At 50.7% G+C, this 71,610-nt stretch overlaps 2 long non-coding RNA genes and 1 pseudogene across 2 annotated transcripts; 2 read left to right on the top strand and 1 right to left on the bottom strand.

Annotated features, from left to right (window-relative positions):
- The first annotated feature begins 13,787 nt into the window (after positions 1-13,787).
- On the top strand, positions 13,788-20,295 carry LOC122478342. The gene is made up of 2 exons (XR_006295957.1): positions 13,788-13,884; positions 19,787-20,295. It is a non-coding gene; the product is annotated as an uncharacterized LOC122478342 (long non-coding RNA).
- A 4,881-nt stretch (positions 20,296-25,176) lies between these two features.
- On the bottom strand, positions 25,177-55,495 carry LOC122478349 (annotated as a pseudogene).
- Positions 55,496-55,796: 301 nt separating this feature from the next.
- On the top strand, positions 55,797-63,796 carry LOC122478348. The gene is made up of 2 exons (XR_006295959.1): positions 55,797-55,984; positions 63,219-63,796. It is a non-coding gene; the product is annotated as an uncharacterized LOC122478348 (long non-coding RNA).
- Positions 63,797-71,610: the final 7,814 nt, after the last annotated feature.

Raw genomic sequence — 71,610 nt, 5'->3', positions numbered from 1 at the left:
AAGAAGGCAGGGTGGGCTGGACAAAGGCTACTATGTGAGCATCTGACACCATCCAGCTCTAAGGGACAAGTGGATAAGGGAGCTGAGGGCTCAAAGCACAGGGGATGGAGAGCAGAAGGAATGGCACAGAGGTGCAGAGGTGTGGGGACAGCTTGGGTGCTCGGGATTACTGCTGGTTCATTACCGTGGGAACACTGCACAGGTGGGAAAGGTGGGCAGGCCCTCATTTTCCAGTTTAGGCCTGGAGCGGGGCAGGCCTTAGGCTATGGGGAGCTCCTAGGAGACGCTGAGCATGAGAGTGAGTGCGGGAGCAGAGGGGAAATTGCAGTTTTGTACAGGAAATTTAGGAACAGAGTAGAGCCATTCTGTGACAGCCAATAATGTCACTAATAAAACTCTGGTGGCCTCTATTCAAACGGATGATTATAATTGACAAGAGAGAGCAAAAATGACCTTAACTCGTGCATTTGGTAGTGGCAGCTACCTGTTTCTGGATATTAGAAAGCACACCCTCAGCCTGGTCCTTTAGACAGCTACTGTGTCACATCCGTGACCCTGTGGCCCCCACCGGTCCCACCTGCCCTCAGCCTGGCTTCCAGCCGGAGGCCCCAGGGGGCCTGAAATGACTCGGTGCCTGGTGTTGTCATGTACACGGGATGCCCCCAGCTTGAGGGTGGGGCTGACTGTGTCCCACTCTCCAGAAAAGACAGCAGAGGCTGCAAGTGAGTGGGGGCTTGCTGTGAGGTGTGGGGTAGGGTGTGACCCCAGAGCCTCTGCCTTTCCCCATCCACCGTGCTATGTATGACTTCAGGACTTCAGGAAGTTTGCTTATTGGCTAAACAAACCCAAGGGGGGCTCAGAACTCCTGCTCACTCCAGCGCTCCACCAGGGGGGTGCAGAGGATGGGAAGGGAGAGGACATGGGGAGGGGAGGGAGGAGGGCTCTACTCTGTGCCATGCTCACCCATGCAGAGGGGCACACATGTGACCCCATAAACGTGTCATCCATCCGTTATGCCCTGGGGCCCTCCAAGCCGAGTGTGAAGAATGCCCTGCTCTTGCAGGGACCACACGGTCTGGGGGTGCCCAGGTGGGCAGGTGCACCGTGGGGGAGGCCCTCACGGTCCAGCCCGTGTCTGAGAGGGCAGCAGCCCTAATGAAGGCCCTCTGTTCCAGGAAATCACATCCTGGGATGGACAGGTGCCCAGGTTGCCAGGTCAGCCAATTCTGGCCTTAAAGGGCAAGCTGGTATCATCCAGGGGGCTGATTTTTTTAAATTAAATGGCACATTGAGAACTCACTAGTCAAGCCCCAATCCTGCTCTCTTGTAGCCCTCAGCCTCAGCTTTGATTTCTTCTGGGGCCACAGCTTCTGAGCTTCAAGTTGAGTCCCATTATGCACATCAATTCTGTTCCCTTCCTGTGTTGACTTTAGTGTTAAGAGGCCACCCCAATAAACTCCCCCTCGCACACAGGCCAGCAGGCCTCTTTTCATGCAGTTCTGTAAAACGTTGAGCTGAGGGTTTAGAATCACTAGGCTGGGAGGGGCCTGTCTGACCAAGCAGGGCGGGTGGGCCGGCGCTGAGGATTCACCCAGAAAACCTCAGCCAGGAAAGTGTCAGGCCACCAGGAGAGCTGCCACCAGGGATTGAGTGGATTTAGAAGAAATCGATTAAGTGGATTCATCCAGCTGCCTCCGGGACGGCAGGCCCTGGAGGGTGGATGTATGTGTGAAAGATGGAGTGTCCCAGCCGCCTGGACCCGCCCCTTCTCCAAACCAGGTGGCGAGACATGGCTTTGAAATAGGAACACCGGCATTCAAAGCTGGCTCCATCACTTAGTCATCAAAAGGAAAATGAGCCTCAGTTTTCTTATCTGTAAACTGGGACTCTTGAAAGCCCTCCCTCTTAGGGTGGGGTGGGGGGGATTAAGCGAGGTAACACCGGGTTAGCTCGGAAGCTGGTTGGGGCTGAGTGTGCTCCCAGACACGCTATCATTGCTGTCATGATCCCTGTCTTCCAGGGCAGGGTCGGAATGCTTTCTCCATAAAGCATTTTACTCCGCCTTTGTGTCTGCCACAACTCCTCGGCTCTGCTGTTCTGATGCAAAACAAACCTTAGCCATAGGTAGTCCGCACTCTCCAGCTCTGCTTTCTGGGTGATGGGGGTTCAGGCACCTGGGACCTGCCATGTGTCACAGTTGCATTTTCAGCAGTGGGCAGGACTGTTTTCCCAACAAGTTTCACTTGGCCTTGGATTGCTAACCCTGTTCTAGGAGGCATGAGTCCCCTGGAGTCCCCTAAAGTCCTTGGTCAGAGGCTCATGTGCCCTGGAATCCATACCTCCCGGCCCCCAAGCAGTGGGGCAATTAGTAAATCGTGCCCCTGGGAGCCTTGCAGCTAAGACCCGAGTGAGTGGCGCTCTGTCCCTTATTCAAACGACCAGGAAACCCAGTCATGGGAGACGGGGGATTCACCCAGGTCACACAAACTCAGTTCAGACTTCCTGGGGCACTGTGACCTGCTCTTAATCACTGTCAGTGACAAGGGAAAGGCCTCAGGTGGGAGGGGTGTGTGGACAGGAGGACCTGTTGGGTCACGCTAGCCTCGCCTGTCAAGGAGCAGCTCTGAGTGACACATGGCCCACGTATGTCACCTTTCAGCTCGTAAGAGAAGGTCCCTTTGGAAGCACTGGCTTCTGTCCTTCAATGGAGAGCCAACTGCATGCCAAGCACAGCAACCCTACGAGTCAGGTTGGGAAAGCAGGGCACAGAGAGGTCAGGGCAGTTTCCAGGTCACACAGCAGGTAGGGGCAGAGCTGGGGTCTGATGCAGACCTGATGCCCAGGCCCACACTCTCTACTTCCCCAGGAGCCATCATGACAAATGCCAGTGTCCCTCGGAGAGGTACCAGCTATCAGCCCCTGGAGCCATCCCTGCCCAACAACCAGGCAGTCATAAAAGGGAGGAAGGACAGGGATGTCTCCAGGGTGCCAGGCTGGGTTTGAATCCTGGCTCTGTCTCCAGGTGAGTCACCAAGTCCTTCTGTCCCCATGGTGCTGAAATCAGCAACTAATTTTTTAAAAAAATTTCTAATTAACGTTTTTTATTTAGTTTTGAGAGAGAGAGAGAGAGACACACACACACACAGAGCATGAGCAAGGGAATGGCCAGAGAGAGAGGGAGACATGGAATCCGAAGCCAGCTCCAGGCAGTGAGGCGGCTCTGCCAGTGAGGCAGAGACCTAGCGGCCTGCAGGCCACTGCACCCTGCCCAGGAGGCTGGTTTTGGGGTGGTGGTGGTGGTGAAGGGGTGCCCCTGCATGTCCACAAGGAGGCCACCAGGTGGGGGCACAGGGGCTGCACATATCCTGAATCTGGACCCTGTCTCGGGGCTCCTGGCCCTCAGCCCATCTCTAGTCAAGCGACTTTAACCAAGGGCCAGGAACTAGGCCTCAGGGGCCAAATCCAGACTTTGAAAGAATTAATTTTCACATTCAACATTGGGAGAGTTCAGATGGAAACCCAGGTGTGGCGATTTTAGCGGTGGCTGTGTGATCTGACATGAGAAGATTTAGCTGGGTAAGAGCCAACATGGAGGGAGAGCGTGCAAGTTGTTTTTGCATCTTGCATCCACGAAATACAGACAGATCAACTCGAAACCATCCTGCACACCTAGAAAACTGATTTGAGTATTAACACAACAACATGCATAACCTGAACCACAGAACTCAGCAGGTACACGACACGGAGAGGTGAACTGGGGGAGAGAGAAGCCGCGGAGGGCAGGGAGCTGTTTTTGCATGTAGAGAGAGGATGGAGATGTGGGCGGGGGGGGGTGAGGTACGGGAAAAACACTCCCCCCCCAAAAGCATTTGGAGAGAAAGTGAAAAAGTGGAAACAGCCACAGTGACTGAACTAAAAAGGGAGAAAGGAGAAAGGAGAGGGCTTAAATTCCATTAAGATGCTATAAACAGGTGGAACACAGAGCCTGGAAGTCCGCAGCTCAATACCTGGCAGTGCTCTGGTGGGAAGGGCAAATCCCCAGGAGCAGAGTGAAGTCCAGTGGGTCTTCGAGCCACAGGGGAGAGGCGGTTCCCCTGCTGGGAGGACATCTGGTAGAGGCGGTGCGGCCCCCACAGAGGCACAGGTACCAGCAGACCCCGGAGAACAACCATATTCGCCGGTGCTGGAACAAGGTTGTCAAGGGTGAAGCCTGGCGCCAGAATTGTGTTGTGATTTTGCATAATCCCTGAAATGCTGCCGTTATATGATTGCGTGAACTTTTTCTGGGGCGGGCTGTCACCCGGTCGCAGTCTCTGCGCAGCAGCAGCAGCACGGTCCTGTGAACGTTCCTGCGTGCGGTTGGCACCTGGCCATTGCTCAGTGAGACTCTCCCATGGAAAGTCTCAGCGGGTCAAAGCCACAGACCCTCAGAAGTGAGGGGTCGGGAAACACCGCTGCATCTGAGATAAAACTCAGGAGGGAGGTGCCGCCTGGCAACCTGACGGCTTGGTCACGGACAGTGTAAAAGCAGGCAGTGAATGGAAGCTGGAGACAAAGGACAGGTGTGTGACTGCTGGTTGGGGAGAGCAGAGTTCCCATACTAGAGACTGGGTAGCCGGGAGTCACCATTTTCACCCCTCCTGCGCATGAGCATACATACCTATAAGCGCCACAACAATCCACCCCAGTAAGCTAAGCAGTGCCATCTAGTGGAGAATGGAGCTGTTACACTAAGCCCCACCCAACTGGGCCAACCTCGCTCTTCAGGAACACCACAAGTCTCTCTGCTTGCTTAGTTTATGGACTATAAAGTGCTTCATAGTTTGACTTCTAGGGAAAAAGGATGTAATTTCAACCATATTTCAGGCTGTTGGCTGGTCCATCTATTCCATTTTCTTTTTCTTTTTTTGTTTCTTTTCTTTTTCTTGACTACAGGAAGAGAAAAAAATTATTTTTATTTTCAATTTTTATTAAAAATATTTTTCTTTAATTTTTATTTCTACTATACTTTTTACTTTTTTGTAAGTTTTCAAATTCTATTTTACTTCCATCATTTCATTTTATTCTATATTCATTTTTCATTCTATATTCATCTTTTTCAAATTTTCAAATGTTTTCCTTCTCCCCCCCCTTTTTTCCCTCCAATCTATCAATCTCATTTCAAGAACCAGAACAAAACACACCTAGGATCTAGCATCATTTATTTGATTTTTGTGTGTGTGTGTTTAATTTTTAATTTTGTATTTTTTACATGATTAATTCTTCTTCTTCCTTGAAAATGACAAGACGAAGTTATTCACCCCAAAAGAAAGAGCAGGAAGAAACGACAGCCAGGGACTTTAACCAACACAGACCCAATCAAGATGTCTGAATCAGAATTTAGAAGCACGATAATAAGAATACTACCTGGAGTCGAAAATAGATTAGAACCCCTTTCTGCACAGATAACAGAAGTTAAATCTAGTGAGGATGAAATAAAAAATGCTATACTGAGCTGCAATCTTGAAAGGATGCCATGGTGGCAAGGATGGATGAGTCAGAGAAGTAATTCAGGGATACAGAGGACAAACTTATGGAGAATAATGAAGCAGAAAAATAGAGGGAAACCAAGGCAAAAGAGCACGATTTAAGAATTAGAGAAATCAGTGACTCATTAAAAAGGAACAACATCAGAATCATAGGGGTCTCAGGAGATGAAGAGAGGGGGGGGGGTAGAAGGTTTAAGTGAGCAAATCACAGAAGAAAAGTGTCCTAATCTGGAGAAAGACACAGACATCAAAATCCAGGAGGTACAGAGGACTCCCATTAGATTCAACAAAAACTGACCATCAACAAGGCATCTCATAGTCAAATTCACAAAATACTCAGGCGAGGAAAGAATCATGAAAGCAGCAAGGGAAACAAGTCCTTAACCTACAAGGGAAGACAGGTCAGGTTTTCAGCAGACCTATCACCAGAAACTTGGCAGGTCAGAAAGGAGTGGCAGAATATATTCAGTGTGCTGAATTGGAAAAATATGCAGCCAAAAATTCTTTATCCAGCAAGGCTGTCGTTCAAAATAGAAGGAGAGATTAAACGTTTCTTAGACAAACAAAAATTAAAGGAGTTTGTGACCACTAAACCAGTCCTGCAAGGAAGTTTAAGGGGGACTCTCTGAGGGGGGAAAGGATGAAAAAGAGAGAGAGAGAGAGAGAGAGAGAGAGAGAGAGAGACCAAAAGCAACAAAGACTAGAAAGGACAAGAGAACACCACCAGAAACTCCAACTCCACAAGAAACATAATGGCAATAAATTTATATCTTTCAGTACTCACTCTAAATGTCAATGGACTAAATGCTCCAACCAAAAGACATAGGGTAACAGAACGGATAAGAAGACAAGATCCATGTATATGCTGTTTACAAGAGATCCACTTTAGAACTAAAGATATCTTCAGATTGACAGTAAGGGGATGGAGTACCATCTATCATGCTAATGGCTGACAAAAGAAAGCCAGAGTAGCCATACTTATATCAGACCATCTAGACTTTAAAATAAAGACTGTAACAAGAGATGAAGAAGAGCATTATATCATAATGAAGGGTCTATCCACCAAGAAGACCTAACACTTGTAAATATTTATGCTCCAAATGTAGGAGGACCCAAATATATAAGTCAATTTATCACAAACAGAAAGAAACTCATTGATAATAATACCATCATAGTAGGGGACTTCAACACCCCACTTACAATGGACAGATCATCTAAACAGAAAATCAAGAAGTAAACAATGGCTTTGAATGACACACTGGACCAGATGGACTTAACAGATATAGTCAGAAAATTAAATCCTAAAGCAACACGGGGTGCCTGGGTGGCTCAGTCAGTTATGCGTCCGACTTCGGCTCAGGTCATGATCTCGTTGTCCGTGAGTTCGAGCCCCACGTCGGGATCTGTGCTGACAGCTCAGAGCCTGGAGCCTGCTTCAGATTCTGTGTCTCCCTCTCTCTCTAATCCTCCCCCATTCATGCTCTGTCCCTCTCTGTCTCAAAAATAAAGAAACGTTAAAAAAATTTAATCCTAAAGCAACAGAATATACATTCTTCTCCGGTGTGCTCAGAATTTGCTCCAGAATAGATCATGTACTGGGACACAAATAAATCCTCAACAAACACAAAAAGATCGAGATCATAACATGGATAGTTTCAGACCACAATGCTGGGAAACTCAAAATCAACCACAAGAAAAAAAAATGTGGAAAGATAACAAATACTTGGAGACTAAAGAACATCCTACTAAAGAATGATTGGGCTAACCAAGAAGTTGAAGAGTAAATTTAAAAGTACATAGAAGCCAATGAAAATAACACCACAGCCCAAAACCTCTGGGACACAGCAAAGGCGGTCATAAGAGGGAAGGATATAGCAATCCAGGCCTTCTGACAGAAGGAGGAAAGGTCTCAGATACACAACCTAACCTTACACCTTAAAGAGCTGGAAAAAGGACAGAGAGGAAAACCCAACACCAGCAGAAGACAGGAAATAATAAAGATTAGAGCAGAAATCAATGCTATCGAAACCAAAAAACAAAACAGAACAAAACAAAAACCCAGTAGAACAGATCAATGAAACCAGAAGCTGGTTCTTTGAAAGCATTAACACAATTGGTAAACCACTAGCCAGTTTGACCAAAAAGAAAAAGGAAAGGACCCAAATAAATAAAATCAGGAATGAAACGGGAGAGATCACAACCAACACAGCAGAAATAAAAACAAGAAGAGATTATTATGAACAATTATACGCCAATAAAATGGGCACTCTTGAAGAAACGGACAAATTCCCAGAAACATATAAATACCAAATCTGAAACAGGAAGAAATAGAAAATTTGAACAGACCCACAACCAGTAAAGAAATCTAAATATTAATCAAAAATCTCCCCCAAAACAAGAGTCCAGGGCCAGATGGCTTTCCAGAGGAATTCTACCAAACATTTAAGGAAGAGTTAACACTTATTCTCTTGAAGCTGTTCCAAAAAAATACAGGAGTGGAAGGAAAACTTCCAAACCCTTTCTATGAGGCCAGCATTACCTGGATTCCAAAACCAGACAGAGACCCTACTAAAAAGGAGAACTATAGACCAATTTCCCTGCTGAACATGGGTGCAAAAGTCCTCAACAAGGTATTACCAACAGGACCCAACAATACGTTAAAAAAATTATTCGCCATGACCAAGTCGGATTTATACCTGGGATGCAGGGCTGGTTCAATATCTGCAAACAATAGATAGGATTCATCACCTCAATAAAAGAAAGGACAAGAACCACATGAACCTCTCAATAGATGCAGAGAAAGCATTTGACAGCATCCTTTCTTGATAAAAACCGTCAAGAGAGTAGGGATAGAAGGATCACACCTTGAGATCATAAAAGCCATATATGAAAGACCCAATGCTAATATCATCCTCAATGGGGAAAAACTGAGAGCTTTCCCCCTAAGGTCAGGAACACAGCAGGGATGTGCACTCTCACCATTGTTATTCAACATAGTATTGAGAGTCTTAGTCTCAGCAATCAGACCACACAATGAAATAAAATGTATCCAAATCAGTCAGGAGGAGGTCAAACTTTCACTCTTTGCAGGTGACATGATACTCTATATGGAAAACCCAAAAGATTCCATCAAAAAACTGCTAGAACTGACCCATGAGTTCAGCAAAGTCACAGGATATAAAATGAATGCACAGAAATCAGTTGCATTCCTATACACCAACGATGAAGCAACAGAAAGAGAAATCAAGGAATCGATCCCGTTTACAACTGCACCAAAAACCATGAAACACCTAGGGATAAATCTAACCAAGGATGTGAAAAATCTATACACTGAAAACTATAGAAAGCTTGTGAAAGAATCTGAAGAAGACACAAAGAAATGGAAAAATATTCCATGGTCCTGGATAGGAAGAACAAATATTGCTAAAATGTCAATGCTATCCAAAGCAATCTACATAGTCAATGCAATCCCTATCAAAATAACACCAGCATTCTTCCTAGAGCTAGAACAAAGGATCTTAAAATTTGTATGGAACCACGAAAGACCCCGAAGAGCCAAAGCAATCTTGAAAAAGAAAACCAAAGCGGGAGGCATCACAATCCCAGACTTCAAACTTTATTACAAAGCTGTAATCATCAAGACAGTAGGTACTGGCACAAAAACAAACCCTCAGATCAATGGAACACAATAGAGAACCCAGAAATGGAGCCACAAATGTATGGTCAACTAATCTTTGACAAAGCAGGAACGAATACCCAATGGAATAAAGACGGTCCCTTCAGCAATTGGTGCTGTGAAAACTGGACAGCGACATGCAGAAAAATGAACCTGGCCCACATTCTTACACCATACACAAAACTAAACTCAAAGTGGATGAAAGACCCAAACATAAGACAGGAAGCCATCAAAATCCTCCAGGAGAAAGCAGGCAAAAATCTCTTTGATCTTGGCCACAGCAACTTCGTACTCAGCATGTCTCTGGAGGCAAGGAAACAAAAAGCAAAAATGAACTACTGGGGCCTCATCAAAAGGAAAATTCTGCACAGCGAAGGAAACAATCGGCAAGACTTAAAGGCAACCAACAGAATGGGAGAAGATATTTGCAAATGACATATCAGATAAGGGTTAGTATCCAAAAGCTATAAAGAACTTATCCAACTCAACACCCAAAAATCAAACAATCCAGTGAAGAAATGGGCAAAAGAGATGAATAGACACTTCTCCAAAGAAGACATCCAGATGGCCAACCGAAACATGATAAAATGCTCAACGTCACTCATCATCAGGGGAATACCAATCAAAACCACAATGAGAGAACACCTCATACCTGTCAGAATGGCTAACCTTAACAACTCAGGCAACAACAGATGTTGGCGAGGATGCAGAGAAAGAGGATCTCTTTTGCATTGTTGGTGGCAATGCAAGTTGCTGCAGCCACTCTGGCAAACAGTATGGAGGTTCCTCAAAAAAATAAAAATAGAACTACCCTACGACCCAGCCATTGCACTACTAGATATTTATCCAAGGGATACAGGTATGCTGTTCTGAAGGGACACATGCACGCCAATGTTTACAGCAGCACTGTCGCCATTAGCCAAAGTATGGAAAGAGCCCAAATGTCCATCTCTGGATGAATGGATAAAGATGTGGTATATACATACAATGCAGTATTACTCGGCAATCAAAAAGAATGAAATCTTGCCATTTGCAACTACGTGGATGGAACTAGAAGGTATCATGCTAAGTGAAGTTAGTCAGTCAGAGAAAGACAAATTCCTATAACTTCACTCCTATGAGGACTTTCAGATACAAAACAGAGGGAAGGGAAGCAAAATTAATATAAATACAGGGAGAGAGACAAAACATAAGAGACTCTTACACCTGGAGAACAAACAGAGGGTTACTGGAGGGGTTGTGGGAGGTGGGATGGGCTAAATGTGTAAGGGGCATTAAGGAATTTATATTGTTGCACTATATGCTAACTAACTTGCATATAAAGTCAAAAAAATTAATATAAACAGAAAAAGAAGATCCAGACGCTGGGGGGACATTCCCTCCAGGCCGCTCTCTTCTGGGGCTCAGATGGAGCCATCCTGTGGACAGAGCTTGTGTCCCCAGACCTCCACAGTCCCCACTGCTCCCTAAGCTCCCCCTGCCTCTCCATACTCGGCCCCTGGAGTCATCTGAGTTTGCTGTCCTCCCTGCTGCCTCATGGAGCTTCACTTCCTCATCTGGGCATGAGCCACAGCCATGTCAGCCTGCCCCAGTCCCTGGCCAGGGGTCTCAATGGGCTGAGAAGGTAGCCCTCAAGGCCGGCCCTGCAGAGGCAGCTGAGAAGGGGAGGAGGTGGGCCAGGAGTTGGGAACAAGGGCTCTGGGAAGTGTCCCCAAGGTATGCCAAGGTTTCTGACTTCCCAAGATCCACCCTAACAGTCCCTCATATGGCCCTCCATCAGGCATTTGCAGACCCCAGCCAGCGGGTGTCTGTGGTCCCAAGGTCAACACTGAGGGCACACAGCAGCAGACGCCCAGCCCAGTGCTCCAGTTCTGGCATGGATAGCTCATGTATGGCACATGTGCTCATGTATAGCACAGCATCCTGTGAGGTGGCTGTGGCCAGGCCTACTTGCAGTGAGACAAGGGGCTTGCCCGAGGTCATGCACACTAATAGGGGTTAGAACCTCAGTCTGCCAGTCTATAAAGCTGCCCCTCAAAAAGCAGACCATGTCCCCAGGAGACTGGTCATCAGGCAGTTACAATCAGGTGATTTGAGTATGGATGGGGTGAGTGTGTCAGGGTGGGGGGTGGGCAGTGGCCAGACAGGGTCAGAAGAGCAGAGTCCTGAAGGGGGAGGGGCTTTGCTAGGTGCTGAGGACCCAGCTTGTGCAAAGGCCCAGGGGTGGGATGCAATGGGGGCGACAGGGCTCGCATGCTAAGGCAGGAGCAGCGGGGTGGGACAGAAGGTGACGCTGGGCGCACTCGCCCCCATGTGTGGAAGCCCCCAGATTCCCCCCTCCTCCAGGCTCCACCCACGTCCTGGCAGCCCTGTCTCCACGTCTCCATCTGTCTCCTGCCCTGAGGCCCGGCCCCCTAGCCGTCTCCTCAGCGTCCTGAGCTTCCACACTGTCCTGTCTTGGCTCAGACACAACAGATGGATTCCCGCCCTTGAAGTGATAATTAGTTTCTCATTACTGAGAGGTACCATCCTGACATGTCCTCAAAGTTTAAAATAAATTAAAATTGGAAAAAAAAATCCAGACTGTTAATGGTGTAAATGAGCACAGGAGTAAGAGAAGGTCCCTCGGCTCCTATTAATGATGGAGCCCTTCTGGTCCTAGAGAGAGGGAGGAGGTGGGCTTGACCCACAGGTGGCCTGTGTCTATTCAGTATTCTATCTATCATCACATTTTTCTCAGCCCGTTTCTGCATCTGGCCCAGAGCCCTTAGAGAGCTCACGGACTAGAGAGGAACCAGGGTGATCATAGCCCTGCACCGGAGGGGGTCTCGGTGAGGCCAGAGGGGGCTGTGGAAGGCAGTGGGAATCAAGAAGGGCTTCGAGGAGGAGGGTCTCCCAGGATGAGCCATCATCTGGCCACAGGGAAGCAATGGGAATACCTGATGAATGAGTAAGTGAATGAACGAATGAACGAATGAACAAATGGGTGCCCATCCAACAGAGAGCAAGGAGGAGCAGCCAGACCAGGCCTGGGTGGAAATGCGAGGCACCCTGAGTGGGAGGGCTGTAGTGTGATAACTGCCACACACCTGTCCTTATGGCCCTCTCGCTGCCGCACCTAACCTGAGCCGGCTGCATGGGAGCCCTGCTCTGTCCTCTGCTCCAGGACACTGCTCATCATTCCTAGCAACATCCCCCAGGGTGTCCTCAGTATCCCCACACGTACTTGTACCTGCCCCCTGGGGGTTGGCTGAGTTCAACAGATTGATAACGCAGACTCGGGTTAATTAGCTAGAAAGGTGAAACCAAGGAGTACCGAATGCACAAAATACAGACTCGAGGCAAAGCTAAGATTCCACACTAATAATTAAGACACGGGCATCCCACTGCGGCCTCAGGGCCTTTGCACTTATTCTTCTCGCAACCTGGAACTCTGCCTAGTGTATCACTTGTTCCCAAAACACCTTTAAGAACTGCGTCCAACATCCTTCCTGATTTTATTTTTCTCCACTCTGTACACCGCCACCTGACTTTGTGTACACGTCACTTCTTTTTTTTTCCGTCTCTCCCACTAGACCTTTGGCTACATCAGAATGGAGACCCCTGCTGGCTTGAGCCACCGCTGTGCCCTGGTGTCTGGAATCAGCCCAGCATGAGAGGGCCTCAGTGAACGTGCCCCGGGTGAGTGAATGTTGTAGACCACAAACCAGAATGTCCTGGGTAGTGCTGAGGGCTGTTTATTCACCCTTTATTGACCCCCTACGTGTGCCTGGCACCGACCTAGGCATAGAGGCAGCAATGAATGAGGCAAAACAAACAAACAAACAAACAAACAAACAACAACCCCCAGATACCTCTGTGCCCTGCTCCTGAGGCAAAGACACTGTGGAGGGTAGACAGTGAGCACACTGTGTTAGAAGGGGCATGCACGGCAGAGGAAAGGCAGGAGTCAGGAGGCTCAGAAGTGCCAGGGTGGGGCTGGAAGAGGCTGGGGGCCAACCACGGCTGGGGCGTGGGGGAATAATCATGGGAGAAGAGATTGCATAGGACCTGGTGCCCTTGTGTGTGAGGACTCTTCCTCCAGATGGGGGAGCCGTGCCTGGGTGCTCGAGCAGGGGTGGAGCCCTGAATGCCCCGAAGGGATGAAGTTGGTAATGGCAAGGGAGACTAGGGGTGGGGGACGCTGTGACTGGGGGTTGGGTAGGCGGGGATGGTTCCTCGGAGAAGGTGACACGTAAGATGAGGCCGGTGTGCGTGCATCTGTCTGCCTGACAGGTCGCATGCTGAGTCACTTTGACTTGACCTCTCTGGCTTGTCACCACCCCCTCCCGCCCCCAGGAAGAATCCTCCTTCTAGGGGCCCACTCGCCAAATAGAAATGACCAACGCAGAGCCCACACCCCCCCCCACTTCCTTTCAGGCTGCCAGACTCTCCGACTCCGGGCCACTGTCTACCTGGGGTAATCACCCCTGGGCCAGGTACCAGATCATTCGGGACAGCCCCCACCCAGGCCCCACGGTCCTGAAATTATCCACACTAGCCAATCCTAAGTGTGTCACCTGCCTTGCTTGTTCCCTCCTGCAGAAACCACAAGTAAGGTGCCTGTCACAATTGTCCCTCCTCCTGGGGTTTCTTCACGTGGCCCTGCATGGTGTGGCGTGCCCCTTCCTCCTGGGAACCGTGAGGAACAAACTCTTCTCAAAGGCATCGACTCCTGATCTGTAGGCCTTACTGAACCTCAGATTTTCTCTAGATACACTTTATTTTAAAGCAGCACTACCAGACCCTTTGCAGACAATTAAGAGTAACAAACAAAGGGACTGTATACGTTGTCATGACATCTTCAGCAAAGTTAATGTTATTAGAAGTCCTTCCCCCCCATAAAATGGCAGGTTCCGTAAGAGCAGAGGGCGTATAGGAAATGACCCTGAGCAGACCAGGCACCCGCGAAGTCCTCGGTATCTGTCTATCCAGACTGAGAGCTCAGGCCCAGTCGTCCCCAAGTCCCAGGCTCCACCTTCCTACCATGCTTGCTGTTTGGTCGGTTTGTCAAATTCAGCTTTTAAGCTTGTCAGCTTTGCAGGGAACTTGTCAGCTCCAAACTCATCTTTCGAGCAATAATCAAGTTACACCGTGCGCGATACGGCCTGTTCCCAGAGTTATTTAATTAGAATCCGCAGCTATTAGCAGGGCGAGAGTCAGCACAGCCTATTTCAAAGCCAGCTACCTCTCTGGTGGAGGGTGGGAATGCACGGTGTGGGAGGGAAGAGGATGAAGTCCCTGAAGATACGAGGTGGACTCCTTATGTTGGGAGCATGGAGCCTCTTGCATTTCCAGGGAAGCCCCTGGAGAGGGGAGGACTAGAGCCGAACTTGGTTGTTCACCCCATGGAAGGAAGGGCTGAGAATTTCGGAGGGCTGTGGTTCTGGGAGCAGCCTGGCCCAAAGGAAGCACACAGAAAAGTCTGCCCCAAGACTGCTGTCCTGGTTACGACAAGGTTCAGCAGCTGTCACGGAGGTGCCCCGCAAGAGTTTGCATCTCTCTCCGGCTCGGTCTACAGGCAGACGGTCCAGGGCTGGCCTGGCAGGGCGGCCCCAGGAAGCTCCTCTCCCCAAAGCCCTGTCATCCCAGAGGAGCCACCCTGGGGCCAGGGTGGGAGTTTGCGTTCCCAGCAGCAGGACAGGGAGAGAAACACAAAGGGCCTGGTTCTCTGCTAGGAGACATCCCAGAAGGACAAATCACTTCCCGTCCCATCCAGGGGGGAGAGTCTGGTCACTCAACCGGCCCTGCCGCAGAGGATGCCGGGAACCCTAGGGTCTTGGGCGGCCACACGGGCAGTTCAAAGTCCGGTGTCTGGTTACTCTGAGTAGTGGATAATGCCACCAGGAGCCACATGGACACGTCTGCCACATCTCCTTTAATGTCCTCTCTCAGCACTGACCACTGTCTACCCTGAGTTCATGTTTTACGTGAGACTGTTCATCACACAAGCTGCATGAAGTAATTTAATAATTCAGGAAGCAGGTGAGAACCCACCAGGGGTGTCAAATCGCTGAGGGATGCGATGACTATCTCTGAAGCTCCCCACCCAGAGCCCACTGTGCACCTGCAGCCAAAGGTGTCTTGAGTCGCAGAAGTCGTCACGTTGGTCCCCACTCTTTAGAAAATGAAGACTGTCCCCGAGAACCCACTTGGACTAAGGAGACCAGAGGCAGCCAGGGGCCCTGAGCTCACAGGAGAAAGTCTCATTGGTGGAGCATCCCATGCTCCCAGCAGACTGCTTCCCAGGCCCTGAGCTAGGGGACATTCAAGTTTGGGGATGCAGAGCAAAATGCACTAGTGGGCGTGGTCCTGGAAATAAAGGGTGCTGCTCCAAACGCCCACCCCTGCCTGCCTCCCCCACCTCTGTCCTGTATGTGCACAGCTTCCTTTGGTGTGAAAACCCTCCAGGTTCCTGTGGTGGGGGGGGATCCCTCCCCATGCGGGACATGGAAAAGCTAGACTCCTGCATTACAGTGGAGACTCAGCTGCAACGTTCGGGACCCCTAAGCTACTTTGGGGGCCAACCCCCTCGCCATTTCCACTCCCACACAAGCTGGTTCTCAGGACTTTGTTACCCTGTTGTGAACTCTTGGTCATAAGCAACACAGGCCACAGGACCTAAATGTTCCCCTTGGCCCTTCTGAAAAAGTGGGGCAATGTTAGTGTAGGAAGGTAGGATACAATCTCTAATTGCTTTCTTTTTTTTTTAATTTTTTAATGTTTATTTATTTTTGAGAGACAGAGAGAGACAGAGCATGAGCATGGGAGGGACAGAGAGAGGGGGAGAGACAGAATCCGAAGCAGGCTCCAGGGTCCGAGCTGTCAGCACAGACCCCGACACGGGGCTCGAACCCACAAACTGCAAAGTCACGACCTGAGCTAAATTGGGACACTTAAACAACTGAGCCACCCAGGCGCCCCACAATCTCTACATTTCTGTAAAAAAAATATTTGTTATAACATTTCTTTATTTTTGAGAGAGACAGAGACAGAGTGAGAGCTGGGGAGGGGCAGAGAGAGAGGGAGACACAGTATCTGAAGCAGGCTCCGGGCTCCGAGCCGTCAGTGCAGGGCCCGATGAGGAACTCGGACCCAGGAACTGCAAGATCGTGACCTGAGCCGAAGTCGGCCACTCACCGACTGAGCCACCCAGGCGCCTCCACAGTCTGCATTTCTGCCCTGCAATACTACCACGACAAGTCCCTTAGGTGATTTTTCTATTTAGTTGTTCTGGTGAATTCCCTAGGACTACATCACTCCACACTCCTCCGACCGGGACATGCACGGCCCCAATTCTGTGTGGCGAGGATGCAAACAGAGTATCTGTGATACACCTTTCTGCGGCATCGACTTCATTACAAGATTTGGAATAACGGCCTCCCTCCACCCCATACAAAAAACACAAGAGCAGGGGAGGAGAGAGATGCCTCAGGAAAAGCAGCCCAGTCTCTAAAGCTTCACCCAGCTGGGGACAGAAGGACAGACCCGCAGCTAGGGTGGCCTCTCCTCTTGTAGGCCGCGGACATGAGATACCCTCTTGTTGGGAATCCACTGCAGAGAACTCTGAGGGGTGTGCACATTCCCGTTGTCCACGGGACCATATCTGCTTGCCCAGGCCACCATGTCCACACGGTGCACCCATGTTGCATCACACACACCTGCGTGGGTTTGGGTCCGATTCCTGGCCAGTGTCCTGCACCTGTCCCGGGGCTTCCTGGAGCTCAGCATCTTTCACTGCACTTAAAATGCAGGGATGGGGAACCTGGGTGGGCCTCAGTCCCTCGGCATCCCACACGTGGTTTTGCTCAGGTCGTGATCTCACAGTTTTGTGAGTTGGAGCCCCATATCGGGCTCTGAGCTGATAGCACAGAGGCTGCTTGGGTTCTCTCTCTGCCCCTCCAGCACTTGCACTGTCCCTCTCTTTCAAAACAAGTATTTATTGAAGTTGCTTTAAACTTCGAAAATGAAACAAAACAAAACAAAATAAAATGGAGGCATGGAGCCGTGGCTCTCTCATTTGGGTTTTATTTTATTGTTTTGAAAAATCTTTTTTTTCAATCTGTATGCAGTTTCTACACAGTGGTTTTCTGGCTCTAGGGATGTGCTCCCTGGCTCCAGCGTTCGCTGTGCGTGTCTGAGTCTGTGGTGAATGGGTCACACCTGGCCCTGCTAATGGTTCTCATGATGCTGGTTCCTACAGAAGTCAAAAGGCTCTGCTTTGAGAATATGCTGGAGCTGCAGAAGGCTGGAATGAGGCTCCAGGAGAGGGCTGGGCTCTAGGCTCGGTGGGAGACTGCCTGGACATTTTTCCTTCTGCTCTGTCATTACCTGAGGCAGCTGGGGGGTCCTCGGTGTCATGGCCTGGCTCCACATAAGGACTGAGTCCTTCCTCCTGCCCTATATTTTCCCATCGGTCCTTCATAATGGCTTTGAACTCTGCTCTCTTGCTTGGGTGGACGCTCATCAATTTCCTCCAAAGGTTTTCTCATTTGAGGGTCGCAAATACTAGAACATAGTTGCATTCCCCACTCGGTATTTGTCCTGGCGCCTCCCAGAAGACCCCCCTGCCCCAGATGGCTGGAACTTGGATTGGGGAAGGGCTGTGGCTCATGGAGTCATCAAAAAGGAAGGGCCTCACCATGATGGTGTGGCCCTCCACCTTGTGCTTCCTACAACTCCAAATCCAGCAGGTCACTATCCCACTGACACTCCTCCAGCCTGTGAAGCTGTTCTGGATCTGGTCCCACCCGTCGCCCTGGCCAATCTCCTGTGCCATGTCCCCGGGCTTCCTGGAGCTCAGCATCTTTCCCTGCACTTAAAACGCAGGCACGGGGCTGCTGGGTGGCCTCAGTGGCTCAAGCGTCCCACTCTTGGTCTTGCTCAGGTCGCCATCTCACAGTTTTGTGAGCTGGAGCCCCGCGTCGATCTCCGAGCTGATAGCACAGAGTAGACTTGGGATTCTCCCTCTGTCCCTCCCCCACTCGCACTGTCCCTCTCTAAGTAATTATTCATTTAAGTTTTTTGAAACGGTATCCCTTCCCACGTGCTATGTGTTCAGGGGTGTATATTTCTTCTCTTGACGTGGGCACTCGCCCAATGGGACAGGATCCCGTCCTTGGTGTTATCTCTGGGGCTCTTTTTTAGGAGTTGGGGGGAGAGGGGAGACCCAGGAAATAGGAATTGACCTAAGCAGGGGCTGGCATGGCTGGCTGCCCAGGCTTCTACCCAGATCCATTCCTGGCATTAGAACTTCTGTTCCCTCCTCTGCCCCGCCCCTGGGCCCCACTGTGCGACGCTGTGTCTGTATATTGTATACAAACGTACTTGTCTTTTCACTTTGTAAACTACAATGGGCATGGATTAAACCAATATAAACAGATAAAAAGAATAATCACATACAATAAAACCCAGGTAAAGTGAAAGAACAAAATAAAGACACGGACTGTGGCTCAGCTGCTTCCTTCGGTGCAGCTTCCTGTCTTCCTTCAGTGTAGGTTTCAAATGGTGTTATTTGATGATATTTATTAAGGTCAAAGGGGTATGATTTTATTCCCTTTTTTAGGTGTCACATAGCAAAACGCTGTTACTAAGAATCTGAATAACCTTCGTACCGGTCCCTTTTGGCTCGTGTTGCCAAATCGGGATCCTGGGGTCATTGTCCATGGCTCCCAGTATTCACTACTGGCGGTGGACCTTGTTCCCCATGACAGAGGCTGGGCCCCATTGGTTCCCTCTGGGGCTCAGCTTAGTGCTGGGGGTGTTGCTGCCGGATGATGTGCTCGAGCTCCAGTGGGGGGGGGGGGGGCGGGGCTGAACTGGAGCTCGAGGAGAAGGCTCCAGGGCTCCGCTAGGGGGCTGGGCTCCCTTTGGGGATCCTGGACTCTAGGCTGGCTGGGAGACTGTCTGGCATTTTTTCCTTGTGCTCTGTCTCCTGGTGCCCTTCGGGCCTCAGTTTCTCTTTGAAGAGTTCGGCAGGTATAGCGGGCTCACTGGCAGTCTTTTGTCCTGCCACTGACCTGTTGTACCTCCTGGTTTGGGGAAGGACTGTGGCTGTGGGAGTCGGCAAAACAGGAGGGCCTTACCATGATGGTGTGCCCTGTGATGAGGGAGCATAAGGTAGGCTGAGGGCAAAATACAGGCCGGTACTGCACCCCTCCTGCCCCCCTGGTTGGAATATGTTTGATAACCCCAGACAATCCTGGCTACCCAAGAAGAAAGGAAAGGGGTTTAAGTGCTTGCCATGGTGATGTGTGGAAAGTAAGGCCAGTGGAAAATAAATCCCTTTACTGCCTACAGCCCATTGACAAGTCCTTGAAACAGGCAGAGTGGCCTCCCTGTGGGAGCTCAGATGCCCCAAGGATGACATTTTGGTGGGGGACAAAAGAGAACCTTAGCTGTACATGATCCCAACCTCGAGGATCCTCGAGGATCCTTCCCTTGAGGAAGTCTGCTTCCTTTATCTCAAGTCCCCTAAGATAGAAGCTGGCAATCATCCTGCAAGCTTCTACTTTTCTCTTTTCCTCCTTTACTCTCATTTCAGGTGCTTTTTGGGGAGTGTGGTCTTACTGGAACACTCTCCTGTCGATTGAGCAGGCTGCTACCCTCTAGCCCCGGCCACTCTGTGGGGAGGAGAGCGCCTGCCCTTTGGCTGCAAGTTGGTACCCTGGCCGGGATGGTAATGAGATCCAGAAACTTGATGTCCTGTCTTCACTCCTGTCCTTAGACAACGTTGTTTGTGTAGGGCACGGGACAGCCACCTAAGCCACGAAGCCTAAGACTCCCAAGTGAGGTTTCCTCTTCAGGGGTCTAATGCGATCCCCTCCACAACTCTGGACTAGCCACCTCTGGCCGCAACCGCTTCACTGGGAGACAGCAGGAACCAGTACCTGAGTGAATTAAAACCCAACTGGGGACCATTCCCTAGGGGAGTTGCTTGTGAAGACTCTATGGGTGGGACTGTCACTTGGACCATGATGGATTTCCACCTGTGCTGCTTTCTGTCAATGTCCTCTACTAACTACTACTGAAATTACAAAACTGGGCAATTGATTCCCCCTTGTGAAACTTTTCTAGTGTTTTCCGTGGGTTACAAACGGCAGGTTCTTCAAGAACCTGGAGCCTGGCCTCTGTGGCATGCTCTTCAAAGACCAGGGAATCAGGACATGACCATCAGGGCCCTTTTCAGGCATGGCCTTCGGGGTAAGGTATTTCAGTCCATTCGCCAGGCACCTGTCTGCAGTCTAGAATGCAACAGGGAAGTGGGGGGACACTAGCATCCCTCCTTCAGGAGCCCTTAGTCGGCCAGTTGGTGGTCATGGAGATTTTATTCGAGGGACGCCTCGGGGCACGTTGACACCAGGAAGCTCTGACATACTGTGTGCATGGGGTGCCACCCAGGAGTCGGGGGCATGGTCAGCGGCAACGGAGCCTCTCTCTCTTTTCTTTCGACTTTTCTCTCTGGGAGGAGCATGGGGGCTTCTCCTCAGTCTCCAAAGATTCTCCCTTGGGATGCCTTTGTAACCCACTGGCAACAACTGGGCTTGCAAAATGCAGAAAGGACTGATCCTGTAACACTGTGTGGCCTTAGTAAACGGACAGAGGTACCCACCTCCAGGCCTTCATGGTTACCCGGACCCTGGGTCCCCTTGGGGAACGTGCTCAGGAACCAGGTCAGGAAACTCCCTCCTGATATATCGGATGATAATTGTCTCAACAGGCCTCCTTCCTCCTAAGAGAACCCAGGTTAAGGGAGGAAACACAGGCCATCCCTGACAAAGGGGACGCGGACTCTTTCTCTCTGTTCCTCCTCCTACTAGACGTGAGGGCTTCTCCCTCATTTATTTCCCGGCTTCACAGCTATGATTAGAGCCACGTGTGCTTAGTCTTCCTTGGGACGGGGACTTGAAGGAATATTCCCGAGCAGCTGCTAAAACTCCATTTGTTTCCCCTCTTCTCTGGCCTGACCCAGATCGCCCATTTCCACTTTGGGGGAACAGAAAACGGCATCTGTGCCTCTGACAGAGCTGATGAGGTTGGAACCAGGAAATTGTCCTTGTCTGCCTTCTGCTGGCACCTCACCTCTTCTGCCTTCCCCTCCCCCTCCTCCTGTTTCTGCACCACCTTGGGTGTGGCCTGAGTACCTGGTTCCTATCCCATCCTCAGTGCCTCGGGCACTGCTGTCTCCTTCTCCTACCCTCCAGGTCAAGGAGCCCAGAGCACCCCTGGGACCACCCGCCCCAGATCCCCCCCCCCCCCACACTGGCATCCCAGGGGAACAAACGGATTTTCTTTTTTTAAGTGGATGCAGGTGAAACAATTCAGTGTTGAAACTCACCTAAGTTTGGCGGACCTGTCTTTAGACTTATCAGCATTAAATAGAAAACGTTTTTTCTACCAAGGTTTACCAAAGGTCAGAGAAGCTCATTTTATCTCGGTTGCAATTTGTTAGCACAAAGATGACTTAAAATAATGGTTAGTTGTGCCTGGTTCAAAGTTGTCACAGATTAAGATAGCTTTGAAAGTCTTTGGTAACATGAAACTTTAAGGTTTCGTTGTTGCTGTTTTTTTTTTTTTAACATTTATGCATTTTTGAAAGAGAGCAAACGGGGGAGGGCTAGAGAGAGAGGGAGACACAGAATCCGAAGCAGGCTCCGGGCTCCGAGCTGTCAGCACAGAGCCTGACGTGAGGCTCGAACTCACGGACCAGGAGGTCATGCCCTGAGCCGAAGTCTGATGCTCAACCCACTGAGCCACCCAGGCGCCTCAGTAACCTGAAACTTTAAAGTTTTCTTTCAAGTCTGCATGACAAAGGAGATGAAGTTCATTGGACATCTAGGTTTGTTTTTTTTTTTTTTTTTCCAAATAGGACCGAGTGCTCAAGCATTGATTCCTAAACATAAGGTTTGTCTGCTTTGGAAACAAGGTTCTTTTTCTCAGTTGTCTGCCAGGAGAACCAAAGCTTTCTAAAGCTTTCTAAAGCTTTCTAAAGATCAGGTCTTTGATGACCTCAAGTGAAAACGTGTCCTTGGTAAAGGAGCTAGGCTTTGCTAACAGCTCTATGATGCTACACGTTTGCCTGTAGGATCTCTCATTGCCACCTTCAACCTTGGTTGAATAAATAAAGTTGTAAGGTTTGTAATGACCTGCAATCCTATTTGGGACAGGCTTCATAACCTTCTAAGGTTTTAGCAGACTTTCCCAAGATTTCAATTGTAAATGAAGTCTTTCTGACCAGGTAGGCCTTTTCATTTGGTATGTTATGTTACTCAGAAAAGCTCTATCAAATGATGGTAAACCTTGGGCTGTACTGCGCGGGTAAATGTTGCAACTACCCCCACTCTACACGCGATTCCTAAAGTGTTCAGTGTTTTGGCATAAGGTCCTCACTTGATATTCTGATTATTGAAGTGTTACGTGTCGCAGAAATAACTGAGTTTCTTCATCAGCTGCATCCTTAAGGACCTCTTGATTCGGAAAAAGGGCTCTGTGGACAAACACAGGTATTTGATGTCTTTAAGATGAACTTGAAAACGGGTAAGAATGTCCAGAATTCAGAATTAAAAAGCTGCAATCAAACTGAACAAGAGTTGGGAACGTGGGACTGAACTAACTGAGGAAGATCAGAGTTTTGGGACTCTTGTCAGAGACTGCTGGTTCTCCGATGTTTGCTCTTTCTGGTGAAGGAAACTTCCTCTTAAGATAGCTATGATCTACGGAAATGTCATCAAGCATTCCTTTGTGAGCGGAAGTGTTTATCTTTTCTCTCTACCTAAACCCTCTGGCATTCACACGCTCCCAGTGAGTATCCTTTCTCTCGTGACAATCGTACTCATTTGCGTAAGTCCTTGGAATGGGACACCATTGGAAATACTGGTTATTTTTACCAAGGCTTTGACTGGGACGTCCTATTTGAGACCCATGCACAGACTCAGAGGTGTGAGCATGTAGCTCCAAGGGACCAAGGTTGACTTTGGGAAACATGGAGCCATACAGCCCCTTGGAAATGTTGACCGATACCTTGCTTCCAGAGTTCCCAGTAGCCTCCCCAGGTGAGTCAAGAATGTCACTTCCTGGCAGGTGCAGGAACCTCAGGATATCTCGGGGACCTCGTGAAGAGGAATTCGCCCAACTCCACAGATATTGCAGGCCTGTCTGACAGAAGTAACTGGCTTGGCTTCTGGCCTGGAGAGGCTACAAAAAGTTCAGTCTGGAGATTCCAGATAAAAGGTTCCGGCAGAGCAGACTTGAAAAGATCCTTATGATCCATCGCTATTCTTGCTGAACTTATGGAAACAATTGGGCCAAGGTTGTTAAAGCTGGACTTGTCCTACGAGCGAATTAGTCTCGATTTGGCCATCTCTGGAAATGAGGGTTTTTACAGAGACAAACTATGTTTCAAGAACGCATCGTTAGGGATGGTAAATCCTAGTTTTGATTGTCTTTAAAAATTTGTTGTTTGCCTAAGCTAGACAACTGGAGGTAAACTTTGTCACAGTAGCACAGGTATGGACAATCTTCTTGCTTGTTATTCTGCGGGAATAATAACCCCATGGGTATATGATTTAAATGACTGGAAGATGGGATGGATTTACCTACCAATAGACAAAGAGGCTAGTGGTTTATTCATCCTTCACTTGAGGCTGGGTTAATTCATAAATCTCTAAGCATGCAAACATGTCCCTCCTAAACCTGATCTGACAGTTACTAGAAACCTACCCCATAGAAACCCAAAAGACCTGGTTTATTCAAAGGATGGAAAGTCAAATACAAGAGGGGATTTGACTCCAAAATGAAAGGGCTGCAGTCAAGTTACAGGGGCATTTTTCACAGGCTCCCGTATCTCAATGAAACCTGTACCCCCTTTCGCAGGAAATCCATTAGCACACGAATGTGCCTTCTTCTTCCTGTGAACCTGTGGAACACTTGTTCACACCTCTTATGATGATGGCAACTTTCTTTTTCATTCTCTTTCCCCAAGTTCTACTAACAAGTCCTTCTTACAATGGGCCATTCAAAAGGACCACCACAGACATTTGAGGTACAAACCAGAAAGACCAACCTCATTCCTGCTGCCTCTTCCCACTCTCCTCTGAGGATGCTTCCCGCCCGACATCTAACATCTCACTGGCAGCACTAGGAAACACTAAGTTTGTGATTTGCTCTAACCAGTCACCCCTGTTTTTCTCGGTTCCAGAAGAGTACCTCTGATTAATTAGCTGATTGCTTACTGCACCAAACAGAGTCTACAGGATGGCTGTGCATACATCACTTGTTACACAGTTAAGGCCTTAAATGACTCTCAACATACCATTATAGTGTTAAATACGAACATAACTCGAATGCAGAAAACAGTTCTACAAAATAGAATGGCATATGTGCTAACTGCTGCACAAGGTGTAACTTACACTCTCATCAAAACAAAATGCTGTGTGTACATTCCAGATGACCACAGAAACATTTCTGGATTTCTCACTGACATGAGTACGACATGGGATGACAGTTCCCAAGAGGAGACGGGTCCTGTGCGGGACCTCGATGCAACCGCGGTTAGGCTAACGTGTGCCCCTTTGTGGGTAAGAAAGAGGCACACGCCCCCCCTCCCACCTGTCCCTTTCCACCACCCCCCACTTGGCACTGATCCATCTCGAAATCTGTTTCCAGGATTATTGTTGTTATTGGAGATACTTTACAAAATTCCTCAGTTTTCAGGCAGGAAGAGTGATGGTATTTTACAACAAAACCGTAAGATGCATGCTTACCCGTAGAGACCCAGCTTTGCAGGGAGTGCTGAGTCAACACCTAGGTTCGTGTTTACCTATCTGCTGTCTTTTCAGCTCATTTTAAAGACAAACAAGAGGCTTCTTCTGCATGCAGTGCGTAATGGAAACATCTCTCTACACTGGGTGACTAAAGACATTTTTAAGCAAGATGTGCACATCATATTAGGATGAACTTTATTTTTACATTGTTGTACAATTCATTCATAAACTTAAAAAAAATACAAACACATGATTTAATTGTTGTCCCAGAAAAGATTTTTGTGGTGCTACCTGCCGCTTCCTCTACTCCTGCTCATGTTGGAAATGACCGTTTCACTGGAACAATTTGCACGACTTGAGAGAAAGGTCCCAAGTGTGTCCTGATGGTGGGGAAGGAGGACACAAACGTCCTGCTCGGCGTCCTGCTGCCTATCCCCGGGGTGGGGGGTGGATGGCAGGCCCCCACAGCGCTGACCCTGTGGCAGGCTGGGGTCTAGAAAGAACAGTCCCACGAGAGCGCCACCCAGGGGGTGGGGGTGGGACACGGGAAAGCAATCTGTCGGCAGTTTTTGCTTCCCAAACGAAATTCCGGGCAGTGTGGCTCCAGCCTCCTTGGAAACACTCCCTGGAGACGCTTCCCACGGTAAGCGTGTAAATCAAAGAATGATGAAGCCTCGCTGACCTGAGCCCAACACACTATACAAAGTTGGACACATGGGGAGAAAGGGAATTGGTTCGAGAAGCCCCCTTTCGCTAGATTCGGCCGTGTGGCCACCAAACCATGCGTCAGGACACACGGACGGCAGTTTTGGAAGTAAGTGTTCTGAGTGGCCCGTGGTGCACGAAGGATGGCGATGGAGACAGCGCCCCCCAACCCGACCCCCTAGGCTTTGCTGTCCACCCTTTTTCATCAGTGGTCACCCCTTCAGAAAGGGCAACCTTGTGCTAAACACCCTGCATCTTTTCTGGAACAACCTCGAGTTTACAGGTAGACTCTACTATCGGTACAGAGGGTGAAGAAAGGCCGACATATTTAATATGTTATCACTTTACTTCAACTATTTGTCAACAGTAACACTGATATAGTTTTCAAATACACAATACATAGAGTGTGGCCTCACACGACTGACGCCAGATGGCATGCAGTACAATTCGACTTCTCCTGGTCAGAACAACAACCTTTAAACCGCAAGACAGAGAACGCCTTGGGGAGCCTGATTCTGCAGGAAAACCAAGGAATCTAGGAGCCGGTGGAAGCGGGGAGCCTCCCACCAGCCTGGCCTGGACCAGATCAGATGCACCCGTGCTTTGTACACGTCCCTCCTTCCGAGAAGGTGCCCGGGAGAGAAACACGACACAATGGGAAGATAAAAGGTGGGCAGGTTAAAGTCACACTTCTTCCAAAAAAAAAAAAAAAAAAAAAGGCTAAACTCTAGATTGCTGTATTTGCTCTCTGTGGAGATTAACAAAGTGCTTGGTTTGCAGATTTGCTGGTATGGTGGCCTCGATGATATGACAAAGGGGCGGGTGGGGAGGGAAACGGGCGGAGCCCCCGGCCGGCCAGCCAGGTGGGCTCCCCTCGGTCATCTTGCCGTCTGGCCAGGGCGCACCATGCCGCCCATGGCGTGCGGAGCCTGTGGCCCGCGGAGTCCAGCACTAGCTTCACCCTTTCTGAAAGGGCTCTCTGCCAGGGCAGGGACCTCGGGGCAGTCCTCTGGTCCCACTGCTTAGGAGCACAGCACTGGCGGCTGCAGTGGCTCGAAAGGCTGAAACTACAAAGTACTGCCCGTGGGTGACTCAGTCACAGAACCGGACGCATGCGGCACCCGGCCTCAGGGGAGCGGATAGTGTCACCACAACACAGAAGCGACAAGAGCACAGCTGAGAGTCATGTGATGCCCTGGCAGCTAACTGGACCATGAGAAGGCAGCGGGGGCTTCGCTGGCAAGGGCCGGCACTCGTACGCCGGGGGTGGGGGTCAGAGGGGCCACGGTGAGGACACAGGGGTTGTGCTAGCACATGGCCACATGGAATCACGATGATCGCGGGCTACCACTCAGAAAACAAAATGGGAAACACACACACCGCCCTGGGTTGCTACATGCTAGAATCAGCCTTCGGGTTTGGAGCGGTTCCCGGTGGAAACTCACTGGGGTGGGGTGGGGGTGGGGGTGGAGGTGGTGCCTGTGGCAGTTGGAGACAGGATGAGTTAGTTATGGTGTTGGGGAGGCGAGTATGGGAGCTGGCCGCCCTCATGTTGGAGATGAACACTTCTGCCGTGGATGGGTGCCCCCCTGAGAGGACTCTGAATGAGTGTGCATTAAATCATATGCATATAAAAGAAATACGGATCATGGAAATTCACAGGTATCGCAGCCATTAAAGTGTCTAAGAATCTGTGGAACCAATATCCTCAGACAACCAGTTCCTAACCAGTTGTCCTGAGTTGTTATTGTAGAGTTTCCTGCATTGGTATCTATTTGCTTACCTGAAATAACAGGGCAGTTTATAATACTGATTCCTTATGATAGTTTTCTGTTAATAAAATAAGGATTTATACAAAGCAATATTGGACTTTTTAAACAGTTAGATGCTATGTTACTTGGCACAGTTAGTAATGATTGCGTAAAGATTTTAGCCAGTCCCTGGAGGGACTTCTCCTCTTTTTTTATGAAAATATGGAAGTATCTGAATTTGTTCCTAGCGTTTACGTTTTTGGTTTACTCTCTCACATTCATATAAGATACTGTCTTCCTAGCGGGTAAGTGGAGCTCCTTGGAAAGTCTATATTGCTAATTTTGTGGACTGAGACATTTGCTTTCACACACAAATACTACCTATACAGTATATATATATATATATATGTATATTTATATATATATATTTATATATTTATATTATATAAAGTTTACTTACGTATTTTCATCAACCATATCAGGTCTACTTAATTTTTTGCCCATTGTCAATAAAAGAGCAATAAATGCAGCAAGTTTGGTTTGTTTTTGTTTTTGTTTTGTTTTGTTTTGTTCTATCTCTGGTTTTTGTGTCTCATTTCTTCTTTTCCTAGGCTGGGTTTTCATATGTGTGTACAGTTGGGGAGCAGAGCTGAGGGCTGCTTTGGGGTGGGGGACAGCTCAACATCTACATGGCCGGTGGCACCGTTTTCAAGGCTGATGGTGGCCGAGGCCCACCCCTTGGGTCCAAGTAGATGGAACCCAGGACACCAATGCTAAGTGAGATTGTGAACTTTGTTTCCTGCAACACAAGCCCCATGGGCTCAGAGGGCTCCATCCAGGCCGCAGGGAGCAGAGGGGAGAGGTGGAAACAGAGGTGCCCTGGGTCTGGTCTGAGGCCAGCTGCCCTCGGGCATGGCTCTGTGTGGTGTGCAGGTGTTCCGGGGCAGTCTGGGACCCTGCCCAGGCTGTCTACACAATTGTGCTGATGCCGCTGGGTTTGGCCTTGCTGCTGGTGGGGGGCGGCGGGGCGGGGGGCTGCCCGTGGTGGTGCGCTGCATGGCCGTGGCCCGTGTGGCCCTGGGTGGCCGTCATGGGTCGAGGGCAGTGGTGGGTTGGCTGTGCACGTGGGCCACGTAGGGTGGGTGCCCCCCGTGGGGACCTTGGTGGTGCTGGTGTGCGTGCTGGATGTGCTGGGGGGGTGGTAGTGGTGGTGGTGGTGGTAGGGGGGCAGATTCTGCTGCACGTGGCAGTACTGGGCGTGGTGCCCGTGCACCTGGGCCTGCGGCAGGCCTTCAGCAGGCCCCTGGTGGTGGCTGGCCCCAGAGTGTTGTGCGTGGGGCAGGCCCAGTGGGTGGGGGGGTGTCTGGGGAGGGGCTGAGGGCGGGTGGGCCTGGGGAGGGGGCTTCCCTTTCTTACTCCCAAATAAGGAGCCCAGGAGGGAGGATGAGTTAGGCATAGTCTGGTGTGGGCGAGATGGACACTCTCGTGTTGATGTAGCTCTCCGGCGCATGTGAGGACTGCTAATGATGGACCCCTAAAAAGGAAATTCATAGAAATCAAAATTAAAAGACCTTACAGCACTTATGTCAGAATGATTTTTTTTTTTTGATGTAAAAAGTTCACCCACTGACTGCTAAGCCTTAGTTAACTCTCTGGCTGCAGAGGGTGGGGCTGGGTAAGGCTGGGTCAGTGCCACCTCCGCTCATGTGACTGGGGGCCACAGGGACCCAGGGTGGCCTTCCACTGAGAGGAGTGGGGATGGGGTAGGGGATGAGGGACGCTCCTGTCTGGTCAAAGCAGCAGCAGCAGCAGCAGCAGCAGCACAAGTGTGACTTCTGCTCTTGTCCTGATATGGAAGGCGGCCTGAGCTTTCGGATCAGAACAACCAGCCCGGGGGTGCCTGTGAGCGCCATGTGCTGCGTGGAGTAGGCTGGGCTGACGTGCATGAAGAAGAACCCCGTTCCTGCTGAAACTGCGCCATCTGCTCTGCCTGTGTGGGCCCCGAGCTTTCTGGGAAGCTGGTGGTAGGGACCGGGCGGGGGGCTCGGGGAACCTTGTCCTTGTTGGAGGGGTGGGGGGGCTGCCTAGGCATTTCACTGCAGCTACCTACTGCAAACCAAACAAGGAAAAAGAAGGAAACAAAAAGGTCTGCAAGCTGAGGTTACGATGTGAACAGTAATATAGAAATGGTTGGCAGATGAATGAAATCTCATGAAATCCACACGGAATTTTTTCTTCCTCTCATGGCTTTCCTCCCCCGAGCTAGCTAAGCAATTCCATGATGTCCTGACTGGAGACACACAGCAATCGGAACTCCAGGAAGGAAGCGATGGGGATGGCGGAGCATGGAAGTCAAGAGATGGGGAAAACCCACCCTCCTGCCCCCCGCAGTGCGGGTGGAGGGTGCACAGATGCCTGGCGGGCCGTGTTTCCCGCCCAGGAGCAGTGTCCGCAGGCGGGGGCCCCAGGGTGGGGGTGGGGGAGTGCCAGGAAGCCGGGATGTTAACCATGCTTGGGGGGCCACAGGGGACGGGGTTAAGCGGGAACTAAAACACAGAATCCAGAACCACCCCCACCTCCCATGGGTCCAGCCCAAACAAGCGGTGAGAGTCATGGGCGATTCTAGGAAGGGGGAAGCTGGCATGCCCTGGGGCTGAGGCAGGCACGGGCGTGTCTGCGCCTCTGTGCAGTAGGGGGAAGGAAGAGCAAAACGGAAAAAAAAAAGACTACAGATATAAACCAAGGATCGGGGAGGCAACACACGACAGCCAGCTGGACGTAGGCGCTTCCTACTTACTTCCACATTGCTCTCGAGTGATCCCGCACTGCTGCGACGCCCTCGCCTCCTTGCCCAGAACATGCAATACCAGAGGTTAGACACGGACACAAGGCCGGGCCGCCGCCTGCCTGGCCCTGGGTCACCACTGCCGCAGGCGGGGGGGAGGGTCGGAGGACTGGCTCCGTAGGGAAGCCCGTGGGAGGGCAGTAATGACTTTCAAAAGAAAAAAAAAAAAAGGAGGGGGAGTTCAAAGAAAAAAATTTGTTTTCAACCAGCCCCAACTTGATACCCCTTCTCCTGGACTGGCAGTCTGTTGGTGGGAGGGGTGGGGGGGGTGGGGGGGATGCCTCCAGGAGGGCTGGGGCGCGTGCACGGCGGGGGCCAGATGCCCTGTGCTCCAGCCACCTGCCAACAGGGGATGGGACAGGGGCAGCTTCTCCAATGGCTCAAAACAAACAAGATGTGGTCCTGTGCGGCCCTGACTGCGTGGATTTCATATACATATGTATATGCATATTCACACATACATATACATCTCCCCCCTTGCAGACAGGGTGGGGTTGATGGTTAGGAGGAAACTGAACTTGGTGTCCTGTCTTTTCCTTCTGGGGAGCTCAAATGTGCTGGTGCCTCTGGAGCCAACTGTTTGGTTTGTGCAGTGCCCTGGCCAGGGGCAGGAGGCAGGGTCAGGGTCTGCTGGGAGAGCCCAGAGTCCTGCTTCCCTTCTGCGGGTACTGCTCTTCCAGATGCCACAAGTGCTCCCTCAGCTGTGAGCGCTGCCTGCCCATGGCTTTCTACTACCTCCCAGCACATGGCATATAGTAGGCACTCAATATATGTTGGCTGTGTTACAGGAAGGCTGTGTCTTCTTGGTTCTGGAGGCCTAAGGCTCAGCCTGGCCTCCAGGGTCCTTTTGGAGGCCCTCTCCATGGATTCCTGCAGGACACTGAGGCTGGCAAAAATGGTGGGTGCCCAAGCTTCGGGGTCCGGTCTCTGTCCAGCCCTCAGGAAAGCAGATAGGAAGAGGGGACAGAGAAGGGGCCGCCCACTTGATGTTCTGGAGGCTTCCACCTGTGCAGCCCTGGCCACGAGCCGAACACATTTGTTCTTGGTCAAGCCCCGCAGCAATGCAGTACAGGTGTCCCTTTGTGCCAAGGAGGAGGAGGAGGTGGAGGCTGAGGCTCATGGACCGACTGTCCAATTCCACAGTGAGCGAGCAGGACTCACACCCAGGTCTGCCTGTCCATCTCTGGGGCTGGGAAGCTTGGCCATGCTGCCTTCTGAGCGGAATGCAGGCTGAGTGAGCCCAGGAGCCTGAAAGATGGAAAGGCTGCTACGTGCCTCTCTGTGGCCAAGAAGCTGACCCTGTGTGGGGTAGAGAGTGGGTCTGTGGGTCCTTCAGGCCTCACCGTGGCATCTGAGTGTACTGGGACGGAGCCTTGATCTTGGGCATACAACAGTGGACTCGGGGGACATTCGGTCCCTTTGCTTGGCCTGCCAACCCCCAAACCTGAGTCCCAGCTGGGAACTTTGCTTGACCCTGGCATGTGTGAGAGGGCTTCAGAGCTCGCTCAGGACAGGGCCACACAGAAGATTAGGGCAAGAGTGTTTTCCACCAGTTGCTGAGGACCAGGGAGAACCACGTAGGACCTGGCCCTTATTCCCAGCTGGAAGAAAGATGAGGGTCGTCACATATCCTCATCTTTCAGCTCGTATGAGAAGAGAGGCTGGCCATCTTCCCTTCCTGCTTTTTGTCCCAACACAGTGGTCCAGGGACATAGAGCAGAACGAGGCTCTTTGGCTGAAGAGGTAACCCCACCTGGCACTCCTTTGATTCTTTAGCACAGTTTCTGCATCTGTGAAATGGGTACGCGCCTTCCTCTGAGTAGGGTAGACGTGAGCATCAGATACTTGGGATCTTGTGGCACCATGCAGAAATGCTGAAGTCAGATCTCTGCTGTCTCTGCGGTTTTAAAATCAGCTCTCTGGCCCCTCGAAGCCTAGAGGGCTCCCCTAACTGAAAACCAGGGACACAGTAAGGCCAGCCCGCCCCACCAGTGCCCAGCAATGTCTTCTGACTGATGTGCTTCTCTCAAGGGGACTTAGGCCAGGCCTGGAGCTAGGTTTAGGGGCTCTGTGTGGTATCTGACCTGAAGTACAACAAAACCCTCCTCCTCCTGCCCCCAAGTGGGCCAAGACTTAGGACAGTTTTAACTTGGATGTCTTTGAGTGATGCTAAGTTTCTCAGAATCCATCTTTTCAACTTCACAAATAAGCATGAGATGTGAGGTATCCCTACCTCACTGCTGTCTGCAGTCAAGCCCCTAGTCATGGGCACACCCCACAGACACCTGCTCACTATAGACCTGTGTCCGGGTGTGTGCACACAGGTGCACATCATGTGCTAATGGAGGTGAAGCATGCTGGGAAAGTGGCTCTCACCCATGCACCCACACTATCCCTCACCTGCACTCTATCTCCTGCTACACTCCCTCTCTCTTGGTAGGGGAAGGGTCCTGCACCAGCCACAGGTGAGCCCTGCCCCGCCCAGTGCCTCTCCCAGAACCTGATCAGGCCCTGCCAGGCCAACTGTGGCCAGGATCAGTAACCACGTCTGGAAGGAGTTCCCAGCATGGCTCTTCACAGCCTTCTCCTGCTTCTTGGTATCGGCACAGAATGCAGCAAGAGCTCTCAACCCAGGGTCCTACCCTGTGGTCCTTAATAATGCTGGAGGCTGAGCAGGTGCTGCTTTGGACACTGGCCACCAGGAGCCACCAAATCTCCCCTGAGAGGGCTTCCCGGGTTCCCTGGGGCAGAACATGGCAGGTCTCTGGCTAGGCCCCGGAGCAATGACAGGGGCGAGCAGGTCCCATGGCCTCTGGGAGACATCCTCTCTCTGGAGACTGATGTTGGGCAGCTTCGCTGGGAGGGGCAGGAGGACCCTGGGGGCTTGGGGATAGTGTCCATCATGACTTGACTGATCTGGGCCAGGGGTTAAGGCCGCAGTCACACCTGTGTCCCCGGTCCACGCAGGCCCTTGATCGCAGGCCGACAGGGCTCTGGTGCCACTGAAATGAGCATGGATCCCGGACGAAGGAAGACCGTGTGGAGAGTCACCCGGAATGACGTGTGATTGCAGGTCCAGGGCAGACGCCCCCAGAGCAGTGACGTGCCAACAACTGAGCGCTAGCTTTCCTGAAGGGAGAGAGTATCCCCGAGGCCTTGCCTCTTCTCCAGCAGCCCTCTTAGTGAGGGCCACGGTGGGGAGAGTGACGTTGCCTCCGGAGAGCTTCACTCCGACCCAGTCCGGGGCACGTCTTTGGGTGCTGAGCCCAGCATCTTTCTGGATGGCTGCTGACATTGGCCGGTCTCCCTCTGGAGACTGCACGTGGAGGGCTCCCAGTCTGGGGCCTTGGCAGCTGCCAGGACTCAAACACACCCTCCAGGCTTCCTGGGGACAGGGGGCTGCCTTCCCGGGGGATTCTTCACATGGTCTCCTGGGAAGACTCAATCCCTAGAGTTTTCCTTAGTTCGGAATGTCCAAACGACAATGGCAACGGCGACGATAGAAGGAAAGCAGCTGAACCTCAGCTCTCTGTCCCTCGCACAGGCCTGGGGGTGCAGCTCTATCTGACCCCCAGGAGCTGGAGTCCTAGGTGTGGCTGGCCACGCTGGGAGCCTCGGTTTCAACAGAGCCACTGTTACCTGAGGGACTGGGCGGGACCCATCCGCCCTCCAGGTGCTGCATCAGGGAACAGAGAGGCCAGGCCTAACGCCACTGCACAAACCCAAACAGAGGTCCTGGCTACCAGCCTGCAGAGGCCCAGAGCTGTCCAATTACGTTTAGCTGGGTTTAACAAGCCATAGGGAAAACCAGTGGTTCTCAACCCGTGGCACTTTGCCAACTAGGGGTGATTTTTGCCCCCCCAGAGGACCCCTGGAAATTTCGGGAGACATTATTGTCTGTTATGACTGGGGGGTGGGGATACTCTTGGCATCTCGTAAGTAGAGGCCCGGGATGCTGGTAAATATCCTGCAGTGCACAGGACAGCACCCTCCAACAGCACGGAATTATCTGGCACAAAACGTCAATGGTGCTGGGGTTGAGAAACCCTGGGTAAACCCTCATGCTGGCAATGGATTTCTGATTTTTACTATGAAAAAAAAAATGACAGGACAAAATAAGGACAAAAAAATTCCAACTCAAAAAAAGAAAAAAAAAAAAAATTTCTGGGAAATGAGAAAGCTGGAGGGAGGCAGTGCGGCCGGTGGGGCAGGTGTGGGATGGAGTCATGATTGGGCTCTTTTAGTAGCGGGGCCCAGGGCTGGCCACAAGGTAATGTCCAAGGCAGGGTGGGGCGGGTGAGGCCCCGAGAAGGGGAGGGGGCTGCCGGGCCCCTGGAGAGGAGGTGGCTGATCTTGGCCCGAGAGGGTCTTTTCCAACAACCCAGGGCCTGCAATCAGGCTCCTAGAGCCGGGACACCCGGAGCCGCGTGCCCTCTGTGGGACAACGTCCTGTAACCTCTGCTCCTTTGTAGCTGGAACCTCCTCCCAGGAGAAGCTGCCTGTTGAGACGTGACTGGGGGGCTTCAGGGGCTGTCCCTCCACAGCTTCTCTGACAGCACTGCAGGCAAAGCAGGCTGAACAACACTCACGGGCGGCTGGCCCAGGGGACCCGGCCAGGCGAGCTGCCCCCAAAAGCTCCCTGACACTCTAGACACACCTCCTCCCCTGGGAAATCTGGGAGGCTCTAGGGGTGCTACTTGCTTAGGGGTTAAGAGGCTGGCAGCAAATAAACACACACAGAAACAAAGAAACAGTAACAAAAACCACGGTTGTGCCAGGGCTCCCCCCGTCTCCCCACCGCCCCGACATCCAGGGGGCAGCTGCGGCCACTGCCTCTGGGCCGGATGGGGGCCCGGGTTTCCCAGGAAGGGAGACCTCCGTGAGGGAAATGAGACCAGGGACAGTGGGAGAGGGGGTTCTCCAAACACAGTTTCGAGGGCTTCACTCCATTTCATTCATCAGCATAAAACACAGGGACGCGGCAGCACAGAGGGCAAGGGACACATCCATCAGTGGGGCCTGGCTCACTCTGTGTGAGAGCAGTTTCTGGAAAATAAATAAAAGAATAAATAAAACCCCTAGAAGAAGAAAGGGAGAATAGGGGTAACCTCCTGGCTGTTCTGCCTTGACAACCGGATCCTGTTTTCTCTGGCCTTTTTGGGACGCCCTCTCTGTGTGGTCAGATGCTACTACGGTCTGGGGACAGTCACGGGAAACCCAACGGCATTCCGTCCGAGCCCTGCCGCCACCAGCCGCCACCGCGGTCCTTTCCCGGCACCCAACGTGTGCCCCAGCTGCCCGGTCTGAGTCCTGTGTGTGCTGGGCTAGGAAGGGGGTCCTGGCCTGCTCTTACCCGCGTCGGAACGGTCCCGCAAGGAGCTGCTGAGGGCGCTGCGCTTGAGGCCCTCACCGCTGGCGTGGCTGTCATCCAGGCAGGCTCGGCTCAGCGTCCCTTGCCGGACTCCGCTTTGAGGCTGGAGCACTGGGACATGCTGGGCCACACGATGCCTTTCTGCTTCTCGAGCTCCACTGAAACAGAGGGGGCGAGGGACCAGTGAGAAAACAAAGCCTTGAGGGGGAGGCCCTGGGCCCTCTGTGTAGGCTTGGCATCGCACCCAGCTGCCATCTGTTTGGCCTGAGGAAAAGTCAGGGCCCACGGCTGTCTTGGGAAAGAAAGAGAAGGTGTGAACGCTGCCTTTGACAAAAGGGAGCCAGGAGGAAACTCTGAAAGGGAGGCTGGAGAGGCACGGGCCTTGGGCTCTGCAGGAAAGACTGTCACTTTGCAGGCTTGAGGGCTGGCAAGGAGACTGGCTGGCCTGGGTCTGCGGATGAGCAAGGGGTAACCCAACCTTGCCGTGGGTGGGGCCCAAAGGTGGGGGTAGTTGTGTGTCTCCAGGGAGTGAGGCTTGGAGCCAGGAGAGAAAAGATGATAATCAGGTCTGATGAAACCCACAGGATGGGCTTGGTGGTGACTTCCCTGACATGGAAGACGAAAGAAGAATAAGCACACCAAGGGGCAACGAGATCAGCTCCGGATCTCCGGGAAATCTCGTCTCGTGGGGCGACGGGGAAACCAGGCTCTCTCAGGGCATGCCAGGTGGTCCCACAGGCGGGATGGGCCTGGGCCGCAGAAGCCCTCACTCTCACGTGGAGGCCTCTGCTGCCCTCCCCACGCCACCTCCTCCGGCCCGGGTACGGGGGCTGCCCTGTCATAGGGCTGTGGGAAGGCCAGGTGAGACCAGGGCACCTCACTTTTGTGGGCCCCCAGAGTCCCTGGCACCAGATGGGAGCCAACGGCCGCATCCAGCAAGTCCCATGAGATGCCGGGGCTGCTGGCTCTTCCTCTCCAGGGGGCCTGGGACTTACACTGTATCCTGTGCTTCTCCATCTCCTGCACTTCCATGATGGACTCCCGCAGGTAGTCGGTGAACTTCTTCCGGTCTTGAGGATTGGGAGCGTTAAAGTTTATTAACACTTTGATGTCTGCTCCGGGGACAGCAGATGTGAGCCGGATGCCATTGGGGTAGTCTACAAAGGAGAAGGGGAGGAGAAGAACCCATGGATCCCTGGGTGCTCTCTGCAGTCTCTCTGCTGGTCAAGGAAATGCTAAGTCTAAGGGTCCAGGCTCTCAGCAGACACGTCTAACCAGGGAGGAAAGGCATCCACAGGGAAGACCAGAGAGACTGCCAGGAAATCCCCATCTCCTGACTTGGGTCTGTGTTGTTCTATGCAGAAGTCTGGGGCAGATTTGGCCAATCTGAACAGAGGTCAGGGCCCCCATCCTTCCTCAACCTGAAGGTCATGGAGCCTAGACCCTTCAAGTCAAGGTCCTTGGTCATTGCCTGAAGCTTGAGAATGGCCAGGGGTGGAGTCTGGGAGTCACAGTCAGTGTCCTGTGCTGGGGGGGAGTCTTATCTGGTCTCCCTGGGCAATTCTGAGTGCACACTGAGCTCTGTTCTCTCACAAGTGGCCTCCAGACCCTCAGTTCCCTTGGGTGCTTCATGGGCACCCCATACCCAATGCACTCTATGCTGAGTGCTCAGTCTTTCTGGCCTGTGACCTGCCTGGTGCCACCTCCAAGCTCACAGAGTCTCTGTGGCTCTGGTCCCCTGGTAGTGCCTCTCTCCTCAGCGGGAATCAAGCATCAGCTACTGGATGTTTGGAGGTTCTTGGTCCAAACACCAATCCCACTTTTGCTCAGACCTAGGTCAAGGCTGGGAACTCAAATGCCTAGTGTGTTCCAATAAATGTAGGAAGTAAACCACATGAGACTGAGCAACAGAGTGAGTGGGGGGGGGGAGGGGCGTGCAGCCCATGACAGCCACATGACGTGGGAATGTGGGCCTAGCAAAAACCTTCTCGGTTTTCAAGAAAACTCAAAAATATCTAAAATTTTAGTTATTTTGTTTTTTAATTAATTTTTTTAATGTTTATTTTTGAGAGAGACAGAGAGAGAGAGAGGCAGAGTGTGAGGGGGGAGGGGGCAAAGAGAGAGAGAGGGAGACAGAATCCAAAGCAGGTTCCAGGCTCTGAGCCATCACCACAGAGCCGGATGCAGGGCTCAAACTCACGAACTGTGAGATTATGACCTGAGATGAAGTTGGACGCTTAACGGACTGAGCCACCCAGGTGCCCCCAATTTTAGTAATTTTAGATATTAAGTATCAGCTCAACAAATTTTTTAAAATGTGTAAACTAAATACATAACTGGGCTGTGACTGACCCACAGCTACCACTTTGAGATCCCTGCTACGAAGGCATGTCCCATAGAAATGTCAGTGTTGACTCTTGGGCTTATGCCAGGACTGTGGGTTCAGGGCTGAGGGCTGAGCTCTGGGAATGTAAAAACGAGGAGGGCACAGCCTCTGCCTGCGGATTCAGTCTGGTCGGGCCCACTGCTGGGAGCATCACAACCACCGCCACCCCTTTGGAAAGAGGGCCTGCCGGTCAGGACAATGTGGGGTGGCACCATGCTCCCTGAGGCCACCTTCCACCCTGGTAGAAACCAAGGCAAGGCAGGGATGGCCCAGGCACAGGTCCCTGGTTCTTTTTCAACCTGCAGATTGAAAGCGGATCAGACGGTAGCTTGGCAACCTGTCTGAGAGGATGAGGGCTTCCCTGCTGCTGGAGATATCATGATGCTCAACTGGAACGGTCCTCCCCTGGGGCCGGTGCAAAATGGGCAGGGCAACAGGACCTCCCCCTCACCCCCCATCTCAGGAGGCCTGGCTCAGCCTACAGCTCAGGGACCTCCAACAGGGACGGGACAAAGAGGGAGAAAGGTAAAGGGAAGGGCTTGGGTATCAGAGAAAGACCAGGTCAACAGAGAAAAGTCAGTGGGGGTGTCAGCTCCTCCCCCAAGTCCTCAGGCCCCATGGCCCACTCATACCCAGAGAAGACTCCAATAACACCTAAGAATAAATCCTGCTCTAAGCACTTCATGTATGGACTCATACCTGAAGTCCTCATGAGGTAAAGTCCGGAGCTGCAGTTTAAGGCCGCCCCAAGCCACGGGTCCCAGCCATGACACGCTCTGGGGAACCACATACCACTTTACAGACAAAGGGAATGTGGCCCGGGGACCGCTAGGTCCTGACGCATTTGCACCCGGGCTCTCTGCTCAGGACCGGGCTCCTGTCCTACAGCCCCCCAGGCCTTGCCTGCGCCTGTTTGTTTGCCTGTGTTTGCACATCACCTGTGCCATTTACTTGGTGTCTTCCGGGCAACACTTTATTGGCATAAATCCACTCCGCCCTGAACTAAAAACAACCTTAACCACACGGTAAGAAGACGTAGGGGCAAAAGCAAAGGCGATCACCACCATGTACAATGTTATCAAATTCTCCCCAGGTACTGTCGCTCGTCAGACCCCTGGCCTGCAACCTTCTCTCTGCTGGCGAAGCAGGAATACGGAACACACGTGGGAGAGCTGGGGGAGATCCCCAGGGGGAGATCCTTGGGGAGCACAGCACTTCGTGACTACAAGGTGGGAGTTGTGACACCGTTTCCGCCACGTGGCACACGGCCACGTGTGGACGAGTGCTCCAGCACGCACACTCGCGGCTGGGCCACGGCAGGCCCCCAGCACGGACTTACACTGGTCCTCGAAGAGCTGAACCTGCATGTCGTACAGGGAGAAGGACTGTCGGAAGCTGTACATCACCGAGTTCTTCTTTTTCTGGAAGATCTTGGTCACCTGGGGGCCGCCAGAGACAGAGGCTGAGTCGTATCGCCTGCACCGCTCAGGGGCAACTCTGGGCGCTCGGGATTCTGACCGAGACTAACGTCAAAACCCTCTCGGGAGTGCAGAGGTCGGGAGGCCTCTGGGGCAGGGCAGGCCTGTGTGTCCAGGCACATCCTGACATGGATGCTGGCTTCCGCTCCCGTGAATCCCAGCTGTCGTCCTGGCTGGCGACGAAGCCCCTCAGCAGAGAGGTGGCAGGCGCCACGCTGCACATGACCCCGAAGGCGCCAGGCCGGGCTCGGACACCCAGGACCCCACCTGAGCTCTGTGACTGCCTGAGAGATTTTGGAGGCGGAAACGGAGGCTCAGGAATTTGAAGTCACTCGCTTGAGGTCAGGGACCCTTGACAAAGACTTGAAACCCACAGGTCCAGATTCCAACCTCAGCAGTCAGAGAGAAGTGGCTGGTCCTCAGGCAGGTAGGGGTCAGGGACAAGGGCCTCTAGCAAGAAAGCCCGGGGCATGCAGGAGAGACAAAGACCCAAGGGACAGTCTCCCCCCGTTGTCTCCAGGGGCATCTTTATCCCCGGGGATAAAGCCCAGCATCCATGCCACCTTTTTTTGGGCAAGACCTCTGCAGTTTCCCTTTGGGGAACCCCCTCTTTGCCACCTGGCACTCCTGGGGGTGAGCAGTGACCCAGGTTTAGCCAATGAGACAGCACTGCACCTGCCTGGCCCCTGTGAGCGGCTCAAGCATGGGCATGGGAACCGGTGAGACCTCTGCCCGGACTCTTCCCAAGAAAATGCCCCTGGTGGCCGGGGATGCAGGGAGGGGGCAGGATTAAGCCTGCAACTGCCGAGACTGACTTTCTCTTTGTGGACAGAGCTCCTGAGAAGGGAGCCCACGCAGCTGAGAGACAGAGAGCCTAATAAAGGAGTCCCGCTGACGCTGTGTAAGCTTCTATAAATAGTTGGGGCTGAAGACCCACACCCCCCTCTGGGCTTTTACATAAGCTGACGAAGCCCCGTTTTCGTCAGCCGCACTGTGAGTTAGATTCTGCCTCTTGTAACCCAAGACCGTGGGGCTGACTCCATCCCCTTCACCTCCACCCCACGCACGTGGGTGCCTTTCCCCAAGCACAGGCACACAAGGCCAGATGGGAGACCGGAGCTGCAGTTTAAGGCCGCCCCAAGCCACGGGTCCCAGCCATGACACGCTCTGGGGAACCACATACCACCAGGAGGTCATTAAACAGGAAGATTTCTCACTGGTGCAGCCCGAGCTTCTGGGGCTTGTTTGGGTCTGGAACCTGGAAGAGCCGGCAGTAGCAGACCAGCCGCTGGTGGGGCAGAGAGAGCACCTGTATGGGGAGGAAGCGTTGCGTCAGCCCCCAGCCCCTCCGCTGCAGTCCCTGTGCGCTGGGAACCCAGCCTGTAGGCCTGGCCTTCGAAAACGCCTTCTCCCACCAACCGCACACAGCAGACATGTCTGGACTCCTTGCAACTTTCCCTGCTCTTCCTCAGGAGCTCTCCTGAAGGGCCATGGAAAGCGTCCCTGCCTCTCGCGGCACCTCCTTTCCTTTCCTTTCCTTCAGGCAGGTCCCAGACGTCTTAGAGCATCACGTGCACACCGGAGACCCCACAGTGAGGAATTTGTGATTTCTCAGTCCCCATAAAGTGCCCATCACACACACAAGCCTGTTAGTCCCGGCGAGGATTTCTCCAGAGTGTCTACTTGAGATGAGGACACTGAGGCACAGAGAGGTTGAGCGACTTGCCTCAGCCACACAACTGGGAAGGTGCAGAGAGGAGAGAGGATTCCAGGCCCCTCCTAAAGAATCCCGACGCTTCTGATGGTTCCCTGCCCCAACTCCTCGGCTGGCAGCCACACCACCCCATGGGGCCTGGCCTGGGCCTCCACGCGGAGCACGCCTGCCATGAGTTCATGTGAGCCCCCACTCTGCTGAAGTCCGAGCCACTCGCAAGGCCAGGTACAACCTGTATGGTGCCTAAGGGCTGTGAGGACAAGTCACTGGGGAGGCCCAGTGGTGGCTCTGAGAGCACCCAGGCTCACGCAGGACACAGCGGGTTAGTAAAGGGATGTGATGGCAGGGAGGGTTCACTCTGCAACGGGTGCCCTGGTGGTGGGAGGCCCGAGCTCAGTGCATCAGGAAGATGGGAGGAAGGGCTTGGCCCAGGCTGGCGTGCTCAGGGAGGGGCATCGTTTGGAATAAAAGCGTGAAGGGGAGAGGATGGCGGGAGGCGGGGCTGGAGAGGTGGGTGAGGGCTGGCCACGGCAGCATCTAGTGGTTTGTCTTTAGGCCAAGGTGGGAAGAGGGGGGAGCAGACAGGTTTGTGATGCTGACTCTTGCAGTGCAGGTGCCCGGTGAAGGGTAAAGACGGACACATAAGGAAAGTGCCACGTGACTGCAAGGCTAGCCTTGCTGCTCCTGGGGTGAGCAGGGAGGCAGACCTGCTCAAGGTGGTGACAGTGGAGTGTGGGCGGCAGAGGGCGGGTTGGGTGGGCAGGCCTGCAATGGCCCATCAGCCTCATCTGTTTTGGGCACAGTGCCTCGGGTCGGAGGCAAGCCTTGGCCTCTGTGCTCAACCGGGCCGGGTGAGAGGGAGGGACACCATCTGCCCTGGCCTGACGGTACACAACCCTCCCCAGGTGGCTGCAGTCTGGGCCTGCAGAGGTTCGAGGCTGGGAGAACTATGAAAATCAAATTTCTTATCACTCCGGAAAGGAACTCAAGCAGCCAGAATTGTGGATCTGGGAACCAGGGGATGCAGGGAGGTGAACACAGAACATGGTGGACCTCCCTGCTCCCACCCCAACCCCAACCCGGGGCGGGATATCAGCCAGGATGTAAAAGCAGAGGGATACTCACACAGCCAAGCCCGTGATGCAGGGATCCAATCTATATGGGAAACATTAAACAAACAAGAAAAGATATTAATGATCCAAAGCATGCACCTGGGACCTGAGAGAGCTAATGGGATGACATCCGAGTAGGTAAGCACCCCTCCAGAGGCACGTTCCCATAGCCTTTGTCCAGACATGCCACACACAGCTCAGGAGACCTCCTCGCTGCCAGAACTTGGAAAGGCCGATAAGAGCATTCCCAGGCCACCAAGGGACCACTGCGCAACTTGGGCTGGTTTCTTTTTTTTTTTTTTTTTTAATTTTTTTTCAACGTTTATTTATTTTTTTTGGGACAGAGAGAGACAGAGCATGAACGGGGGAGGGGCAGAGAGAGAGGGAGACACAGAATCGGAAACAGGCTCCAGGCTCTGAGCCATCAGCCCAGAGCCTGACGCGGGGCTCGAACTCACGGACCGCGAGATCGTGACCTGGCTGAAGTCGGACGCTTAACCAACTGCGCCACCCAGGCACCCCTGGGCTGGTTTCTTAAGAGCCTCAGGCTCTCTTTAAATATAACCCAGGGCCAATGGTTATTATTCCCCAATATTGGGCAGGAGCCACCCTAAACCTAAAGGAACCGCCCCCCCCCAACTATGCGCCGAAGAAGCCAGGTTCCACATGGCATCAGGGCCCCTGTCCAAAGCTAATGCCAGTGGGGCAGGCCTGGGGTCGCATGGAGGGGGGGTGGGTGGGAGTGAGGGAGCCAGGGATGCAGGGCCACCACATACCGGCTTTTTCCCCACAATGAGCTTTTCCACCTTCTGCACCTGGGACACGTGGTCTTCGTTGGTTTTCAGTTCCCGCTTGCGAATGTGCTCCTAGATCCCAATTAGCATCTCCCGGGGAATGTCCTCACCATCGTCCACACCTGGGCAGGAGACAGTAGCCAGGCATCAGGGCAGGCCAGGGTCTGGGTGGCTGTGGCACCACTCAGCTTCGGGGCCCCAGGCTCACCCCTGATTTACCAAGTTTCTAAACCCAATCAGAATATCAATCCCTTTCATCAATCCTCAGCAGAACCAAAGACCTTCCAGACCCACAGCCACTGAACACCTTCAGTCAATTATGAAATGCCCTAGGATCCTTCTACCAGGACAAGGCCAGCATAGCCACCCAGATCAGCACGCAGAGGGCTGTGCCAGCTTCCAGCCATGCTCCAAGGGCTTTGTAAACATCAGCTTGCTAATCCTGACCATGGCCCCGCTGGGTGGGTGTGACCGTCTCCATTCCGCAGCTGGGAAAGCAAGGCTCAGGGAAGGGTCCGGGGTTGGGGGTGGCTGTGAAGCTGGTGTTTGTGGCTTTCGGCTCCCACAGGCGTGGGCCTAAGTTCTTGCTTTGCCCCTCACGAGCTGTGGGACCGAGTCTCTGCGCTGGGGGTCCTCGGTGAAGTGGGCCACCAAGAGCACGTGTGACTTCACGGAGGTCTCGTGAAGAAGACAGAGCAGCGGTGTTGCGTTCCCAGAAAGTGAGAACTCTGTGCACCTGAGCAGCGCCACCAGCTGTTGTCCCACATCACGTGCGCAGAAGCTGGGGTCTGGCCTTGAAGCCAGGTTGTTTTGACGACAGGCATGCACCCTTTCCGCTATACCCTGAAAAACTGCTGTGAGGAAAACTCGGCCCCACTCAAGAGAGAAATGCAACCCCACGCCAGTCCTCAGACCACAGACTGGCAGAGGTCCAGAGGTTTGGTAACCTGCGCAGCTGGCGAGGCTGTGGGAAGGGGCCTCCCAGCCACTGATGGTGGGAGGGTCACAAATATACACTCAAAGCCCCTCTGGGCCACTGGTTGAGTCCGGGGGAAATTTATCCCATGGGCCATGATGCACAGACCAGGGCACTCATGGCAGCATGGTTTCCAAAGAGCGGAAGACTGGGATTCACCCATTTACCCATTAATAGGGGACTGGTTAAGTCATCCCTGCACGGGTGCAATGGAATACCACACAGCTTCCAGGAAAATGAGGACGACCACAGGGAACCGACACGGAACAGTAAGGGGGAGGGTGTGGCCTTGGGCACACAGGTAGGGGTGGGAGGGGCTCTGCTACTGACCGTTCATACTTTTTTTTTTAATTTTACAGAGAGAGTGTGAGAGCGGGGAGAGTGGCAGAGGGAAGAGGGGGGGACAGAGAGAGAGGGAGAGAATCCTAAGCAGAGCCCAACACAGGGCTCAATCCCATGACCCTGGGATCATGACCTGAGCTGAAATCAAGAGTCGGACGCTCAACTGACTGAGCCACCCAGGCACCCCACACATTTTTTAAAACCAGACTATTTTTTAGAACTGTGTTTTAGAGCAATTAAGTTCACAGCAAAATTCAGGGGAAAGCCCAGAGATTTCCCTGTAACACCGGCCCCCACCCACTACCAACTTCCCACACCGGAGTCATATATTTATTAGAACCAGTGAACTCACACTGACACACTATCACCCGAAATCCATAATTTACATTGGGATTCACTCTTGGTGTTGTGCGTTCGATAATAAACGTTTACCGACACGTCTCCACCACCACGGAGTCAGGTGGAATAGTTTCACTGCCCGAAAACTCCCCCGAGCTCTACCTCCTCCACCCCTCCTCCCTCCAACCCCTGGTGACCACTGATCTCTTATGTCTCCATAGTTTTGCCTTTTCCAGAAGGTCATATGGCTGGCCTCCTATGGTATGCAACCATTTAAGACTGGCTTCCTTCACTTGGTGGTATGCATTTTTAAGGTTCCTCCCTGTTTTCTCATGGCTTCTTTTCTTTTTAGTGCTGAATAATATTCCATTGTCTGCATGGACTACCGTTTATGTATCCGTTCCCCCACCGAACAACATCTCTTGACTGCTGCCAAGTTTTGGCAACTATGAATAAAACTGCTATAAACATCCTATGCAGGATTTTGTGTGGATGTACGGGGTTTTCAATTCCTTTGGGTAAATACCAAAGAATTTGATTGCTAGCTTGTCTTACTTTGTGGGTTTTTTTTTTTTGAAACTATGTGAGGATAATAGTCATTAAAAAGAAATCAATCTAGAAAACTTAAAAACAAACATCAATAAAAGAAAATCATTGCTCGTCTGGCTGCCATGCTGGTGAGCGATTCCTCCCCCGCTTACCCTCCAACCCCCCAAAGGCACTCCTGCTGAGAGTCTCCCCGGGGGAACCAGAGTGAGGAATTCCAGAGAAAATGTGCCCAGTGTGTGCAGGGGGAAAGGTCTCTTCTACAAACACCAAGCTGGACGTCTGCCTGGTGTGGAGCACCAGCCAGGCTGTGGGAGACCAGAGTCCTGCCCCCGTGGACGTGACCTTGGGCAGATCCCTTCCCTCTGCCTTGGCTACCCTTCTGAACACAAGGAAGACTGAAGAGAACACTCCTGAGTTCCTGGCTTGAAAAGATGGGATTTGGAGGGAACGGTCCAGGCTTGGGAGACAGCCGACAGCTCAATCTCCTGAGAAGTGGGATGATAGCTCCCCCAGACTGCTGGGATGGTCGGGTGCAAGGCCGGATACAAACGACAAAGCCACTGATGTGAGGGTGGCCGACTGGCAATCTGACTGAGCAACCCTTCCCTCCCCGGGACTTCTCTCCTCTGGGCTAATCATTTCAGGCTGCTCCTGTTGTTCCCCATACAGGGGAGTCCCAATTATGTGGGTGAGGTCTAAAGGCAGAAAAAAAAAATCAGAGTCAAATCGCAAAGACCTTTAAACTGCAGCGCATGGGGTCACCAACAGCGTGCAGCACACAGCCTGCTCTCTGGGCAGCGAGGGAGCACAGGGCTACACGCTAAGGCCACGGGGGACCCTGTGAAGACCAGAATCAGGCTCAGCCCTGTGAGGAGAGACAGCCCCTGTCCCATCAAAGCATCTGCTGGTTGCACTCTCGTGCTCTGGTGCTGAATTGCCATTAAGAAATTTCCCAGACTCCTTAGCTTCCTGGGAACTGTAGCTAAGACCTGAACTCCTTGGGGTCCACAGCACCCCTGAGATCTAGCAGAGGGCCACACACCATGAGTGCTCTGGGCAGGGGATGGCCGTCTGGTTGGTCTGAACCAAGCCCTGCCCCTTGGCTTCCCTGACTGATCAGGGCCTGGAGCCCAGCTGGGAAAAGCGGGCAGCTTGGCACTCTTCTGGATGGGCACCCCATTAGCTGGCCTGTTGCAGGGTACCCACCACCAGGGGGCGCACCAGGACAGTTCAAACCCCGGTGGGCCTTCCTGCCCCAGGAAAGGGGACGACAGAGCGGTGGTTTTATAGGAAATTTAAATGGCGCAACAAAGATCAAAAAACTTAAAGTTTTGTCATCAGTTCAGAAGACTTAAAGAACTGGATAGGAAAAAAAAATAGCTCAACAAGCTGACAAAGTTGGACCTGATTCAGACCAACTTTTTTTCCTTTTTTAAAAAAAAATATGACACCCTAAGGGGATCTCAGCCTGCTGCAGTTTGGTGTTTCCCAAGGAAAGGGACATAATCCCTCCTCCTCCTTGCAGGGACTCCAGGTAAACGAGGACATGCTGTCAGCTAACATGGTGCCACTTGGGAGACAGCCATCTACTTTTCAATTCCTTTCCTCTGCAACGACACCAGGAAGGCCTTCCTTCCTGCTGCCCACCGTAAGCACCTGTCTAACATGGGCCACTCGCCCCGGCCTGGTGTTCTCGTCCACTGAATTCATTTTTACAATGGCTGCCTACGTGTGGCAAATGATACGGTCTTCCTGTTTACAGTGTGCTTATATAAGGTTCCTCTTAAAAATACACACAAGGGGCGCCTGGGTGGCTCAGTCGGTTAAGCGTCCGACTTCCGCTCAGGTCACGATCTCACTGCCCATGAGTTCGAGCCCCGTGTTGGGCTCTGTGCTGACAGCTCAGAGCCTGGAGCCTGTTTCAGATTCTGTGTCTCCCTCTCTCTCTGACTCTCCCGCGTTCATGCTCTGTCTCTCCCTGTCTCAAAAATAAATAAAAAACGTTAAAAAATTAAAAAAAAATACACACAAAAGGCAAGTCAGGGGATGCCTGGGTGGCTCAGTCAGTCGTGTCCAACTTCGGCTCAGGTCATGATCTCACGATTCGTGGGTTCGAGCCCCATGTCAGGCTCTGTGCTGACAACTCGGGATCCTGGAGCCTGCTTTAGATTGTGTGTGTGTGTGTGTGTGTGTGTGTGTGTCTCTCTCTCTCTCTCTCTCTCTCCCTCTCCTGCTCTCACTCTGTCTCTCTCTCTCTCAAAAATAAAATAAACATAAAAAAAAAGTCAAGTCAGTTTCATGAGGAACACGGAGTGTAGGAGAGGGCACAGCAGGGATGGTGGCACAGACTCTCTGCCCGGCCCCTCCCCTGCCTGGCTTCCCCCCTCCTTCCCTGTTCCTGACTGTGCTCCCTCACATCACCTCATCCGCCTCTGTGGACCATGTCTGGCCTGGCCCTCCTGAGCTGGGCTGAGCTTGCCCACCTGTCAAATCCCTGTGCATCTTTGCGAAACAAGCTAAAACCATCACAGCACAAGACCCGGGTGTGGGTCACTCCGTCCATGCTCCCAGTGTGTGTCACGGAGCGTGACAGGAGTCTGCCCTCTTCAGGATGACTTGCGCCCTGTCTGTGGAGCCGGTGCTTGCCCAAGGCCCCTGTGTGCGATGGCTGGGTGTGCTGGAGCCCAGCTCCCTTGCGCTGCCCTGTGCCCAGCGCACTCACGTCCTGGCCCCATGCCCAGCCGGGTGTGTGTGCAGAGTGTGGGACGGCTGTATGCCACAGCCAGGGTCCGGGGCCGCTCACCTCGCAGGTTCTTGACGAAGTCCTCCAGCTTCATCTTCTCAGGTTTGACGTTGGGGCTGTACATGTCTGTGCTGAGCAGGATGATGGCAAAGGCCAGGATGAAAATGGTGTCTGGGTTCCGGAACTGCCGAACCACCCCAGGGTTGCAGATGCAGTACCGCTGGCTGGGGGCCGGGAGAGGGAGCAGGGTCAGGACCACTTCAGTCAGGGCAGGGAGTGGGTCTAGCCCTCACGCACGGCAGCCACGATCACTTGGGCCCTGGCACCTAATGGCTGAGGCCGGGTGCTGCCTTACAAGCCTCAGTTTCTGCATCTGGTAAACGGGGGTAAATAACACCTGCCAGGCAGAGTGCCGCTCTATCCACTCTCTCCTTCTCACACTGGTTACATCTCCTACCTGTATTTAGGCTGGCAATGCCTTCTTAGGACGAGGACTGCATGCTCCAGTCTCCCTCGGAATTGGATGCAGCCCAGAAGGTGATTAAGTTCTGGCCAATGGGATAAGAGCAGATGGGATGTGGGCATCTTAGAGGCTGTACCTTAAAAGGCAGAGCCCACTCCTCTCCCCTGTGGTGATGGGTGTTGGCCCTGCTCCCTGGGACCCTGAGATGAAGGGAGCCCGGCTTGGGCCTCCTTCATGCCAGCTCAGAGGGAGATGCACTTCCATCTTGTTTCAGCCACGGCTGCTGGAGCATCTTTGTTACAGCAGCTGAAGCAACAGCCTCACTAATGTATTCTGCTTATTGTTCTCATTGCCTCAAATGTGCACCCCTGCCCCAAACTCCAAGAGGCCCCCATCCACTGGGGACTTCAGGGGGAGCTGGGTGAGGGGGGCAGATCAGAGAAGAAGAACCATGGGGTGCCAGGACTAAGGCAGTGGCTATCACAGCTCAGATGACGTGGGCTTCAATCCTGCCTTTTCCATTAGTGCCGCCACCTCCAAGAAGCCCTCCTGGAAGGAAGTGCCTGAACAACCCCCCGCTCAGGGCCCCAGAGTTGTCCTCCTAGTGTGTCCTCATTCCCTACCTTGGCCCCACCACTGGTGCTGAGCCTGGAGGGCTGGGTCAGTGGCTGACTCGTGTGTCCCATACCCAGCAAGGGCACAGAGGATCCCACCCAGTCACTGTGCACACAGTCCCAGGATGAATGACTGTAGGGTCGTAGCTGCCCTTGACTGTGGGCTCTGTCATGCTAGGCATGGGCTAAGCGTGCCCACACGTCCAAAGGGGTTCAGTCCTTCCACTCTGTCCAGGGTAGGTGCTTTCGTTATCCCCACTCTATAGGCAAGGACGGGAGGCACAGAGAGACGAAGTCACTAGGGCAAAGTCACACAGCTAGTAAGTGGTGGAGTGGGTGCTACAGCCAGGCTGTGTGGCTCTGCAGCTTGTGCTCTGGGTCACTGTGTGAGACTCGCTGCCCTCTGTGAATGGGCAGACGATGGGGACACGGGCTCACGAGTGAGTGACGCTCATGAGGACCTGGAGGAAGGCGGACTGTCCAAAAGTCTGCTTCTGGCAATAACCAGCACAGCCCCTGGCATGCAGAAGGGGCCACTGCCTCATCTCCCCAGGCAAGGGCAAGGTCACCTGACCCTGCTTAGGGGAGGGGGTGAAGGGGGATTTGGGCCCCGGCCCTGGGCCTCACGACCAGCAACCTTCCTCTTGCCCACACCCACCCACGCCTTGCCTCGCCCGCGACCTGAACGCCTCGATGAGCCGCTCCACCTTCTGAGCCTCCCCTTGGACCCGGATGTGTGCCTGGAACTTCCGGAGAGCTTTGTCCAGCTCCATGGCAGAGAAATCCATCTTGTCTACCACGCAGCTGGAAAGAGACACCAAGGCCACGTCAGCGCCTGCTGCCCGCAGGGCCTCTGCCGGACTTCCTGCTGGGGGCGGAGCGCAAAGGGAGTCAGTGCAGGGGCAGGTGCTGAGCTGCCTGGAGCCGGGACGGCCGGCCGCCTCTTGTCCAGGCGGGTCCTCCGCCGGCTTCCTCCAATCAGCAAACACTTCAGATTATGTAGCCCAAAGACCCCCATGCTTCTGGGATGTCTACAGACCCCCCTGAAACTATGGGAATACATTAGTGCTTATATCTATGTGTGTAATTTTTTCTTTTTTCTAAAAATTATTTGAGAGAGACAGAGACAGCGTGAGTGGGGGAGGGGCAGAGAGCAACGGAGAGAGAGAATTGCAAGCAGGCTCCCTGCTGCCAGCGCAGAGCCCGATGTGGGGCTTGAAGTCACACAACTGCAAGATCATGACCCGAGATGAAATCAAGGGCCAGACACTTAACCAACTGCGCCACCCGGGCACCTCGTACGTGTGTGATTTTCTGCAGAGGAGCCAGACAGAGCCTATGGCTGCTCCTGATAAAGGCCGCCGGAGCACAAACAATCGGCTCTTTGGTCCACAGGGCACAAAGCGAGACGTCCACAGGCCCCAAAGTGAGACGTTACTGCTCCGGTCTGCTCGGGCTGTCTGCGAGGGATGCCAGGAGCACGCGCCCATCTTCTCCAGGAGGAAGCGGAGGCCCAGGGTGCTAACTCGCCGGGCAGTGACTCTGCCCTGAGCCGGTCCTCCCACGTGGAGGGTTTGGGGCGAGGTGCCTGGGTTTTGCCGGGGATTTTCGAGAGGCATCTTGGAGAACCTCTGCCATCCTCATCTGCCAATCCGCCGAGTGGAGGCGGAGCTGACAGAAGGCACTGGTAACCGGGTTTTGGTTCATTCCACTCATCCCAGCTCTGCCCCCCAGCACAGCATGCTCCGTTTCCTGAACAGAGAAGGCGGGGTCTGCACCAGGGACCCACTCAGCAGGCTCTGGTATCTAGTGTATCCATTTGCAACAAAGCCATGGCCACCTCAGGTGTGGCTGCAGAGGCCTCAGCCATGGGGGGCCTAGTCCTCACTTCCAGGGCCGCCCTCCCTCTGTTGGGTGCCATGGGCTTGGGCATAAACTGTGCTGCCCCCAACTTCTCTGAGTGCTCACGGCTCTCGGGGCAGCATCCTCAGAGGCTGGGGCAGAGCAGGTGGGGTAGGGGGAGGGGGCCACATGGAGTAATTTTGCTGACTAGCATCTGAGCTGGCCGCCTGGTGTGGGGGGTGGGGGGTGGGGGGTTGGGGGGTGGGGTTAGGATTGCTACTTCTTCAGGCTGCTGCTATTTTCTGATGGGGAAGAACAATGCCTGGATTTCCTACCACCAGCAGCCAGCTTGGGGTGTGTGGGGGGGAACGCAGGAACGGGGGCAGGGGATGGGGGGGGGGCTGGCCCAAGACAGCCTAAGGCCCAATTCTCTAAGGACCTCATCTGCTTTCCCCTGGACTGTTTCCTGAGGCTGGGTTAAAGGGAGAGAGGGGCACTAGCCACACTAACAATGCAGCAGGCTTTTCCTGATGGGGGAACACAAATGCCAAGCAGGGAGAAAGCAGCCCAGGTGGGCATGCCCGGTGCCAGGCACAGCCAGCTGCCACCAAAGGCCTGGCTCACTGCATCCTGTGTGCCTGCGCATCTACCTGTGTGTACAAGTGGGTGTCCGTGTGCCCAAATGAGGACAAACGTGTGTATGTGAGTCTGGGTGTGTGTGTGGGGATGGGGGGAGCACCGAGGCCAGCCCCTCCCTGAGCCAAAAAAGAGGCCCCAGGCAGATGCCCGCCTCCTCCCAGGGAAGTGTAGAGATGGCGGGAACACGCATGGCCAGGCTCTTCCTTATTGCAGAGGCGCCTTGCCCCAGCAGGCCTGAGCCCGCCCCCCTTGCTTTGTTTGTTCATCCCATGGGGCAGAGCTGGACGGATGGAGGGCGCTGCCCTTGTTACTAACAGTCCGCTCTTTACCCTGCTCTGATTTCTGCTCCTGGCCTACATCTCTGTGCAGCTGCCTGGTCAGGAAAATCCTCAACGGGCTGGAGGTGCTCCCCCAGGCCCTGAGCCACCTTGTGCCATGCTATTCTGCAGCTTTGGCTCCTCTTCTGAGAGAGGGAGTTAGGGAGACCCGGCATCCCCCGACCCCTGCTTGTGAGGGGAAGACACAGGGCTTGTGCACAGTAACTGCACTACAACAGACCCAAGGGTCCAAGCGCGGGGTGCCTGTCTACTCAGGGCAGTCTCAAGGAGGAATGGAGAGATTTGGGGTCCGAGGTTTTCAAACTGTCGGCAGTTTCCAGGGAGCTGGAAACCCGGCTTTCTGCAGAGTTCCATTTAGCTGGGAGGGCTCTGGCCATCAGCCATGGTTGGACTCTCACCCTGAGATCTCCCAGCCAGGAGAGGCAGGAAAGAGGCAGGGGAGGGAGGCACCGGGGGTCTCTCTGGGCTCCCCACCCCTCGCCCTGAGGGCGTTTTGGGACAGCTGGCAGCCAGGCTGGGGAAGGGAGCCCAGAACTCCAACCCCCCAGCCCTGCAGTGGCTCGGCTCTGCTGGAGAGGGATGGAGGTGCTGAGGGTGTGTGCCAGGGGGCCCGTGGGGTCCATGTGTGACAGACGGTGCCCGAGGGTGCAAGCACGCACGTATGCGGTAGGGTGTGATGTACGAACCCGCGGGGGGCGTCCGTCTGTGTCTCAGAGCAATAAAGAGATAAGGGGAGGATTGGGTGTATGCTCCAGCAAGCAGGCGAATCTGACGCTGCGTGCGGTGCAGGTCCCTGCCCCCGCCCCCCCCAGCCGTGGAACTCACTCCAGCACATCTCTGTTGAACTGTTTCTGTCAGTTGCCCAGGAACTCGCCGATCATCTGCCTGCTGAGGCCCTTGCGCTGCAGCAGGAAGTGGGCCACCCCCACTGGCGTGTCAGGCACAAAGCCACGTTCGATGAGGTACTGGACACCCTTCTCAGGCTTCCTGGGGATGGGACGAGACAAAGGCTTAGCCCTGGCTGTCCCAGCCCCTCCTGGCTTGCCTCTCTCCTCCCTGGGTACCCTAAGTGCCCTATCCTGTTCCGCCTGGAGCCCGCAATATGGGGGAACCCGGGAGTGCCCAGACTGTGCACCGGGCGTGGGCTGGGACTGGGCCACTGGCAGGAGTGTGGGCACGGGTGCTGGAGCAGGGACCCTCCCCGCCCCCCCTACCACTCTGCACTGCCTGTACTTCACAGCCAGGCAGACTGGAACCCCCTGCCCAGCATATGCTGGCCTGCCCTCCACCCACCGAGAGTAAACAGTCTCTAATAGGCGCTGAGCACTTACTCTGAGCACCAATGTCCAAGCACCTACACATATTAACTTACTTCTCACACTCCCCCTGCCGGTTGGTACTCTTGTAACCTGGGCTGTTTAGGAGCCTGACAGCCCTGTCACCTCACCAGGGGCCTCAACCACCCTTGTAAGGACTTCCTGAGTTTGAACAGAGTCAGGTGCCTGGAATGATCTGTGCGGTAAGCACCGTGGAAGGTTCTCGTGACTAGCTCCAACTTATGGGAGAGGAAGCAAAGGTGCAGCATTGACCCCTCCTGGGCAAAGGGAGTTTCCAGGAAGGGCTGGGCTGGCCCTGCAGGGCTGAGTGTGTCCACCTGCACTGGGAGCCATGGGGCCCTGGTGGGCTGTGGTGGAGGGAGCCCCCTCAGGGGCTGGGCAGGAGGCCCAGGACAGGCTTGGCTGACCTCACAGGGTGGTGTGACGGGGCCGCATATGTGACCCTTGGAAAGCAGGTGTCCTCTGACAACCCCCGAGCCTCAGATGGGCCCGAGGAGCTGTGGAACCGCTGTGGTGTACCTGGCACCGTGCAGGGGTGAGGTCAGCAGGGCTACCCGCTAACTGGGAGCCGCCCCCTCCCTTGCTCCAGCAGGTAGAGATCCGTGTACTGCTGTCCCCCAGGAGCCTGGAAGGTGAGAGCCAGTGTCCACCTGTCCCTGTAAACCACGCAGCTCCTGGCTGACAGCAGCGTCCAGCAGATACTGTATTTCCACCTGCCAGCGAAAGCAAACTTCCTGCTGCAAGGTGACCTTGCTATTTTTACCCCAGGATGACCACACACCCTAACATCACCTTCAGGAGTTTTGGCAGGGAGCAACTGCTGGCCATCTGGGCCCAGCACAGAAGTGGTGACAGAGTAGCATTGCTCCCCCACCCCTGGTGGGACCCCACCTCCACCCCCTGCCACATACCCCATTCCTCCCCATGACTCTGGTGTATCCAACCTAGAACTGCTCCCGTCCCAGGCCTCCCCAGCCACTCAGCTGCTCATGCTGTGGTCAGGGCAGGCCATGCTCCCTCACAGCCCTGCTCCACGCCAGCCCCTACAGGACCCCAGCCCTGTGGCAAGGGGTCACCGTGGCAAGCCCACAGATGGGCTTTCTTTAGCTCATGCGACATTAGCGGAAAGAATTCTAGTTAGTCGCCAGCATTTAGAAATTGGGAGAGCTCAACACAGAATCCAGATTTCTGGCTTCTCTTGAAAAATCAGGCCGTCTGGCACCCCTGGGCCTGTGCTCCCGTGTGGCAATGACTGGAAAGCTGGCCTGGACCACCTCGCTCAGGCACCCTGCATCAGCCACCCACCCTGGGGCCTGCCTGGTCCCTCCCCTGAGTCCCCAATATGGGGCCCAGATCCAGGCCCAGCCTGCCAACATCACACAGCATGTCAGACTTCCAAGATTGGGGCTCCTCTACCCGGGGAGGAGCAGAATGCAGAGGGAAAGTGGAATGCACTTTGGAGGGAGAGTCTTACAAGGGGCCATGGGAATGCGGATTCTTCAAAGATTAAGGACAGAGAGTCTACTTTTCACTAGGCCCAGCTCAGGATGAAAGCAGTGGACAGGGCTGGTCATGAACGAATGCTTAGCACAAAGGCAGGCTCTAACCCTTGGTCTCAAGGACAAAGGGACAGAATGATGGCAGGAGGGTGTAGGGAAGGTCTCCTGCGGGTGAAACAGAGGACTTCTCTGAGCAGGTGACATTGGGCACCTAAGTTATTAAGGAGCTTCCTAGGTGGAGGCAACAGTGCATGCAAAGGCCCTGAGGCAGCCATGGGTTTTGTAGAATTGAGGACCAGGAAGCTGCTTGAAGGTGGCTGAGAGTGGGGTCGTGAGGGGAGGGGCAGAAGATCAGCAGGGAGGGTGGGCCAGACCCCACAGCACTGTGGAGGCCACAGGGGGAATCTGGTTTTCCTCTGAATGGGCCCTGAACCCAGAGTAGGCTTGATTTGTTGTTGGGTAAACCATGCATTAAATCCAAATGGATACGAGACTCAGGGCAGATGGAGCCTCAGGACAGGACCATGGTAGGGGGTGGGGAGTAAAGCCACAGCTCTGAAAGGCCCAGGACCACATATATGGGGCACATTTCAGACTCCGGGTTCCTCACACAGACATCAAGTAGGCACTGCCCATGGGCACCTACCAGCCCATGCTCCTTAGGGCAACAGGTGAGGTGTGGTGGTCACTGGTATCCTCGTGTCCCACTTTGGGCTCTGTGCCCAACCTCCGGCTTCTGCATCCTGAGCGACTTCAGCCTTCTGTATGGACTGCTCTGCATAATGGCTCACTTAGGCCACTGGTTCAGGGGCAGAAGTGCTTGCCAGGTACGTCACCCCCAGGGCACCCTGAACCTCTGTGTGGCTGGCCTTGGGGGATGCAGGAATTACTTCTGCCCAAAATTCTGCAGGAGCAGATGGTGACCATACAGGACACAACCTCTTTGCTTTGCAGGTGGATTTGGAGGCTGTAAGGGAAGTTCTTCCAGCCAGGATGGCTGTGAGAATACTGAAGACACAGCATGAGGTTGGAGAAGTCTCTGTCTCCAGACAAGACAGCCCAGGAGCAGGCATGTCCCCATGCCGCAGGCTTTCAGCTTCCCTCAACACAAGCCACTGAGCATAAAAAGAGCTTGGGATAAAAGTGGGCGGAACGGTAGGTTAACTGGCTTCTCGCCTCTTGAAATCAACAGGTACCTATTTTAACTACTCCAGTGCCTTTTTTTATACAAGTTGAATTTCCCCTCCCTGTCCCCATATCTGCTCCTACATCTCTTCAACCAAGTGATCATTTAAGAAATGTCTTGGATGCCCTGTGGCTCTGCAGCCTCAGTGGGGCTGCGACCAGGCAACTATGCAGCTGTAAGTGAGGAGTTTCTGTGGTGGGGCAGCCTGCTCACATACTAAGATGTGCACTGTAGCCTCTGGCTCCTGCTGTCCTCTTCTAGAAGAAAGGGATTGTGGCAGCACTGAGCCAAAATAAGAGGCTCACACGCCTAGAACCAGGTTTGTCCTTTGCCCCTCATCACTCCTCCACCTACAGCACCCCCTAATACACCCAGAACGGTCCTTGGGGAATTTAAAGCACAGTCAGCATCAGCACCAGGACCTGGACTCCTTGCCCTCAGTGCAGTCAGTGAAGGGGCCAAAGGAAATCTCAGGAAATAGGATTTGGAGATGGGGTGTGGTGACAGCTATCGACCTGTCCACCAGCATGGAGACTCCATTCTCAGGATGAAAGATATTTGGCTATGACCAGGGCTCCAGGGAACCCATGGCTTCCTCAGGGCTCTAACAGTTCTGAGATTTCAGAACCGTAATCCCACCACGGCCAAGCATGCATGAGGAGAAGGATCATGGAGGAGCATCATGAATTTAGGACCTTAGCTTTCAGCCTTGTCTCTTCCTCACACTCAACCGTGCACTGCTGGCACAAGGCACAAGGTGTCCTTGGACTGAGGTCCCCAGAATTAACTGCTAAATGAAAACCCAGTCCCTTTCTCCTGACACCTTGAAGAGCAAACATGTCACCTGGGGTTATGGTGCAGGCACAGTGGGCAGAGGGAGCAGGTGGCTTGCTGCTGAGTCAGAGTTAGCTTGATTTTTTGTTCCTGATTTCCTTTCCCACTGTTGTCTCTGCAAATTACTGATTTTGTGCCTGTGGCTTCCATTGAGTTTTCCAGAAAAAAGGAGTTATTAATGTAAACAATCTTGGCCACAGCAACAAAATGTCCTGAAGTGTTGAATTGTCATTTTATCAGCAGGGCCCAACCTTTGCTTTCAGTAAAAGAAAAGAAGATGCACTTTTTCTTGAGGAAAAAAAGAAGTAATTGTATCCTAAAGTAATGTTGATTATTTAGTGAGAGAAAACTTAGGGTTGCCTGGGGCGCTCAGTGCATTGGGCATTCGACTTCACCTCAGATCATGATCTCGTGGTTTATAGGTTTGAGCCTTGCATTGGGCTCTCTGCTGTCAGCACAGAGCCCACATAGGGTCCTATATCTTCCTCTCTCTCTGCCCCACCCCCACTGGTTCTCTCTCTCTCTTCATAATAAATAAAGAAAGTAAAAAAAGAAAGAAAGAAATAAAGAAAAAATGAGGAGGGAAAATTTAGGACAAGAGAGAACTCCAGACTCAAATTCTGTGACAGATCGTGACCCTGACGTGACTAGAAGTCAACATGATTAGAAATGAACATGGCCAGAAGCTGACACAACTCAAGGACAGCAGAACTCTGCAGAATGACTAAAGATCTCTACAAAAAAAATGCGTCAGACCTCAATCTTTCCCTGACGAGGTCAGAGAAAAGTGAAACTATATTAGGATTTGCTGTCATGGGACTTTTGAGAGAATTTTTATGGGAGAATTCCTATCCCCAGAGCAGAAATAATAACATTCATATTTTACAATCATTGGGATAGGTTCACCACTGTACTCAATCAGAAAGCACTCCTTAAGTTATAAATGATTAACAAGCAACAATGCACTTGGTTCCCCAAACAAGGAACTTATGATCTGGATATCTGGGAACGAGTACAGAAAACATTAAAAGCTCAACATTCTGAGGGGGCTAAAGCCCTCAACCCCGAGGTAATCCTCACTCAGTCCCTTGTCCATTCTGCCCTTGTCCCCTTGAGTTCAGACGATGTATATGAAGATGTAGAATTACCCAATAGAGGGGGGAAATAAACTAAGCTTTTATAGTCAGCCTGTGCCTTTGGTGCCTTTACAGCCAAAAGATACTCCTCCCCCAACTCAAAAGGGTTAGAAGATATTGAGCGTCCAGAAACCTCACCGACTAGTTCTGATAAAGCCCTCACCCCAATGCAAAAGTACATTAAGGATGCCCATAAGGCCGGTGACTTCCAGCCATTTCACACTGTCAGGCAAAATGGGCAATATGTCCATGAAGTCCTGATCTGCCAAATACAAAAAGAATTGCAGAAATCAGTTCAGTTGAATGGTCTCCACAGCCCTTTTAAAATCATCAGTTTATTTGTAGCAACGTGGATGGAACTGGAGAGTGTGATGCTAAGTGAAAGAAGCCATACAGAGAAAGACAGATACCATATGGTTTCACTCTTATGTGGATCCTGAGAAACTTAACAGGAACCCATGGGGGAGGGGAAGGAAAAAAAAAAGAGGTTAGAGTGGGAGAGAGCCAAAGCATAAGAGACTGTTAAAAACAGAACAAACTGAGGGTTGATGGGGGGTGGGAGGGAGGGGAGGGTGGGGGATGGGTATTGAGGAGGGCACCTTTTGGGATGAGCACTGGGTGTTGTATGGAAACCAATTTGTCAATAAATTTCATATATAAAAAAAAAGTCTCTAAGAGCAAAAAAAAAAAAAATTAAAATTAAAAAAAAAATAAAATCATCAGTTTAGAACCTATTTGTGGCACTTATTCCATGTCTGCCTGTGATGGGGGCTCTCATGAAAATCATTTTGACCCCAGCCATCTATGCTGTGTATGCCCAAGAGTTTTATATGCTTGCTTGTGTGACTCATGCCATGCATAACGTTGATGCTGCTATTCTGGTGTCTTTTGAACAATTTTCTGGCCAAGGACACTATTCCCAACTAAGGCAGCTAGCCCAGCTTCAAATAATTGTCAAACAACAATGCACTAAAATAGTGTGTCATATTCTACACAGGCCATCCCTGTTGAAGGGGACTCTAACTGTCTATCCCCGTTTCTCCCAATATCTAACTTTCTGTGGGAGCTTCTCTCTCATTCATTTCCTGGGCCAATGACTATAATGAATAGAGCCAATTGTCTCTGATTAGTGTACTTCGGGATGGAGACTTTAAGGAATATTCCCTAGCAGCTGCTGAAACTCCTTTTGCTTTGCGGAATGTCCCTGTCTTCTCTGGCCTGACATGGACTGCCTAATCCACTAGTGCAAAACCAAACCAAACAAAACAAAAATCTGTACCTGCTCATCTATCTGAGCTGACAGGCTTTGGGACCATGAGAACTCTTTCTCTACCCTCTGTGCCTTTGTCTGCCTCCAGGCTACTTGGTGGCACCTCACTTTTTCTGCCTTCCCTTCCCCCTCTTACAATTTCTGCACCACCTGGGGTGAGGTCTGCATATCTGGCTCTTCAGTGTCTCAAGCAACATTACCTACTACCTCCACATTGTCAAAGAGCAAAAAATTTCCCCCTTAGACTTTCACCACCCACTTCAGATTTCCTCACTGGTTCCACAGGAAAAAAATGACAATGGTAAACTTTTAAGAGGACACAAATGAAATAAAATTAGGATAGACATGCATTTTATTTATTTTAATATAATTTATTGACAAATTGATTTGCAGATAACACCCAGGGCTCATTTCTTTTATTTTATTTTTATTTTTATTTTTATTTTATTTTTTTTAATGAAATTTATTGACAAATTGGTTTCCATACAACACCCAGTGCTCATCCCAAAAGGTGCCCTCCTCAATACCCATCACCCACCCTCTCCTCCCTCCCAACCCCCATCAACCCTCAGTTTGTTCTCAATTTTAACAGTCTCTTATGCTTTGGCTCTCTCCCATTCTAACCTCTTTTTTTTTTTTTCCTTCCCCTCCCCCATGGGTTCCTGTTAAGTTTCTCAGGATCCACATAAGAGTGAAACCATATGGTATCTGTCTTTCTCTGTATGGCTTCTTTCACTTAGCATCACACTCTCCAGTTCCATCCATGTTGCTACAAAAGGCCATATTTCATTTTTTCTCATTGCCACGTAATATTCCATTGTGTATATAAACCACAATTTCTTTATCCATTCATCAGTTGATGGACATTTAGGCTCTTTCCATAATTTGGCTATTGTTGAGAGTGCTGCTATGAACATTGGGGTACAAGTGGCCCTATGCATCAGTACTCCCAGCAATAGCACTGCTAGGAATTTATCCAAGGGATACAGGAGGGCTCATTTCTTTTAAATGATCAGAATTGAATAATAAATATTCATTCATTCTACTAAGGTTTACTGAAGGTCAAATTAGCTCATGTTATCTGTGTTCCAATTTGCTAGCAAAAAGATAACTTAAAGCAATCGTTAACTTTGTCTATCTCTACTTTTCATGGGTAATTGTTTAAATGCCCTTCAGGGACTTTGGTATCCTTACACTTTAGTTTTTATTTAAATGATAAATTAAGTTAAATCCATTGGACATTGACGTCTCTTCCACAACAAATAGAATGCTGAAGCATTGCTTAGTAAATATAGATTTGTGTTATGGGTTTCTATGGCAAAAAAAAAAAAAACTAAGGTTACTAAAATCTATTAAAAATATAACTTGTGCTTAATAAGTCTGCCACCTACAAAATTTCTGATATAGCAGAGTTCACAAATGTTACTACTAAGTTTTCACTAGAGACTTAGGTCTCTAAGCTTTAAAATTCTGCTAAATGTAATTAGGCTAATGTAAATAAAGAAAGTCATTCTGTGTATAAAAGAGTAAGAGATATGGAAAAGTAGATATGAAAATAAAAACATATTTTTGTTAAAGATATAAATAAATAAATAAAAACACAATCTTAACAAATAGGGTTTAAAAAAACAGAATAGCATGACCTTTTGAGTTGTTTACTTAAGGCTTGGTCAGAATTATGCATTCCTTTTAATCTATAAGGCGAAGCCATTGTAAAATGAGCACATAATAAGCTCAAATATATGTCAGAAAAGGGGGGGGATACCTTGGCTGTCTGCATAACAACCTCAGCTCCTTTTTGTGCTGTGATTATTCTTAACTTCTAAAATCTTAATCCTCAAGGACTAACCACAGCTATGCCACATTCTTCAAAATCATATAAACCTTCTCATTCTATGGTGCTATACAAAACCCCTGGAGGGGGGCCCACACAGACTGGGCCCACTAAACTTCCACCTGGGTTGAGGATATGCTTGTGTTATTTTAGGATTTTGTTCTTTCTTGGACTTCTGTGGGTTCCCTCTCAGTTGGTAAAGCTGTACCATGGCATGGTGGAGACCACCATGATATCTTCCAAATGACCAGGACTTCCAGAGAATGAGTCTCAATGGGCATCCACGCCCCCCTTTTTGGAAGAACCCTCTTCAGTGACTCTTCACCCTGAAGCCACTTCGCAAATGCAAGTCTTTGTCCCTGATATAACATTGGGAAGCCTCAAATATCTGTCTAACCAGGCAAGCATCCTCTTACAACACAATGGTATTGCATATACTTCTGAAACGCATCTGATAGCCATGATCTCAATCACTGACAGGAATTCAATACAGGTAACCCTGATTCTCCTCCTTGCTTTCATTTGTCCAGGCCAAGCTCAATATTTATATTATGCTCATCTACATAACACACCTATATGTGACAAGCTTAACACTCCTAGATGGGGATATACCTATTAGCAATAATGACATGGAGATCATGGGAGGAGCCAATCTTAACCCACCCTTCCAAGCTGAACAAGAGCACTGGCTTTATATGACCAGACCACAATTGTGGCTTACTTCAGAACCTCCTTAGGTGTGTTACTAAACTTAGTAACTTATGTGCTTGTCTCAAATGAAGAATCAACTGGCATTTACATGTACAGCCCAAAACCTCTACAAGGCCAAACAATTTAAAATTTTTCTCAGCCACAAATTTTGATATACCTCAAAAACAAACTTATCTCACACTCCTAAACTTCTAGCTTGTTCTAGTCTCAAGTATTCATACCACCGCTGGAATAATATTCCTTGGACAACCTGGTATGGAGAGACTGAGCATAATATTCGCTAGGTCACTTGGACTTTAATTGACTGGGGTCCCAGAGGCCACCTTGTAACAAAATATTCGAATAAGACCATATCCTTCGACCAACCTAGGAAGAATAATATATTTTTTTTTTGGAAAGACAGAGGTTGGTATGGCCCTATATTTCTACTCATAAAGGAAAATGTAAAATGGTTGTTAATCTTTGAGACCTAGGCCTTCCCTTCTTGATGCATAGTGTTAGCCATGATGGCATTTATATAAATAAACATATTAACAAAACATGGGACTCCCTGACCCATTTGCATTGGCTACTATTTGCATTCCTTCTACTTACATTCTCTTTATTACCTCCAATTTGCAAACCCAACCAATAGAAAATAAGTATAACATTTCTACCACCATGGGTGTGTTTATGTCCTGAGTAAATAAATATAACATCTACCAATTAAATTTCTCCTCTTTATTAGTTCTTAGTGTGTCTCAGCCTGGTTTCCTATTAATAGCTCTGATCCCTATATGCATCCATCAGGATGAGGCTCACTTTCCAAGCTTGTTAAACACTGGTATTCAGCTTTAAGGCAAAAATGATTTGTTGGCCGTTTAATCATGGGCACCTTAGCAGCAGTAAGCATTATCCCCTCTGCCAGTGTCACTGGAATCGGCCTGCATCAAACAGCCCATGTCCTCGTTAAATTTGTGGTCAATACTACCAAAAAATTAATAAACCAAATTTCTATTTATAGACAAGCTTTGGCCTGCCTTGAAGCTTTTGAAGCTGCAGTGGAATTTATTGGAAAAAGACCTTGTTCTTCCACTGTAAACTGCCCCGTGACCTTAACGACCAGCATATTTGCATAACTGCCATTCCTTATAGTCACTCCCAAGCCTGGGATGCTTTCCAGACACACCTTTACAGTGTTTTTTTTTTTTTCCTTTCTATGCCTCTAACATTATAGGAAATTTGGTTGTGACATTGAGCCAACAGCTACAATATACAGAAGACCAAATTAGAAATGAATGGCCTGATTCGTGGGCAATGTGGCATGACTTAAATCTTTTCTCACTTACAGCCAGCACACATGTGAAATTCTGGATAACTCTGGGAAGCAGAATACTTATACCGTGTCTCTTTTTATATCTTTGCAGAGTCACCCGCCAAGCCACCCAAAAACAAAAGAAGGACCAGGAACTTGTCATGACGGTCTGTGAACAAAAAACTGGAGAAAACCAAGAAAAAAAAAAGGTGGGACTGTGGGAATTGAGTATAGGAATCCCTGAGCTTGTACCAATGGGTTAACAAGGCTAAGGATGAAAGCATCCAAGTTTAGGTAAGCAGGGCAAAAGCGTCCTGAGCATGGAAAAAGACAGAGGAATAGGAAGTCGCAGGATGAAAGCATCCAGAAGAGGTAAGCAGGGCGAAAGCACCCCCAGCATAGAACAAAGACACAGGAATAGGAAGACACAGAGTGAAAGCATCCAAGATTAAGTAAACAGGGCGAAAGCACCCCCAGCATAGTATAAAAGCAGAAAGCTGTTTTCAGAAGATGGAAGCTCCAGAATAGGTATACATGTAAAGAGGGATAAAGACAGCCTCAACAGGGTGAAATCACCTGGAGCAGAGCTAACCAGCAACAGAAACCTGCCTTCTTAACTCTGAGGTAGCATTCTCTGTCTTATCCGTAGGCAAATTAAGATAAACAGACAATGTGTCTCATGCCTGTCATGAACAGCCATCTGCTGGATGCCAGGATTTTTTTTTTTTTATATTGACCCAAACCCTAACACCACGTAACATAAAAAGTTCCTTTCTCTCACACACATAGGTTAATAATCACCCTTTTATTCTTTCTATACATCCATCATGTTGGTAAGCCTTCTGATGCTAAAAATACAGAGCAAGGACCCTTACTCAGGGATCTTTTCTCCTTCAGTTCTGCATCCACTCTATTTCTAGACAAGAGAAACACTGAGAATCCAAATCTGCACAAGGGCAGGATCCTCCATGTTCCTTGTTTATAATCTTATCACACAGAAGAAGGACCCCACCTCCCCAAGTCGGGACAGAACATGATCAAATGCAAAGAGAGCAGGCTGCAAGCAGGGACACAGGATGGGGATTGTCACTTTGACAGCACAAGGGTGTATGGCAGGTGCTGTTAGGGTATTGGTCCTGGATTTGGGAAACTGAATCTGGCAATGCATTAGGACAGCACTGCAGTCCTGCTGATGACACCTCATGCCCCCAGAGTCCACCTGCCCCTGCAGAAGAGTCGCATCTGTGAGCCTGAAATCTACCAGAGGATTCAGTCCTTCACCACAGTCACAGGCACATCCTCTCCTGGCAGCCTGGGAGCACAGATATCCTGAGGATCTCAAGCCCTGGGGACAGAGCTGGTCAGGGGGACATGGTCACCCAGCAGACTTGAGCCTCGTCAAAGGAGGCAGAGTGCAGGAAGGCGCAGACACTGCAAAGGAAGATGCCTCATGTGGTGACCCCTTGGGGTCATGCTCATGGATGGAGTCAGTGTGCTGGGCACATGGCAGGGACCAGAGATCACCTACTTAATGAGGAAGAAGTGAGTGAATGAGGGAGTGAATGAGAGAGGGAGTGAAGAAGTGAATGATGGAGGTCAAGTCCACACAGCAGGGGAATTTTTGGGGGCTGAGGTCAGAGGGTGTAACAGCCTGGGTCCTAGAAGGTGGCACAGGCTGTGTCCTGCTTTCCTCCTATGGCTGGCCTTCCTTCGTGTAGCACCTGCTGACATCCGGGATCATCTCCATCTCCTCAGACAATGCTGAATGTTCCCAGGAGTGGGAACCAGGCAGAGACCTGAGCAGGGTCTTCCAGGAGTGCCCTGCCCTAGAGGATCATGTGGCATCCTGCCAGGTGGCTCTTTATGTCTTGTAGGCACCAGGCAATGATTCCACCACATCTCTCAGAGAATCCAACAGACAACCCATCAAGAAGGCCAAGTTATGTCCTCCAGTCACAGATGTGGAAACTAAAGCTAACATCACAGCCTGGGTTCACTAGTAAAACAAGCTAGGTGAGCATCCCAGTACCCTTGATTTCGATTGTCATAACATCAGGCCTGTATCTCAGCATTCTGGAACTCAGATCCCACCTCCTGGAGCACCCCACTCTCCTGCCATGAGGCCCCTCTGAACTCAGGGGAGCAGAGCTGAGCCATCAGCCTGGGACCAGACATGGTGGCTGGGAAAGGGAGGACCCTGGGCACTGTAGGCTCTCCCAGTACGGGACCACCAGGGCTCTGTGGTCTCTCTTGATACCAGATGAGTTGGGCTCCATGAACTCTCCTGGTACTGAACAGCTGCTCCCCTTCAGGTCAGGATTTCTCACTGTGAATCTCCTGGGGCTTGGTTTCCTTATGTTGTCAACGGACCTGCTGCTCCCCAGACCATAAACCACCATCTGAGGGCGATCAGCACTGCCCCATAGGGTTTAATTTGCCTGAATTCCTTCCAGGAAAGTCCCACATCTCTGACAACTGCTCCCCATGGAGGTTGCCTCCCCTTGGACCTGCATGTGTTTGCTCTTCATCCCAGGAACACATGGACTTTGGAGTATTTTGGGAACATAGGCTTGGGAAACGTTTCTCTGGAGTTGGGTTGTGAGTAACACTTTTCCCCTATGTGGTGCCACTGTCCAGCTTTCTGCATTTCCTTCTTTAAGTTTTCACCAAAGGGGCAACAACCATATCTTCTCTGGCATGAGGCTATGGTGTCACAGAAGGAACAGGAGCCTCTACCCCAAGGTAATGACCGATTTTACCAAAGGGGTCTAATTTTTTCACATCCAACATTTAATTCTTCGGGGATTTCAATATCAAATGAGAAAAATTCTCTTTCAAATAAACACAAAATACAGAAATTAATCTGTTGCATCTTAGAATGTGTGGGCAGACACAAAGGCATCTATTGTGAGGTTCCAATTATAGGAAAAGATACAAAGTAGCTGAGACCTTCCCTCATCTGGGGAAGGAAACAGGCATCCAAGTCCTGGCAGCACAGAGAATTCCCTTCCAAATCAACAAAACCAGGTCAACACCACGACATGTCAAAGCGAAACTGGAAAAATACAAAGATAAAGAGAGAATTCTGAAAGCATCTAGGGACAAACAGGTCTTAATCGACAAGGGAAGACACAAAAGGGTAGCAGCAGACCTATCCAATGAAACTTGGCAGGGCAGAAGGGAGGGGTAGGAAACAGTCAATGTGATAAATGGGAACATATGCAGCGAAGAATCCTTTCCCCAGCAAGGCTGTCATTTAGAATAGAAAATGACAGAAAGGCTTTCCAAGACAAACACAACCTAATGGAGTTCATGAACACTAAATCAGCCCTGCAGGAGACCCTAAGGGGCGACTCTGTGAGTGGAAAGCAGCAGAGACTACAAAGGACCAGAGGCCTCACCAAAAGCATGAAACCTTCAGATAACACAATGACACTAAATCCATATCTTTAACTAATCACTCTGAGTGTGAATGGACTCAATGCCCCAATCAAAAGACACAGGGAATCAGAATGGATAAAACACAAAACAAAACCAAAGAACAAGATCCATCTATATGCTGTCAACAAGACACTGATTTTACACACCAGGACACCTCCAGATTCAAAGTGAAGGTATGGGCAACCACCTATCATGCTACTAGAAGTCAAAAGAAAGCTGAAGTCACCATACTTCCATCAGACAGACCAGATTTTAAACCAAAGACTGTAGTAACAGATTCAGAAGGGCATTATATCAAAATTAAGGGGTCTATCCATCAAGAGGAGCTAACAGTTGCAAATGGTTATGTCCCCAAAGTGAGGCCCACATATATGAATCGATTAATCACAAACATGAATAAATGTATACATACAAATACCATGATTGTAGACGACTTTAAGACTCCACTCATGGCAATAGGCGCATCATCAAGGCAGAAAATCAGTAAGGAAACACAGATCCAATGTGTCATTGGACCAGATGTATTCAGATATACATAGATATATATTGGCCTTAATATATACATTTATATACATGGATATCAACACCGATATATTGAGATCTTTTCATCCAACAACAGTAGAATGCACATTCTTCTTAAGTACACATAGAACATTCTCCAATATAGATCACATCCTGGGTCACAAAACAGCCCTCCACAAATATAAAAGGACTGAGATCATACCATGCATATTTTCAGATCACAACGCTCAGACACTTGGAATCAACCACAAGAACAAAAATTGAAAACCTCCAAATGCATGGAGGTTACAGAACTTCCTACTCAAGAAAGAATGGGTCCACCAGGCGATTAAGGAAGAAATTAAAAACCATATGGAAGCAAATGAAAATGAAAACACGCAAACCAAACCCTTTGGGATGCAGCAAAGGCAGTCCTTAGAGGAAAATACATTGTAATCCAGGCCCATCTCCAGAAGCAAGGATGGTCCCAAATACAGAAACTAACTTCACTCCTAAATGAACTAGAAACACAGCAGCAAAGAAAGCCCAACGTCAGGAGAAGAAGAGAACCAAAAAAGAGTCGGGTAGAAATAAATCCTATGGAATCCAAAAACAAGGTTGCACACATCAATGAATCTAAGAGATGTGTTTTTTTTAAATAAACAAAATTGATAACACCCTAGCCACACTTCTCAAAAGGAAGAAAGAGGGGCCCAAACAGATAAAATCACAAATGAAAGACGAGAGATCACAACCAATACCACAGAAATACAACAAGAATCCGAGGATACTATGAAAAAGTATACGCCAACAACCTGGACAACCTGGAAGACATGGAAAAATTCCTAGACACCCACACACTACCAAAAGCCAAACGGGAAGAAATAGAAAACGTGAACAGACCCATAACCCGTGAAGACATTCAATCAGTTATTAAAAATCTCCCAACAAATAAGAGTCCTGGGCAGGATGGCTTCCCAGGGGAATCCTACCAGACATTTAAAGCAGAGTTTATCCTTCTTCTTCTTCTCAACAAGATACTAGCAAACATAATGCAACAGTATATTAAGAGAATGATTCACCAGGATCAAGGGCGATTCATTCCTGGGCGGCAGGGCTGGTTCAATATTCAGAAATCAATCAACATGACACATCCCATGAAGAGAAGAAAGGATAAGAACCATACGATCCTGTCAATAGATGCAGAAAAAGCATTTGACAAAATACAGCACCCTTTCTTAATACAACCCTCAAGAAAGTCGGATAGAAGGAATAGACCTTCAAACCCTAAAAGCCACATATGAACGGCCCACAGCTAATAGCCTCCTCCATGGAGAAACACTGAGAGCTTTTCCCCTGAGATCAGGAACATGAAGGGATTTCTACTCTCTCCACTGTTGTTTAACATGATGTTGGAAGTCCTAGAATCAGACATCACACAACAAAATGGAATAAAAGGCATCCAAGTTGGCAAAGAAGAGGTCAAACTTTCACAGTTTGCAGATGACACGATACTCTATGTGGACATCCTGAAAGCCTCCACCAAAAAACTGCTAGAACTGATACGTGCTTTGCTGAATAGCAAAGCTACAGGATAAAAAATCCATGCACCCAAATCGGTTGCATGTCTACACACCAATCATGAAGCATTAGAAAGAGATATCAAGGAATCGATCCCATTTACCACTGCACGAAACCATAAAATACCTAGCATTAAAGCTAACCAAAGAGGTAAAAGATCTGTATGCTGAAAACTATAGAAAACTTATGAAAGAAACTGAAGAACACACAAAGAACCTGGAAAATATTCCATGCTCATGGGTTGCAAGAACAATCATTGTTAAAATGTCAATACTACCCAAAGCAATCTGTACATTCAATGCAATCCCAATCAAAATAACAGCAGCATTCTTCACAGAACTAGAACAAACAATCCTAAACTTTGGAAAGAACCACAAAAGACCGAGAACAACCAAAGTAAGGTTGAAAAAGAAAACCAGAGTGGGGGAGGCATCACAATCCCGGACTTTAGCCTGAACTACAAAGCTGGACTCCTCAAACGCACGGTATTAGCTCCAAACAAGCACAGAGGCCAATGGAATAGAATAGAGAACCCAGAAATGGGCCCACCGATGTGTGGCCAACTAAGCTCCAACAAAGCAGGAAAGAGTAGCCAATGCAAAAAAGACAGTCTCTTTAGCTAATGGTGCTGGGAGAACTGGACAGCAACATGCACAAGAGTGAACCTGGACCACTTTCTTACACCTTACACAAACATAAACTCCAATGCATGAAAAAGCTAACAGTGAGACAGGAAACCATCAAAATCCTAGAGGAGAAAACAGGCAACAACCTCTCTGACTTCTGCTGCAGCAATTACTTAGTTGAGACAAAGGCTCAAATTACTTACTTTCAGAGGCAAGGGAAATAAAAGCAAAAATGAACTTTTGGTACCTCATCAAGATACTAAGCTGCCACATAGCAAAGGCAACAATCAACAAACCTTAAAGGCAACCGATGGAATGGGAGAAGATATGTATTTGCAAATGGCATATCACATAAAGGGTTAGGATAAAAAAGTCTATAAAGAACTTGCCAAACTCAACACCTGAAAACCAAGTAAGCGAAGAAAGGGGAAGAGGACATGGATAGACACTTTCCCAAAGGAGACATCCAGATGGCCAATGGACACATGCAAAGATGCTCAACATCACGCATCATCCAGGACATACAAATCAAACCCCACTGGGATACCACCTCAATCGGTCAGAGTGTGGTGGTGACATTCACAACTCCGGAAATAACAGATGTTGGCGAGGATGTGGTGAAACGGGAACCCTCTTGCCATGTTGGTGGCAATGCAAACTGGTGCAGCCACTCTGGAAAACAGTGTGGAGGTTCCTCAAAAAATTTAAAATAGAATTACCCTACAACCCAGCAACAGCACTATTAGGCATTTATCCAAAGGATACAGGAGTGCTGATTTGTAAGGGCACATGTACCCCAGGGTTGATAGCAGTTCTATCAACAATTGCCACATTATGGAAAGAGCCTAAATGTCCATCAACTCATGAATGGCTAAAGAAGAGGTGGTGGTCTATATACAATGGAATAATACGACTTGGCGATGAATAAGAATGGAATCTTAGCATTTGCAACACTGTGGAAGCAACTGGAAGGTATGATGCTAAGTGAAATAAGTCGGTCAAGAGAAAGATATCGTATGTTTTCACTCATATGTGGAATTTGAAAACTTCACACAAGACAATAGGGGAAGGGAAAGAAAAAATAGTTACAAATACCTAGAGGGAGGCAAACCATACGATGCTCTTAAAAGACAGAGAACAAGCTGAGGGTTGATGGGGATGGGGAGTTAAAGGGGTGGAAAAAAGGGATGGTGGGCATTGAGGAGGGCACATGTTGGAATGAGCCCTGGGGTTATCCGGAAGTGATGAATCACGGGAATCTACTCCTGAATCCAAAACTACACTGTACACACTATATATTCCCTAACTGGACACTAAATTGTAAAATAATAAAAATAAAGAATAAACAAAGAATAATAATGAAAACAGGGGAGGGGCGCCTGAGTGGCTCAGTCAGTTAAGTCTCCGAATTTGGCTCACGTCATGAGCTCTTGGTTCATGAGTTCGAGCTCCGCATCAGGCTCTCTGCTGTCAGCACAGAGCCTGCTTGGGATCCTTTGTCCCCCTCTCCCTACCCTTCCCCTTCTCCCTCACTTTCTCTCTCTCAAAAATAAACAAACACTAAAAATATTTTTAAAGAGTAAAAATAATACAATACCTAAAGCAGGGGGGAAAAAACCATGAGATTCAAGATTTCAACTCTATATTTCAACATTAGTTTTAAGGATGTAAAATATGCTTTTACTAATATAGACAAATATTCATTTCTGTAATGAATGGCATTAAGAGTCATAAAATGTTTTAACTGTGAAACACTAATTCAGGATTTTATATGAATACTGCTTTTAAAAATTAATCTTGGGACACCTGGGTGTCTCAGTCAGTTGGGCGTCCAACTCTTAGTTTCAGCTCGAGTCATGATCCCAAGGCCGTGGGATCAAGCCCTGCACCAGGTCCACACGAAGCATGGAGTTGGCTTGCAATTCATATGCTCCCTCACTCTCTCTCAAGAATCAACATTAAAAAAAATAGTAAAACAAACAAAAATATTAATCTTAAGGCACAAGATTTAAAGTATAGAAGAGAAATACAGGATTACAGAATTTTGAGCCATTTTCCAGAACTACCATGAAGTCTAATAAAAATATAAAAACCGATTTAAAATTTCATATAGTTTTATTATTCCACTGGGAACAGCATATGAAGAGCTCTAATTTCCTATCTACACCATATTGGAAGGTAGTTAAGGACCCGAGAAGGAATCTAGCATTAAGCAACTAATATGTTTATGATCATCCAATTCGAAGATTTTAAAGTCTTCAAATACATGTGTGATTATCAAGCAGGACTGAACATTCCCAGGAGGAAAGAAGAAAGGGACTAAAAAAAAATCAACTCAGCAGTCTTTCTCAGTTT

This window comes from Prionailurus bengalensis, unplaced genomic scaffold (assembly GCF_016509475.1).
Source record: "Prionailurus bengalensis isolate Pbe53 unplaced genomic scaffold, Fcat_Pben_1.1_paternal_pri Un_scaffold_51, whole genome shotgun sequence".
Classification (NCBI taxonomy): Eukaryota; Metazoa; Chordata; class Mammalia; order Carnivora; family Felidae; genus Prionailurus; species Prionailurus bengalensis.
This window is presented reverse-complemented; position numbering and strand designations above follow the sequence as displayed.